We start from the raw sequence: 72089 nt of genomic DNA, 5'->3' as shown, positions 1-72089 counted from the left end.
CAGAAAAGGGTTCTTTATAGTCAGAGCAGTCAGACTGTGGAATGCCCTACCACAAGAAGTAGTGATGGCAGACACCATAATAGCTTTCAAAAAAGGGCTGGATGACTTTCTCGATACACATAACATTGTGGGTTACAGTTAAATTAGACAAAATATTACACCTATAGTACTACATTTAGTACAGTAATAGAAATTACATAATTAGTTTTGATCCAGACTGATCGCCTTTTCTCGGGGTCAAGAAGGAATTTTTTCCCTGTGATGCAAATTGGCTGACGGTGTCCTGGGGTTTTCGCCTTCTTGTGGATCCACTGATTTAGGCATAGGGATTTTAGTAATAGCTTTATTGGAATCACAAGAATAATACAAAATATAAAACTAATTAACCCCTTCCCGACCCGTGTCACACCGTTTGTGACATGGAAAACAGTTCCTTCCCGACCCGTGTCACACCGTCTGTGACATGGAGGGAAAGAGCCCCTGCAGCGCCTATGAGCGGGGTCACTCAGGTGTCACAGTTGCTGATGCAACTAGACAACCTGAAGTTGACCCCAGGGGGGGTGGATTAACCCCCCCGTGCCTGGGACCCCTCCGATTGGTAGTTTCATTTTCACTTTTAGTGAAACTGCCAAACGGAATGAATGAAACATTTCACCAATGAAAATTGGTGAAATATTTCAATCTGGGCATAGCCTGATGCTTACAGCATCAGCCATTGGCTGGGGGGAGTGTCACCTCTGCCCCCCCCCCCAGATCTGATTGGGGCTAGTGTCCATGTGACGCTAGCCCTCCAATCAGATGTGGAGGAGGAAATTGAAATGGCTAACCAAATCCCTCAGCTTTTATCCTGTCCGTGGATGCTGAGGAGATTGGTTAGCCGCCGCCGACGTCGACCCCAGACCCGCCAGCGACCCGCCAGAGACCCGCCAGTGACCCCCGCCAGAGACCTGCCAGCGACCCTCGCCGCCAGCGACCCCCGCTTCCTGCGATCCGCTGCCGCCCGCTATCCGCTGCCACCCCACATTGCTGCCGCCGGTAATTGTTTCTCCCCTTGTCTCATTCCAGCCCCCACTTAGCCCCCGACCTCCCCCTCCATCCCCTACCACTCCCCACCATCCCCTACCACCCCCCACCCCTCCACCCCAGCTCAATTTCCTACCGCTCCCTCCGCTCTCTCCCATGTCTTCATCCACCGGCTGCTGCTCTCCTTCTGACAGCCGGTGGCAGCAGCAGCAGGCTCCGTGTAAATCTCCTGCGCCTGTGATCACAACACCATCCCCCAGTCCCAGGGATCACAACACCATCCCCCAGTCCCAGGGATCTCACCCCCCCAGGGATCTCACCCCCCCAGGGATCTCACCCCCCCCAGGGATCTCACCCCCCCAGTGATCTCACCCCCCCATACGCCTGAGCGCGCCCCCTCCTGCGCCCCGTACGCCTGAGCGCGCCCCCTCCTGCGCCCCGTACGCCTGAGCGCGCCCCCTCCTGCGCCCCGTACGCCTAAGCGCGCCCCCTCCTGCGCCACGTACGCCTGAGCGCGCCCCCTCCTGCGCCCCGTGCGCCTGACTGCGCCCCCTCCTGCGCCCCGTGCGCCTGACTGCGCCCCCTCCTGCGCCCCGTGCGCCTGACTGCGCCCCCTCCTGCGCCCCATGCGCCTGACTGCGCCCCATGCACCTGACCGTGCCCCCTCCTGTGCGCCTGACCGTGCCCCCTCCTGTGCCCCGTGCACCTGACCGTGCCCCCTCCTGCGCCCCATGTGCCTGACCGCCCCTACACGTGATTTACACCAAGCACTCACACATACACACGTACACTCATACTAATAATATAGTTTAGATTTTTTTTTTTCCCCACAGCACACAAAATGTCCCGCCCGTCACGCCCTAGGGTGTACTCAGCTGAGGAGGCATATTCATTTATTGCCTCCGAAGCTGATAGTGAGGGAGAGGACCCCACGTTCCTCTATTCCTCTCATTCTTCCTCCTCCAGTGACACCGAGCCGGCACCAAGACGACGTCAGAGGTCAAGGCATCGTCCGGAGGCCGTGGAAGAAGACCCACAGCCATCTGTAAGTAACCCTCAACCTGGTGCTAGTCACGCCCAACCTAGCACCAGTGCCCCGGTGTGGACCCCCGTCCCTGAAAATTACGCTCCGCGGATTCCTGATTTCCTTCCCCAATCAGGAATCCAGTTTGAGACCGCAAACCTCAGGGAAATAGACTTTTTCAAAGTCTATTTCTCTGAGGCCATTGTCAGTCTCATGGTGGAGCAGACTAACATTTACGCCCAACAATTTTTGTCTGCAAACCCAAATTCAATGTTTTCTACTTGGAGTCCCGTTGACTCAGTAGAAATGTTAAAATATTGGGGACTGGTACTTCACATGGGGATTGTGAAGAAACCAGAAATCCGTCAATACTGGAGTACCGATATTTTATATCAAACTCCAGTGTTCGGAATGGTGATGACCCGCAAAAGATTTGAGGTCATTCACAAATTTTTACATTTCAGGGATAACACAGACAGCCTTCCCCGCGATGACCCGAATTTTGACAGACTGTTCAAAATTCGTCCGGTCATAGAACACTTCAGCAACAAGTTTGCTGAAGTGTACGTTCCCCAAAGGGAAATTTCTGTGGATGAATCCCTCATTCACTTCAAAGGGAGGCTTCAATTCCGACAATACCTGCCCAGTAAGAGGGCCAGGTACGGAATAAAGCTCTACAAGCTGTGCGAGAGTGCCTCAGGGTACACTCACAGCTTTAGAGTTTACGAAGGAAAGGATTCGAGGATTCAGCCCCCAGAATGTCCACCTGCTCTGAAGGTAAGTGGGAAAATAGTGTGGGATTTGATCCGCCCACTGCTTGATAAAGGTTACCATCTATACGTTGATAACTTTTATACAAGCATTCCCCTATTTCAGTCCCTCTCTGCCAGAGCTACCGCTGCTTGCGGTACTGTGCGCAGAACCCAGAGGGGTCTCCCTTTGACGCTAATTGAGCAGGTTTTCCCAAAGGGTGAGAGCCGAGCTCAATGTAGCGGCAACATGGTTGTGGTGAAGTACAAAGACAAAAGGGACGTCTTTTTCTTGACCACAATCCATGGTCCCGGCACCACGGCCACCAACGTTAGAGGTACCGCAGCACCGGTCTGCAAACCGGACTGTGCCCTGGGGTACAACAAGCACATGGGGGGAGTTGATCTTTCTGATCAAGTCCTCCAGCCCTACAATGCAATGAGAAGGCGAAAGTCTGGTATAAAAAACTGGCCGTGCACATCGTTCAAATGGCACTGTATAACGCATACGTGCTGTCACGATGTGCAGGCCAGACCACCAACACCTTCCTCAACTTCCAGGAGGCGGTGATAAAGGCCCTGATTTTTAGAAGCGAAGAAGAAGCGGGCCCCAGCACCCCTGGAACTCGAGTCTCCCGTGTGGTACCAGGGCAACATTTTCCTGGTGAGGTCACGGTAAGAAAAAGGTGCCGGGTCTGCCATAAAAGGGGGATAAGAAAGGTCACCCGTTTCCAATGTGAAACGTGTCCTGATAAACCGGGACTGTGTTTGAATGAATGCTTCAAAATTCATCACATGTCCCCGGACTAAACACATCCTGACCTTCCCTACAGAACTCACCCACACTAGCATGACATACAAAACATCACGCACACACACAACAACCTCACGTACACTACAACACACACCAACCTATGTCAGGTTGGTGTGTGTGTTGTAGTGTATGTGAGGTTGTTTGTGTGTGTGTGTGGTGTATACACCACACCACACACCAAACTCACATACACTACATCTAGATAAGTTCCCTGGGGGGTCTAGTTTCCAAAATAGGGTCACTTGTGGGGGAGCTTCAATGTTTACACACAGGGGCTCTCCAAACGCAACATAGTTCCAATTTGTTAGCGGACACCATGTCGTGTTTGGACAGCCCCTGTGTGCCGAAACATTGGAGCTCCCCCACAAGTGACCCCATTTTGGAAACTAGACCCCCAAAGGCACCAATCTAGATGCATAGTGAGCACTTGGAACCCCCAAGTGCTTCACAAATTGATTCGTAAAAATGAAAAAGTATTTTTTTTTCCACTTTTTCATTTTTACAAATCAATTTGTGAAGCACCTGGGGGTTCCAAGTGCTCACTATGCATCTAGATAGGTGCCTTGGGGGGTCTAGTTTCCAAAATGGGGTCACTTATGGGGGAGCTCTAATGTTTAGGCACACAGGAGCTCTTTAAACGCAACATGGTGTCCGCTAACAATTTGAGCCGAAATTTTAGCGGACACCATGTTGCATTTGGAGAGGCCCTGTGTGCCAAAACATTGGAGCTCCCCCACAAGTGACCCCATTTTGGAAACTAGACCCCCCAAGGCACCTATCTAGATGCATAGTAAGCACTTGGAACCCCCAGGTGCTTCACAAATTATTCCGTAAAAATGAAAAAGTATTTTTTTTTCCACTTTTTCATTTTTACGAATCAATTTGTGAAGCACCTGGGGGTTCCAAGTGCTCACTATGCATCTAGATAGGTGCCTTGGGGGGTCTAGTTTCCAAAATGGGGTCACTTATGGGGGAGCTCCAATGTTTAGGCACACAGGAGCTCTTTAAACGCAACATGGTGTCCGCTAACAATTTGAGCCGAAATTGTTAGCGGACACCATGTTGCGTTTGGAGAGACCCTATGTGCCTAAACATTGGAGCTCCCCCACAAGTGACCCCATTTTGGAAACTAGACCCCCCAAGGCACCTATCTAGATGCATAGTGAGCACTTGGAACCCCCAGGTGCTTCATAAATTAATCCGTAAAAATGAAAAAGTATTTTTTTTTCCACTTTTTCATTTTTACGAATCAATTTGTGAAGCACTTGGGGGTTCCAAGTGCTCACTATGCATCTAGATAGGTGTCTTGGGGGGTCTAGTTTCCAAAATGGGGTCACTTGTGGGGGAGCTCCAATGTTTAGGCACACAGGGCCTCTCCAAACGCAACATGGTGTCCGCTAACAATTTCGGCTCAAATTGTTAGCGGACACCATATTGCGTTTAAAGAGCTCCTGTGTGCCTAAACATTGGAGTTCCCCCATAAGTGACCCCATTTTGGAAACTAGACCCCCCAAGGCACCTATCTAGATGCATAGTGAGCACTTGGAACCCCCAGGTGCTTCACAAATTAATCCATAAAAATTAAAAATACTTTTTTTTTTTACAAAAAATTTCTTTTAGCCTATTTTTTTTAATTTTCACATAGGTAACAGGATAAAATGCATCCTAAGATTTGTTGGGCAATTTCTCCTGAGTACATCGATACCTCATATGTGGTCATAAACCACTGTTTGGGCGCATGGCAGGGCTCAGAAGGGAAGGAGCGCAATTTGACTTTTGGAGCTAATTTTCCAATCAAAAAGTGAAATGGCGCTCCTTCCCTTCTGAGCCCTGTCGTGTGCCCAAACAGTGGTTTATGACCACATATGAGGTATTGCTTTACTCAGGAGAAAATGCCCAACAACTTTTAGGATGCATTTTACCCAGTTACCCATGTAAAAATTAAAAAATTTAGGCTAGAAAAAAAATTTTGTTAGAAAAATTAAAATGTTCATTTTTTTCTTCCATGTTGCTTTAGTTCCTGTGATGCACCTGAAGGGTTAATAATCTTCATGAATGTAGTTTTGAGTAGCTTGAGGGGTGCAGTTTTTGGAATAGTGTCACTTTTGGGTGTTTTCTGTCATGTACACCCCTCAAAGGGACTTCAAATGTGATGTGGTCACTAAAAAAAATGGCTTTGCAAATTTTGCTGGAAAAAATAAAATTTGCTGATGAACTTTGAACCCTTCTAACTTCCTACCAAAATTTTTTTTTTTTTCCAAAATTGTGCTGTTGTAAAGTAGACATGTGGGAAATGTTATTTATTAACTATTTTGTGTCACATCACTCTCTAGTTTAGCAGAATAAAAATTAAAAATTTGAAAATTGCAAAATTTTCAAAATTTTTCCCATATTTTTTATTTTTTCACAAATAAACGCAAATATTATCGACCTAAATTTAATACTAACATGAAGCCCAATATGTCTCGAAAAAACAATCTCAGAATCGCTAGGATCCGTTGAAGTGTTCCAGAGTTTTTACTTCGTAAAGGGACACTGGTCAGAATTGACAAAAATGCCAAGGTCTTTAGGGTCAAAAAAGGCTGGGTCCTGAAGGGGTTAAAAGATCAGCAATAATAAAAAATGGTAATAATAATACATTTGTGAGGCCAAGTCCCAGTTAGTTAGTAAGTTAGTGTAGTGTTAGTGTAAGGAGTTCAAATGGGGGCGGAAGGTTGAACTTGATGGACCCAGGTCTTTATTCAACCTATGTTACTATGTGATAATAACTCTGGAACTGCTTCAATAGATCCTAGTGATTCTTACCTTGCTTTGTCATGGCATATTGTACTTCATGTTATTGGTAAAATTTGTTATATGACATGTTTATTTGTCAAAATATTCAAAATTTGGCGAAAATTTTGAAAATGCTGCAATTTTCAAACTTTTTATTATTGTGCCCTTAAACCAAAGATTCCTGCCAAACAAAATAGTTAATATATAACATTTCTCACATGTATACTTCACATCTACATCATTTAAAACATTTTTTTTAGGAAGTTAGAAGGATTAAAAGTTGATCAGCAATTTCTAATTTTTACAACAAAATTTACAAAGCCATTTTTTTAGGGACAACATCACATTTGAAATAACTTTGGGGGCCTATATACCCCGCAAAGTCATCAAAACCACATTTAAATAGTTTATTAACCCTTCAGGTTCTTCACAGGAATTAATGCAATGTGGAAGGAAAAAGTGAACATTTTACTTTTCTCACAACAATTTTATTTTAACCATACATTTTTTATTATCACAAGGGTAACAGGCGAAAATGGACTCCCAAATTTATTGTGCAATTTCCGCTGAGTATACCAGCACCCCATATGTGGGGGAAACTACTGTTTGGGCACATGGCAGGACTTGGAAGGAAAGGAGCACCATTTGACTTTTTGAATGGAAAAGTGGCTGGAATCGAGAGCGGACATCATTTCTTGTTTGGAGAGCCTCTGATGTTCCTAAACTGTGAAAAATAACCACAAGTGACCTGATTTTGGAAACTAGACCCCTCAAGAAATGTATCTGGATGTGTGGTAAGCACCTTGAACTCCCAGGTGCTTAACAGAAGTTAGAGTCATGAAAATAAAAAATCACATTTTTCCCACAAAAAATGTTCTTTTAGCTGAAAGTTTTTCATTTTTACAAGGGTAACAGAAGAAAATGAAACCCAAAACTTGGGAAAGAGTGACATTTTGGAATGCAGAATTTGATGGAATACTCTGCGGGTGTTATGTCGCTTTTGGAGAGCCCCTGGTGTGCCTAAACAGTGTAAAAACCCTACAAGTGACCCCATTTTGGAAACTAGACCCCTCAGGTAATTTATCTAGATGTGTGGTGAGCACATTGAACACACTGGTGCTTCACAGAATTTTACAACTTTGATCTGTTAAAGTGAAAAAAAAAATATTCTTCCCACAAAAATGTTGTTTTAGGCTCAATTTTTTTTATCTTCACAAGGATAACAGAAGAAAATGGATCACAAAATTTGTTGTGCAATTTCTCCTGAGTACACCGATACTCCATATGTGGTCAAAAACTACTTTTGAGGCACAGAGAAAAGGGCCATATTGGAGTTTAGATTTTGCTAGAATGGTTTGAGGGTGCCATGTCACATTGACAGAGACCCTGAGGTGCCAGAACAGCAGAAACTCTGCATGTTGACACCAAATGTGCCTGACAAATTTTTATATCATTGAATGGTGAATAAAGAATAATTAAATTTTTACCACTAAAATTTTGTTTTAGCCCCAAGTTTTTAATTTTTCTAAGGGCTAATAGGAAAAAATGGACTTCAGTTGTAAAAATTGATCCTGAGTTCGCCAATACCCTACATGTAATCTGGATCTACTTTTGAGGCACAGTGCAAAGCTCAGAAAGGAAGAAGTGCCATGTTATAGTGAAGATTTTACTGTTATGGTTTGCGGGTGCCATGACCTACTGGGAGAGCCCCTGAGGTGCCAGAACAGTCATCATATTGACACCACAGGTGTCACAGAATGTTTTACCATTGGGCAGAGAAGAAAAAATAATTACATTTTTACGACCAAAATGTTGCTTTTGCCTTAGATTTTACATTTTCACACGGGCAAATGGGTAAAAATGGCAACAATATTTGTCACACAATTTCTGTTGAAAGTAGAAATACCCTATATTTAGAGTACTGCTTAGCCATATGGCGAGACACGTAGGAGACAGAGCGCTATTCACCTCCTGGAGCGCAGATTTTCCTAGAATAGTTTGCAGACTTCATATACAGTACCCCTAAGTGCTAGAAGAGCAGAATCCCCCCTCAAGTGACCCCATTTTGGAAATTATACCCCTTTGGGAATTTATCTACAGATATAGTGATGATTTTGACTCCATGGTTGTTGTCCAGAAACAAGCAGCAGTGGATGTTGCAAACTGTCATTGTAGTGCACAGTTTGTTGTAGTCCCCAGTTTGTTATAGTGTCCAGCTCATGCTTCAGGACACATGCACCCATAAATTAGGAGGACTCCCACTGCTACAGAAATGCCAAATATGTGGATGCTAAATGTAGTTTAGGGGCTCAGAATGGAGAGGGGCATTTGGATTTGGGAGCACAGAATTTGCTGAATTTCTTTCAGGGGGCGAGGAGCCATTTTGCTTTTCCAGAGCCTTTGTACAACCAGTAGGGTGGAAGCCACCTATATTTCCGTTAACAGATGACAGACCTGAGTTGGGATTTGCTTTTCTTGTGGATTGGTTTGAAGCTTTTGTTGGGAACATTTTACATAACATTTAGGAACACATTTATCCAGCGCTCTTCACTTAGCACTTATTTTGGGTTTAAATCTAAATCTCTGAGTGACGTGATGCAGATAAAACCCCTGAGGAATAAATTCACTGTAATGAGATAACAGTTACTCTTGACTCTGTCTGGCCTCTGTTCAGCATTGTCTTTCTTTTCAGAAGTGGTCAAAACTGTGGTGGACCGTGTTTATATGCATGCCTAAAAAGATAGACACCGCCAGATCAAAGGCCAGACGGCGTCCACAGTGCCTCAATCTCCCTCATTATAGGGAATATTTTGCCGGGGGTTCCATCTTAATCATGTATTTCACACATTCACACGTAAACCCTGGTGTAAGCGCTCAGCGTAGAGCGCAGGATAAATGTGCGCCGAACCTTACTGCGAACTTTGGGAGGCAAAATTAAAAAATCAACAGCGGGTGAAGAATTTGTTTGATTTATTTTTTACGCCATTCCTTGTGCGGTATAAGTGATTAGTAGAGATGAGCGTTGTTCTACTCGAACTGTTCGCCAATCTCAAATTCGAGCTGTTTTGGGCGGTGTTCGAGCCGTTCGGCGAACACGAACAATTTGAGAAAAATTCGGCTGTTCGAGGTTATGTTCGATAACTGTTCGTGCACCAAAATCATAACTGGATTTTTTCTCAGTAATGATGAAAATTAATGTTAATACGCAGTTTGAGTGTACAGCGGGGTGGGGGGAGGGGCAGGGGATGGATCTCTGCAGGAACAATGAAGATCTCCATTTTTTTTTTCTCTTTCCCGCATTTACAGTGGGGAGGTGCAATCTGTCAGCCTATCAGCAGCGCACACACGGAGCGAAGTGCTTTTTTTCACACAAGCAAGGGCATGTGTCATTGGCAGTGTATGTCACATGTCCTTGCCCTATAAGACCAAGCCATTTTCCCCGTCGCCACCATTTTCTCACTGCTGCAGCTGCGTGTTAGACGGCACCGCTGTTGCTGTGTGCGCTATACCTTGTTAATTTCAAGCCAATTTTCGCACAAATCTACAGATAGCTTGGGAGTAGGGAATAGTTGTGATTGCAGTCCTTTTAAGGACTAGGTTACAGCATTTCCTAAGACTTTTATCAGGCAGGTCTGTGCTCTTAAATAGAGAGATTGTGGGAGTAAAGACTAATTGTAATTGGAGTTCTTTTCAGGACTAGGTTACATCAGTTCCTATCAGTTTTGCCAGGCAGGTCTGTGCCAGTGCTGTGCAAGTTTTTTTCACAGCATTTGGCTGAATCTAGCAAAGCTAATCCTTTTTGGCCTATTGCAGAGTGTGTTAGTCAGTGGAGTAGCCTATCTGTGTTGCAAGATATACCACCTGTGTATAGAATACCAATTTTTTTACTGCACCTAGTGAAGTAAAATCTTTTGGGCATAGCATCATTCTATTAGTCCATCTATACTGACCTCCATCAGGTTGCAAATTGAATATAATTTTTTTCTGCATCTAGCTCTGAAAAAATATTGGGCTTCTAGCTGTGTGTGGGACTTGTTGTATTAGTCCATCTATACTGACCTCCATCAGGTTGCAAACTGCATATATTTTTTTCTTCATCTACCTCTGAAAAAATATTGGGCTTCTAGCTGTGTGTGGGACTTGTTCTATTAATCCATCTATACAGACCTCCATCAGGTTGCAAACTGAATATATTTTTTTCTGCATCTACCTCTGAAAAAATATTGGGCTTCTAGCTGTGTGTGGGACTTGTTGTATTAGTCCATCTAAACTGACCTCCATCAGGTTGCAAATTGAATATAATTTTTTTCTGCATCTAGCTCTGAAAAAATATTGGGCTTCTAGCTGTGGATGGGACTTGTTGTATTAGTCCATCTATACTGACCTCCATCAGGTTGCAAACTGCATATATTTTTTTCTTCATCTACCTCTGAAAAAATATTGGGCTTCTAGCTGTGTGTGGGACTTGTTCTATTAATCCATCTATACAGACCTCCATCAGGTTGCAAACTGAATATATTTTTTTCTGCATCTTCCTCTGAAAAAATATTGGGTTTCTAGCTGTGTGTGGGACTTGTTGTATTAGTCCATCTATACTGACCTCCATCAGGTTGCAAACTGAATATATTTTTTTCTGCATCTACCTCTGAAAAAATATTGGGCTTCTAGCTGTGTGTGGGACTTGTTGTATTAGTCCATCTATACTGACCTCCATCAGGTTGCAAACTGAATATATTTTTTTCTGCATCTACCTCTGAAAAAATATTGGGCTTCTAGCTGTGTGTGGGACTTGTTCTATTAATCCATCTATACAGACCTCCATCAGGTTGCAAACTGAATATATTTTTTTCTGCATCTACCTCTGAAAAAATATTGGGCTTCTAGCTGTGTGTGGGACTTGTTGTATTAGTCCATCTATACTGACCTCCATCAGGTTGCAAACTGAATATATTTTTTTCTGCATCTACCTCTGAAAAAATATTGGGCTTCTAGCTGTGTGTGGGACTTGTTCTATTAATCCATCTATACAGACCTCCATCAGGTTGCAAACTGAATATATTTTTTTCTGCATCTACCTCTGAAAAAATATTGGGCTTCTAGCTGTGTGTGGGACTTGTTGTATTAGTCCATCTATACTGACCTCCATCAGGTTGCAAACTGAATATATTTTTTTCTGCATCTACCTCTGAAAAAATATTGGGCTTCTAGCTGTGTGTGGGACTTGTTCTATTAATCCATCTATACAGACCTCCATCAGGTTGCAAACTGAATATATTTTTTTCTGCATCTACCTCTGAAAAAATATTTGGCCTTCTAGCAGTGTGTGGGACTTTCTCTATTAGTCCATCTATACTGACCTCCATCAGGTTGCAAATTAAAAATAATTTTTATCTGCATCTAGCTCTGAAAAAATATTTGGCCTTCTAGCAGTGTGTGGGACTTTCTCTATTAGTCCATCTATACTGACCTCCATCAGGTTGCAAATTAAAAATAATTTTTATCTGCATCTAGCTCTGAAAAAATATTTGGCCTTCTAGCAGTGTGTGGGACTTTCTCTATTAGTCCATCTATACTGACCTCCATCAGGTTGCAAATTGAATATAATTTTTTTCTGCATCTAACCCAGCCAATAGTTTTGGCCTAATACCACAGTTTGGCCACTCAGCTCTGCTCGGTTCCCATCCATTGTTTTTTTGTGCAAACAACTCCAGAGTTGTTAATTAGTTAACCACCAAAATGAGTGGAAAAAGGCCTGCTGCTGGTGGAAAGGGGAATAGGCGTGTTGGGAAGGGGAAAAAAGGTTGTGTCCGTGGGGTAGGTGTTAAAGCAACAGTAACATCTGCGGAAGAAAGACCATCTTCCAGCCAAACTAAAATGTCTACTTCTTTTAGCGGACAATGTGATAATACCCCTTTCTTACGGCCACGCCAATCGCTACAAATTCCAGATGAGGCACAAAAACAGCAGGTGCTTCAGCGGATATCAAGTGCTCCTTTAAGTGGGCTCTCCTCCACATCAACTTCAACATCACAAATACTCCAGTCCTCAAAGGTGTCACCCCAATCGCACTTGCTCCCTCACAGCTCACAAATCTCCAGCTGCCCGTCTGAGTATGAGGTAGAACAGATGGTTGAGTCTGCAGAGCTGTTTACTCATACTATAGCCTGGGAATCAGAGGTCGACTCCAGCGCTTCTGTGAATCCAGACGAGGAAATGATCTGCACTGATGCCCAGAATCTTTATGAGTCGGATCCAGGACCAGACGCAGAAGGTTCTGACCATAATGTAGACCCTCATTCCCAAACTGTAACTCCTGTTGGTGGAGACAATGAGGAAGACGATGATAAGACTCAAATACCTGATTGGAGCGACAACTTTAGTTTTTTGTCAGGGCAGGAACAGGTTGGCTCTGAGGACGACGGGTGTGATAACGCACAGGGTGATGATGATGAGGTTGGAGATCCCACTTACTGTCAACCCACAGTCAGCCAAGAGATGAGGTCAGCAGAGGAGGTGGAGGAAGATGCTAGTGACGACGAGGTCAGGTTGCGCCTTCCTGGACAGAGACGTAGTACTGGAAGCACATCAACAACTGCATCCTCAAACACAACTCTGCCTCTCACCACAAGTCGTGGTGGCACTTCAGGTCGCATGGGTGCTAAGCCTTGCATAGCCTGGGCATTTTTTCAGATCGATAAAGATGACCCAACTCGTGTTATCTGTAACATTTGTCAGCAAAAGCTAAGTAGAGGCCAAAAAATACATAGTTTGAGTACTTCATGCATGAACCGACACATGGACATGAAGCATAAGTTGCAGTGGGAAGCTCAGTGTGCTACAATGCGGCCTAGCCGGCCGGGCCAACCACCGTCTGCCATATCTTGTGCATCCGCGGCCTCTTCATCCTCTGTGACTGGGGGGACAGCAGTCACACCTGTTTTGGGGCGCAGACCTGCCACCTCTTTACCCGCAACAGCCAGCGTGATTGGCAGGTCATCATTTTCTTTGGAGGTGGTAACACCAGCTGGTGTTGAGCGCTGTCCGACATTGATAGCACCACCTTTGGATCAAGGCAACCTAACATGTCCGCCTGCATCTTCCTCACAGACCGGCAGTTTGCCTGGGAAACCCTTATCAACCCCGTCTAAGCACAATAGCCAGCCCTCGGTCCCTCAGATGTGGACAAGTAAAAGACCATTTCCTCCTAGCCATGAGAAAGCTAAGAGGTTGAATTTCACCATCTGCAAGTTCTTGGCTACAGAAATGCTGCCTTTCCACCTGGTGGACACAGAGGATTTTCGAGACCTTATGTCCGTCGCAGTGCCCCAGTACCAGATGCCCAGTCGGCACTACTTCTCAAAGAAAGGTGTGCCTGCGCTCCACCAGCATGTCGCACACAACATAACCGCTTCTTTGAGAAACTCTGTGTGTGACAGGGTGCATTTCACCACAGACACTTGGACGAGTAGGCATGGACAGGGGCGTTACATGTCGCTGACTGGGCACTGGGTAACTATGGTGACAGCAGGACAAGGGGCTGCTGTCCAAGTCTTGCCGTCCCCACGAGTTGTGCGTCAATCCTCTTTATGTCAAAGTTCCTCCACTGCTTCTGCCTCCTCAACCTCCTCTCGGCCTTCCACCTGCACCCAAAGCCTGTCTGGTCATGCCACAAGCTTTCTAACTGCGCAGAAGGGATCCTGCACACCTCCTTACTATGCTGGCAGTAGGGCTCAACGTCATCAGGCGGTTATTACATTGAAATGTCTGGGAAATGTGAGTCGCACAGCTGAGGAGTTGTGGTCAGCTCTGGAGAACCAATTTCATGAATGGTTGTCTCCACTGGACCTGAAACCAGGGAAGGCCGTGTGCGACAATGCTGCAAACCTGGGTGCGGCCCTTCGCCGGGGCAATGTCACACACGTGCCTTGTCTGGCTCACGTGTTTAACCTGGTTGTCCAGCAATTTTTAGCCCACTATCCCAGACTAGATGGCCTTCTGCAGAGGGCACGGTCGCTGTGTGCTCACTTTCGCCGTTCGCATCCCGCAGCTCAGCGACTTACATCTCTACAGAAGTCGTTGGGCCTGCCACTTCACCGGCTAAAATGCAATGTGCCTACCCGGTGGAATTCAACTCTGCACATGTTGCAGCGACTGTGGCAGCACCGACAAGCCCTGGTGCAATACGTTCTGACGTATAGCCTGGGCCAACGAGATCCAGAGGTGGGGCAAATCACGCTGGAGGAGTGGTCTCAGATCAGGGACCTATGCACCCTTCTGCACAGTTTTGAAATGGCGACAAAGTTGTTTAGTGCTGACGATGCCATTATCAGCATGACTATTCCGGTGATTTACATGCTGGAGCACATGTTAAACAGAATTCGGAGTCAGGTGGTGGCACAAGAGGAGGTGGAGGAAGTAGAGGAGGAGGAGTTGTATGCGGAAGGGCTAACATCTGCAAGGTCCAGACGGTCGGCAGCACCAAGGCGGCAGGCATGTGAGGGTGGGGGAGATGGTTTTACCAGGGCGCATGGTAGCAGCCAAACTAGTGAGGAAGGTGCAGGAGCCCAGGAAGAAGTGGAGGACGAACTGATGGAAGACTCATCAGATGAGGGAGACCTTGATCACATTTCTGTTGTGCGAGGTTGGGGGGAGAGGACAGAGGAAGGAATCATGATTGTTACCTCGCCACCAACACAACAGGGACTTGGTGCTCCTGGATGCGCAACACACATGAGTGCCTTCTTGCTGCACTACCTGCAACATGACCCTCGAATTGTGAGAATTAGAAATAATCCTGACTACTGGGTTGCCACACTGTTAGATCCCCTGTACAAAAGTAAATTTGCAGAAATTATTCCTGCCATAGAAAGGGATGCACGCATGCAGGAGTATCAGCAGAGACTGTTGCAGAATCTTACATGTGCTTTTCCACAAAATACCAGTGGTGCACGTAGTGAATCTCACAGTTCCAGCTTGCCAACCGTGGGACCGTCAACTGTTCAGCACTCAAACCGTAACAGAACCACAGTATCTGCTGGTAACATCAATTTTGCGGAATCATTTCACCACTTTTTTAGCCCATCCTTTGCAAGGCCACAGGAGACAAGAAGTCTGACACATAGTCAACGCCTAGAGACGATGGTACAGGAGTATCTCCAAGTAAACATTGAAGCCACGACTGTGTCACTGGACCCTTGCTCTTTTTGGGCTTCCAATCTGGATAAATGGCCGGAGCTAGCCACTTACGCCTTGGAGATCTTGTCATGCCCCGCAGCCAGCGTTCTGTCTGAACGTGTGTTCAGCGCTGCTGGTGGTGTGCTGACAGATAAGCGCACGCGGCTCTCCACTGATAATGTAGACAGACTCACGTTCATAAAGATGAACAAATCATGGATCCGAAACGACTTTTCTACCCCTGTGTCATCCTGGGGAGAGTAAAAGCTTGATGATTGGTTAAAATCACCCTACCAACCGTTTTAAGCTTTCAAATTACTAATCATGTTTATCTGTATCTTGGCTGGAAAATAATTTGGGCTTTGTAGCAGTGTGCAGCACTGATTCTATTAGGCCATCTATAATAAGCTCCACCAGATTTAAAATTACTAATCATGTTTATCTGTATCTTGACTGGAAAATAATTTGGGCTTTGTAGCAGTGTGCAGCACTGATTCTATTAGGCCATCTATAATAAGCTCCACCAGATTTAAAATTACTAATCATGTTTATCTGTATCTTGACTGGAAAATAATTTGGGCTTTGTAGCAGTGTGCAGCACTGATCCTATTAGGCCATCTATACTAAAGCTTCACCAGATTTAAAATTAATAATAATTTTTAGCTGCATCTAGCCCGGAAAATAATTTTGGGGCTCCGAGATGCGCAAGACACATAAGTGCCTTCTTGCTGCACTACCTGCAGCATGACCCTCATATTGTCAGAATTCGAAGTAATCATGACTACTGGGTTGCCACACTCTTAGATCCCCCAAACTTTTCGATCAACCTTTTCATTTTAATAAAGACCAAAAAAATGGTCATTTTTGAAATTATAAGCATTAGCAGGTTGTTAGAAACTGAAATCAAACAGTTTTCAACTCAAAACTTTATTCTAGGTGATGTTACATTTTCACATAGGACCCCTTGTTCGAAAGGAGCTTCTGAACTCTCTCGTCCATTGAATTTGTCAGGTTTTGGATGGTTTCTGCTTCAATTGTTTTGCATGAGGACAGAATACCCTCCCAGAGCTGTTGCTTAGATGTGAACTGCCTCCCGACATCATAGACACTCCTTTTAATGATGCTCCAAAGGTTCTGAATGGGGTAGAGGTCAGGGGAGCATGGGGGTCACACAGTTTGTCCCCTTTTATGCCCATATCAGCCAGATATGCAGATGTTTTATGTGCAGCATGAGATGGTGCATTATCATGCAGAAAAATGATCTTGCTGTGAAATACACGGTTCTTCTTCTTGAACCATGGCAGGAAGTGCTGTTTGAGAAAATCCACATACATTATGGAGTTCATCTTTAGCGCCTTCAGGGATCCTAAAGGGGCCGACAATCTCTCTCCCCATGATTCCAGCCCAAAACATTACTCCACCTCCTCCTTGTTGGCACTGTAGCCGTGTTTGCGTGGGGTGTCCATCAACCAGCCATCCTCCACTCCATCCATCTGGACCATCGAGCGCTGCACGGCACTCATCCGTGAACAAAACAGTTTTGAAATCAGTCTTCATGTAATGTTTGACCCACTGGAGCCGTTTCTGCTTGTGTGAAGTGGATAGAGGAGGTCGACAGGATGGCGTATGCACAGCTGCAAACCTCTGAAGGACCCTGCATCTTGTTGTTCGGGGGACGTTGGAGGCACCAGCAGCTTCAAAAACTTGTCTGCTGCTATGACAAGGCTTTTTTTGCCGCTGCTCTTTCAACCTGACGTAATTGCCTGTAGGAAAGAGTCCTCAATTTGCCCTTATCAGCACGCACACGTGTGTACTGTGAATCAGCTACATACTTCTTGATTGCCAAGACACTTCATCCTGATCATCGCACAATGTTGATTGTAGTCATGCCTTGACCTAAACACTCCACAATTTGTTGCTTCTCAGCAGCCGACACATCCTTTTTCTTTCCCATTTTGGCAGAAAATGTAGGCTGCTTAATAATGTGAGACAGCCTTCTTAAGTAGTCTTGCCTTTCATTGGACACACCTGCCAAACTAATTAGCACAGGTGTCTGCAATTGCTTATAGTGATATAAAGAGCCCTGACACACATCACCATCAATGAGTTTAACTGACAAACAAACAAATTCTTCCCTTATCACTCCTAAACACTTTTTGCATAATAATTTGGAACACAGTGTACATGTGCTTTTCCACAAAACACCAGTGGTTCACGTAGTGAATCTTACAGTTCTAACTTGCCAACCGTGGTCTGTATGGAGTTGTTCAATAAAGGGCCCAAAATTAAGATAACATAGATGGGAGAGGTCTCTATGAATAGGAATTCCTAAGTATTTGATACCCTGTGAGGGCCAGGCAAAGGGAAAGTTGGACAGGATGGAATCCTATATGGATTTTGGGGAGGGAGACATCGAAGGCCTCAGACTTCGCTGCATTGATTTTAAAATTTGACCATGTAACAAAGTGATCTATTTCAGCCATAACAGCATGGATGGATATATGTGATTGAGTGATATATACTAGGACATCATCAGCAAATAGAGAGCACTTGTACTCGGTGCCTCCCACCTCAATCCACCTAATATTGGGGTTAGGGCGAATTGATGAGAGCAGGTGCTCCGTCACTAGGATGTATAAGAGAGGGGACAGAGAACATCCCTGCCTTGTCCCATTGGTGATTGTGAAAGGTGATGAAAATGTTCTGAAGCGCCCCCTGGGCCTTGGGACACCCGGAGCCGGACCCTTTTTGGTGGATGCTGGTGGTTGTAGTCTCCGTGGCGGCAACCCAGTTCCGTGGCTCAGGGCGGTCAAACCAGTGGCGGAACTATTTATGTGGTTTTGATGTTTAAATGTCTGACTACGCCACCCGTGGATTGCGGTCAGAGTGAACCGCCGCTCCAGGGCAGACCGCTGAGGCTGGTGTTGTGGGTGCAGCAGAGCGTAGCATAACTCCCCACGGGAGGAGTATAGCCTCAGGGCAGTGTATGCGGAGGATGGGTGTAATGGTGCAGGGCAGCAGCAGTAATGACACGGAGTCAGTGATTCAGTCCAGGGCCTTTACTCACAGTTCTTATTATCCAGACCACGTCTGCAGGTAACGGCTGCCCACGTCGTACTGTGCTCACCAGGTGAGGGGCTCAGACAACTCCCAGATAACTTTGGAGTGCTTCACAGGACCCCCTTTGTGTGTCCTTTGTCTGGCCTTTCTTACCAACCCTTCTGTCCGGCTGCCACAGGCCTCCTCTTGGTAAACTTGGCGCCAGTTTCCCTGACCCTATGTGGTGCCTTCCTAGCGGGTGTAGCGAGGGGCTGCGCCACATAAAATGTCACAGCCTCCTGTTTCTAGCTGAGGGTCGTTTCCTGCCTCCACTAGTTTCGGGGACCGGTCTCCCCCTTTGGCCTGACCCCTCCACGCAGGTGGATTCGGGCGTGCGGTGGCGACTCGCCCGTCCGCACCCCTGAGATCCCTTCGTTCCTCGTTCCTGGAGCCTTCTCCGCTCCTCTTCCTTCCTTCTCCCTCTTCCAGGCCTGGGCCTCTGTTACTAGGCCCGCCTCCGGAGCAGAGCTCATGCAGAGCCCCTGCTCCCTGCCACTTCTGCTCAGACTTCTCTGCACTGAACTAAGATGGTGCCCACCTTTTATACTCCCTTCTCAATGCACCCAGGAACTGCTTCCTCCCTGCTCCTGCACTACAGGGTTCCCCTTCCTCAGTGTTCCCTCCCCCCACTCCAGCCAGGGACAGGGACTGTCGTGCCCATCTCAGGGGCATATTGGTCGCCCTGCCCCACGGCAATGTGGTGTAATGCATGCAGGTGTCGGGTCCTGATCCACACTACATCCTTACCTGAGAGTGAGATATCACACCTCTGGGTGAGGTGCAATACCTCTGTAGCAACCGAGCCCTCAGGGTGCTACAGTTCCATTTATCTTCAGCCTAGGTAATGTATTGCGATACAGGGCCGTGATTTTGGCTATAAAAGGGTCCCCTAGACCCCTACCCCAAGCGTTTTAAGAGAATCATATATGGCGTGCCAGGAGACTCTATGGAATGCTTTCTCAGCATCCAACGAGAGTATCTAATTACAAATTTTTAACTGCATCTAGCCCAGGAAATACTTTGTGCCTAGTAGCAGGGTCTGCTAGTCAGAGGATTATCCCGGCTGTTAAGCAAGCTACACCACCTGTAGTTTGGACACTTCATTTTTTCAAAGGAAATGCTTCGGGACCACGGGATACTCAGTGAAGAGCATCAGGAGGCACCCCAAGGCATAGGGGCTCGGACTGGCAGTAGGATGCCTTGCGGTGGACAGCCAAGCTCGATCCTTATAAAAGCTTTTAACTGCAGCAGCTTTAGTGGACGCTACTGGAGCTGGAATTACGTGGCTGCTGGCATGAGACTTGCCCTCCAATAGATCCTTGTAAATGGATTTAAAGTGTATTTATTCAAATTAGAGAGACAATTTAAATTAAAAAGCTTAGAGCTGCCTCCACCACAGGGGGGCTCGCTCGACCCACCAGCGGACAGGCACCAGTATTGGGAGAGGGGGGCTGGCCATCAGGGTTCACCGCGGCTCTGGCACAAACCCGGCGACACGGAGGTGGCACGGGCAGGAGCGGACTGAACGTGTCGGCTTCTCACTTTTTGGATTTTAGAAGGGCATGACATGCCTATATCTGTGTCTCCCCCTCCTTTTACTCCTCCACCTCTTTTCTTTTCGCATGACTATATGTACTTGTCACTTTTCCATGTGTTAGTTGTGTCTTCTGAGCAGTTTGTCAGCTTTTGGACACCTTTGAAGGTGTTTTCTATGTGTTTCTATGTGTTTTTGTTTGCCTGCCATTGGTTTTAACGGTGTTCGAAGGTGTTCGACGAACAGTTCGGCGAACACACGGGTGTTCGACGAACCGAACCGAACTCGAACACTACGGAGGTGGCTCAACACTAGTGATTAGGTAACTTTTTTCTTCAGGTGCCATTATAGTGATACCAGATTTATTTAGTTTTCTTCTGCTTGGCTGCTGTCATACACTAAAAAACACTTTTTATTGCACTTTTGCATCACCATTTTTTGGGAGCTATTATTTCTTTATATTTCTGCCAACAGAGTCATGTGAGGGCTTGTTTGTTTTTGCAGGACGAGTTGATGTTTTTATTAGTACCATTTTCAGGCACATAAAGTTTTTTGATAGCTTACTATTCCAATTTTTGGGAGACAGAATGAACAAAAACCAGCAATTCAGTAATTGTTTTTTTTTTTTTTTTTAATGCAGCTCCTCGTGTGGTAAAATTGATAAGGCAGCTTTACTCTTCGGGTCAGTACGATTACAGCAATAGCACATTTATATAATTTTTTAATGTTTTGGCGCTTTTACACAATAAAACTATTTTATAGAAAAAATAATTATTTTGCATTGCTTTATTCTGTGAGCTTTAACTTTTTTATTTTTCCACTGATGGAGCTACTGTATATTGACATGTTTTTTGCAGGACAAGATGACATTTACACTGGTGTGAAATGGTAAATGCGTGTTTGCAATGTTCTCACTGTACAGGGTGGACATGGGCACTGTTCACCCATGCCTGTCAAAAGAGGATCAGTATCCTACTCATCTACTGCACTGCTTAACTTTGGAGAACTGTAAGTAAGTTCCAGACACTAAAAAAATATTTATGCTTTAGATGAGAAAAAATATGTTATGTGCACATTTGTTATAATGGATGCCTCTTACCTATAAATACAATATACATAAATTCAACTAGGCTGTTATCCATACTGTCTGAAAAAGAAACTTTCCTTTTGGACCACAGCAACCAGAGTTCAAATTAAACATTTTTTGACAGCTATGATAAAATGAAAGCTGTGCTGAGATTGGTTACTCTGCTGAGATTGGGGGACGTGCGCAATGTTGCACAGCTTCTCGATACCCACAGTTGCGGTAGAAACTTCACAGAGCAGATTACATGGGATAACAAGCTTTTACTTCTCAGAACATGAGGTAAAAGAAAGAACACACAGTCACACAGTACTGCACCAGGAAGTAAGAACAAAACAGAAAAAACAAGAGAGACTTTTTTTCTTTTTACAATACAGTAAACAAGAAAACTTTACACAACATCGCCATCTACTGTCAGATCAGCATAAAGTCCTCCTTCACACAAACAAAGAAGTCCACAACTGTTGCATCTACTAACGCCCTTTCTCAACAGTAAGGACTTATTCAGTCAAACCCAATTTCTTCATTAGTCTCTGATGTTTTTCAGCATTCAATGCCTTTGTGAAAATGTCTGCTGTCATATCTTAAGTTGGACAATATTCTAATTTCAGGATTCCTTGATCCTGATGGTCCCTCAAGAAACGATACTTCACATCAATGTGCTTCGTTCTTGGGTTAACTCTTTCCATCTGAGCAAGAACAAGACATCCCTGATTGTCCTCATTTATATTTGTTGGTTTCAACTGTGCTTGTCCTAGGTCTGTTAGCAATTGTCTTAACCATAGAACTTCTTGACTCGCATGCGCTGCTGCAACATATTCTGCTTCTGTTGACGAAAGCGTTACTATTGATTGTTTTTTACTAGTCCAACTAATCGGTCCACCTGAGAAAGAAAAGATAGCCACTGGTAGATTTTCTGTCAGTTGGATTTTCAGCCCAATCTGCATCAACGTATCCAGTTAAAATACATTTATCACTTGTAGGCAGTTTCAGTTTAACATTACTGGTTCCTTTCAAATAACGTATTACTCTCTTCACAGCATTCGAATCTGCTTTATTTGGCTTGGACACTTTTCTACTCAGAATTCCTACTGCTGCTGCAATGTCTGGCCTTGTAACAGTTGCTAGATACAGCAATTTTCCTATCGCCATTCTGTACTCTTCATTATTTGGTAACACATTTTTCTCACTACTCATCTCTTTAAGAAAATTAGTTTCCATTGGAGACTTTGCTGGTTTTGCATCCTTTAATCCAAATGTTTCGGTTATGTCTTGAATCATGTGATTTGATTAAGTAGGAAACTTCCATCTTCTTCTCTTTCTAATCTGTATTCCTAAGTACTGTTTCACATTTCCCAAGTCTTTGATCTCGAAATGTTGATTCAGGAATTTTAGTATGTCCTCTTCATCCCTTTCTTTTTCAAAACAAACTACAATGTCATCAACATATATGAGTACATAGATCCATCTGTCCATTAGTTTTTTGTGTACAGGCAGGATCAGCTTTGCTTCTTTTAAATTTTTCATTTGTGAGCACCTCCGTGATTTTATCATTCCACCCTTTAGCAGCTTGTTTTAAACCGTATATACTTTTCTGTAATTTGCAAACCATGTTTGGGTTATTTTCATCTTTGAATCCTGGAGGTTGTTCCATGTAAATATCTTCTGTTAAACTTCCATTCAAAAATGCTGTCTTTACACCCATATGTTTCAGTTCCATTTGTTTCATTGCTGCAACTGCAAACAAAGTTCTTATTGTAGTATGTTTGACAACTGGAGCAAATGTTTCATCATAGTCTTCTCCATATTTTTGAGAATAACCTTTAGCTACGAGTCTTGCTCGGTTTCATTCAGCTGTGCCATCTGTTCGGTACTTTACTTTAAAAACCCATTTACATCCTATAGCTTTTCTTCCTTCTGGTAATTCTGTTAGTGTCCATGTTTTTGAGTCCTGCATGGATTTTATTTCTATTTCTATTGCCTCTATCCATTTATTAGCTTCTTCTTCAGGAAGTCGAGATATGTCTTCCCAAGAGGTAGACTCATAAATTTTACTTGTACTTGCCTTGTATGAAAGGCGTATTGGTGGTTTTCCTTTGTTTTCTCTTATTAAACGTCTTGGTTTTGTATCAGTTTGTAGTTGTTCTCTTCACTTTCAGTATTCTGTTTTTTATTAATTTCAACTTCTTTTTCATCAGATATTCCTTCAGCTATATCATTGCTGTTTTTCTCATATTTTGTTTCCAGTGAAATCATAGTGTCTTCGTTTAGATCCTCAATTAATGTCACGCTGTTACTCACCATAACTCTATCTGTTTTGGGATCTAGGATTCCATATCCTTTGCAATTTTCACTATATCCAACAAATATTCCTTCCATGGACCTTTTTTGAAGTTTGGAACGTTTTTCTGTTGGAATGAATACAAAAATTTTACAACCAAAAACTCTTAAATGATTTACACTTGGTTTCATACCTTGCCACAGTTCATATGTTGTTTTTTTTTCAGTTTTCTAGAAAAAAGTCGGTTCTGTAGATATGTAGCTGTCATTGCTGCTTCACTCCAATATTTCTCCGATAGTTTGAAATCTGTCAGCAAACACCTTATCATTTCAGTCAGAGTTCTGTTTTTCCTTTCTGCTACACCATTTTGTTCAGGTGTGTAATGAACAGTCTTTTGATGCTCTATACCATGTTTTCTTTAGTAGTTTTCTATTTGGTGTCCTGTGAATTCACCTCCATTATCACTTCTAATGACAATTGGCTTCCTCTGAAATTTGTTATTCGACTTTGTCACGTAGTCTACTATTTTATTGAAAACTTCGCTTTTGTTCTTGATCAAGTATGTGACTGTGTATCTTGAGTAGTCATCTATAAAAGTCACCATATATCTACTGCCTCCGGATGTAGTCACTTTCATGGGTCCACATACGTCAGTATGCACCAAATCAAGTGGTCTTGTGCTTTTCGTTTCACTTTCTTTAGGAATAGATATCCTTGTGGCTTTTGATTTTATACAACATTCACATCTTACGGTAATTGAGCAATCTTATATCAACAGATCCTTTGTCAATTCTTTCCTTTGTAGCTCCATTATACTTTCAGGATGTCTGTGTCCTATACGTCTATTCCACATGTGAATACAATTCTTGTGATCATGTGTACACAACTTTATCTGTTCTTTAATGTGTCTAGATGATATAATTGTTCATCTGCCTTGACATTGGTTATTACCTTGTTTCTTGCTAGGATTGTACACTCATCATCTTTGAATTTTACAGTAAGTCCTTTAGCTGTTAGACATTTTACAGATAACAATCCTCCTTCTACTCCTGGAACATATAACACATCCTGTACAAGTATTTTTGAATCATGCCCAAACTTGTTAGAATAGTTTAGCATTCCTTGTCCAACACCTTCTGCAGTTATTTTGCTTCCATCTGCAAGATGGCTTCCTTCTTATTTAAATTAAGTTCAGCAAAGAAATTTTTATTACTTGTCATGTGACTTGTTGCTCCTGAGTCAATAAACCAACCCAACGATGATTTCTTATCAGTCACTTTAAATGTGCCATTCCAATTATTTTCACATGAATCAGAAATTGTGTTTTTCACCTTCTGTGTATTCTCTTTATTATGTAATTTCTGTTGTTCTGCTTTCTATATAGTACAGTCTTTCTTTAAATGTCCTTTTTTTCTTACATCTGAAACATTCTCTTGTCTCTTTATTATAGGGTCTTTTTGATTCTGTAGCTTTAAGAGCATTTCCATTATCTTTTTCAGTAGAAGAATCATTTGTTTGTTCTTTCCTTCTTTGATATTCATCTATGAGTCCAGTCTTCACAAACTCTAATGTAATGTCTGTTTCAGGTTTTGTCTCTAGTGCATTTATCAAAGCAGTATATGAATCCGGTAAACTGCACAATAATATTGCTGCTACATGGCTTTCCTTAATATCTTCACCAATTGATCTCAGCTGTGATATCACTTCCATAATAGAGAATATATGCTTCTGCATGTCATTGTCTGCACTTAGTCTCATACTGTAAAGCTTTCTTAGCAGAAATAACTTGTGATTTAAGCTGGGTCTTTCATGCAGCTTTCTTAGTGCTTCCCACATTCCCTTTGCTGTATCTCATTCCTTATGTGGATTAATTGAGCATCATCCACTATAGGCTGATGGTAGCTCTTGCTTGTCTATTTTTCTTATCCTGTGTCTGATTATCCTCATCAGGTCTATCTGTAGCTTCCCATAAATCATCTTTAGACAATAACATTTCTACACTGAACTTCCATAACTGATAATTCTCATTATTAAGTTTAGCTACTGTGAGTTTTAACTCTGTGCTACTTGTCATCTTTAACTTGTCTTACTTGTTTGGAGAGAATTGTACTGAAGAATTCTTCTGCATTCACCAGGATCTTGCTGAGAGTTCTGGTGTCCTGAGTGTCTGGAGTTCTCGCTGCCTTGGCTCATAACCTGTTGCACAGCTTCTGGATACCCACAGTTGCAGTAGAAACTTCACAGAACAGATTACATGGGATGACAAGCTTTTACTTCTCAGAACATGAGGTAAAAGAAAAAACGCACAGTCACACAGTACTGCCCCAGGAAGTAAGAACAAAACAGAAAAAACAAGAGAGACTTTTTTTCATTTTACAATACAGTAAACAAGGAAACTTTACACAACATCGCCATCTACTGTCAGATCAGCATAAAGTCCTCCTTCACACAAACAAAGAAGTTCCCAACTGTTGCATATACCAACATGCAACGTGGTGGCTCCAGACTTTTCACCCTCTGAGGTAACATATGGGTCTATTATATTTATACACTTATGTATGATAATTCAAGCTTATGACAAGACAGCTATGTGAGATACTTGGTCATACGACCCTATGGCTGGTACACTATTCGTACGTCATATTTATCTGTATTGATTAACAATATATAGTCTGGGTAGTCACCACCCTGTGCACTTTAGTTATTTTTAATTATGTATTTGCTCGGTGCATCCATCTTTTTTAACAGACAATAATTACATTTATTGATAAAATAATAGAAACAATGCAGGCATCATATACATATACAGTATGATTCCACACATAGCCCCTGTATACAGTATAAGCTCCCACACAGCCCCCTAAATACAGTATGAGCCCACTTATAGCATCTCTATATACAGTAAGAGCCCCCACATAGCCCCATACATATAGTATGAGCCCTCACATAGCACCCTACATATAGTATGAACCCTCAAATAGCCCCCTATGTACAAAATAAGCCCACACACAGTCCCCTATATACAGTATGAGTCCTCACATAGCCTCTCTATATACAGTATGAGCACCCACACAGTACCCCTATATACAGTATGAGCATCCCCACATAGCACACTATATATAGTGAGCACCCACATAATCTCCCTATATACAGTATGAGCCCCCACATAGGCTCTCTATGTATCATATTAGCCCTCAAATATGCTCCTATATACAATATAAACTCTCACCCCCTATAGGCAGGCACACATCCCATACACATATAAAAAAACAATTAAAACAACACATGCTTCACTCCAGTTCCCCCAGTGCTCTGCTCCGATGCACTGACTCTCCACAGAGCAAACCTGATGTAGTCATGTTATTGCATCAGCTGTCTCAGTCGAACACACTGATTGGTGGAAGAAGGAGTCAGCAGTTCCATCCTCCACCAATGTATTTGCTGCTATAAGCATCCTGAGGGCAATGATACCAGGATGCGGGTGGAGGGTGGGGGAGGGCATAGTGTTGCCTATGGCCACTGATTTCAGCCCTTTGGTCGCACTTTGCCCAAGTGTGCTTTAGATTATTTGAATTGTATAGAAATTATTGCCCATGGTTACATCAGTCCCAAAACATAGGTGATATCGTGGCAGCATCATTTGCCAAAGGAAAGGGTATATGTATATATGAGATGAAACAAAATTTGATTATATTTAATTCTGTTTATTAAGTATTATTTCTCCAAAATCTTTACATAACAGTCATTGAGCAATCAGGATGGAATGTTAATTGTGATCTTCAGAGCAATGATACTAAGACTTCATCAGGATAAACCTCAAATGAGTTTATGCCATATTTTGTAAATCATGAGGCTCTAAGAATTAAAACATTTAAAATCCATCAATTAATAGGTTGTAATTTTTTTTTAAGAGAAGTTTGTAAAAGTTACCATTACAGATTGGCCATGTTATAAAGTGGTTCTGTTAATTTCAAGGTAAACATTTTTTTCGATTTTTCTTTTTACAGAAGTCAACACTGTTTTTCTCTTTTAATAAACTGAATTCTATACAGCAGCTCTGTGAGAGTTAAGAATATGTATTATTTCAGATCAGTAAGCCTTACATGAATATTTGTATTTCTGAAAAAAAAGATAACATTGGTGATGGAATCGACATTACAGTCATCAATGTGATTTTAAGTGTGATATGTTGTAGAAATGAAATAAAATGTAATATGCTTCTTTTTTCTTCAAGAGATAGAGAAAGGAACATCAGCTACAAATGATACAGTATTTTTAGTACAGGATATGTAGCACATTTTAACTATGCTTTGTACAGTAAGACTTTGAATTAGTTACACCATGAATAAAAAGTTTTATTCTCTTGAGAAAGTCTGTCAAGTTCTTTTACTCTCCATGTTCATTGTCCTTTTAATAATGATCTACGCTTGAATTCTACCCAACAAAGTATTGTTTAGAATCCATATTAAGCCAGCTTGTTAGGTTTAAACTCAAGAGGATGTGATTGGATCTAAAAATAAATGGCTTAAAGATTTGCATTGTCAACTAGACAGCAAGATTTTTTTCTGCTTCAAAGTTTCCTTCAAATATAACATTAGCCATTTTCTATCCAAGTTTATTGATAAATTTTGCCTACTTTCTTTTATCACTGAAGTAACAGCTCAGCCTACAGGGAAATTAAGAGTTTTGTCTGAGCAGTATAACCGGTGTTAAATCAAACTGTCACATAGAACATCTACAAAAAATACTCTTAACCTTAAATTTAATTTTGTTACAACATCAAAAATTTATTACTAGTATTTACAAAAACTAAAGTTAAATAAATAATATTCAAAACTTGGCTTTATAAAATAAATGTACATTTATTAAAAAAAGAACCTCCTGGGCATGTCTCTGCTAGTATTAATGTTGTAAATATTGAGAGTTTCTGAAAGCTGCTCTTCATTGTACTATTCTGCATTTTGACTATATTTGAACATTTGAAAAAATAAATAAATATATAAATATATATATATATATATATATATATATATATATATATATATATATATATATATATTTATTTTATTTTTTTTTTTTATTCAAAAAAATAAAGGGAACACTCAAATAACACATCCTAGATCTGGATGAATGAAATATTCTCATTGAATACTTTGTTCTGTACAAAGTTGAATGTGCTGACAACAAAATCACACAAAAATCATCAATGGAAATCAAATTTATTAACCAATGGAGGCCTGGATTTGGAGTCACCCCCAAAATTAAAGTGAAAAACACACTACAGGCTGATCCAACTTTGATGTAATGTCTTTAAAACAAGTCAAAATGAGACTCAGTATTGTGTGTGGCCTCCATGTGCCTGTATGACCTCCCTACAATGCCTGGGCATGCTCCTGATGAGGTTGCAGATGGTCTCCTGTGGGATCTCCACCCAAACCTGGACTAAAGCATCCGCCAACTCCTGGACAGTCTGTGGTGCAATGTGATGTTGGTGGATGGAGTGAGACATGATGTCCCAGATGTGCTCAATCGGATTCAGGTCTGGGGAACGGGCGGGCCAGTCCATAGCTTCAATGCCTTCATCTTGCAGGAACTGCTGACACACTCCAGCCACATGAGGTCTGGCATTGTCCTGCATTAGGAGGAACCCAGGGCCAACCACATCAGTATATGGTCTCGCAAGGGGTCTGAGGATCTCATCTCGGTACCTAATGGCAGTCAGGCTACCTCTGGCGAGCACATGGAGGGCTGTGTGGCCCACCAAAGAAATGCCACCCCACAGCATTACTGACCCACTGCCAAACCGGTCATGCTGAAGGATGTTGCAGGCAGCAGATCGCTCTCCACGGCGTCTCCAGACTCTGTCACGTCTGTCACATATGCTCAGTGTGAACCTGCTTTCATCTGTGAAGAGCACGGGGCGCCAGTGGCGACTTTGCTAATCCTGGTGTTCTATATGTTCTTTATTTTTTTGAGCAGTGTATATTATTTTAGTGAGAAAAAAACAGCTCCTAAATTAATACACATACAGAAAATATTTATTGACTACCGGTATATATTTTCTGTATGTGTGTCAGGAATTCTGTTGCCTTGTACAGTTTGATCAATAGTGGCCGCTATTGTACATGTTAATCATTGTGCTTCAGTTTCAATCCTTACCACTGCAGGCTGCTGTTGTGTTCTACAATTACCATTTTCAAGATGGCAGATTCTGAATCTATAGGATCCATCTTGTTTCCTGTTTGGGCCTACATAAAGCCGCATGGATCTCTCACTCATTGCTTAAGTATTATGTCTAGCTGTTAGCTTAGCTTCAGTCTGCAGTTCCTGAACATTCATACCCACTATGTTCTAATTTATCTACGGATTGTTTCCTACAACTCCTTGCTATCTCCAAGAACTTCTACTACCGCTTGCTGTTCCTGCTTGTGCTCCTTCGGCCACTGGCTTCCAGCAATACTACGCCAGTATCGTAACAAGATAATCAAGCCTTCATCATGGATGCCACCAAGGGAGGAAAATTGGAAGTCCGTGTAACTAAGATGAACTGTTTGCTTACCAACATCTATGCAGATATGCAAACACTAAAAACAAAACACATGGCATTTGAAAATCAGACAACTCATGCATTCAAATTTTTGAACAAGCTACACAGGATCTACAGAATATTGTGCAACATCTAAGCAATAAGATTTCACTGCAGTCTGAACAGATCCTTTAGCTACAAAATTAACATATTGCTTCGGCCCTTCCACTGCCACCTTTCAGGTTTATTGTGTATCATTATGCTACTGACTCATAAAGCAATAAGGCCAGCCCCTTATTCTAACTCACGATTATCAACTTAATGATCTTGAGGCTTTCCTAGCAGTCATGAGCTAGGTGTTTGATGACCCTAATCATTGTGCAACATCTTCATCTACACTGATGGTGCTACGCCAGGGTATACGCTCTGTTGTGGAGTACGCCACAAAATTCAGATGGTGGGTGATTGATACCAAATGTAATAATGTTGCAAAATTATCTTTTTTTAAGAATGGACTCTCCAGCGCACTTAAAGATGAACTAGCTCAGGCCGATGCTCCCCCAAATTTTAATGAGTTCATTCACCATTGTATTCGTATAGATAACCAATTATCAGAGAGAAGATTGGAAAAGTGGAATTCAAACTGGTCCCGCAACAATAATCATTATCCACATCCTTCAACAACCAGTCCCAGAGACTTTGAGATAAAGAGTCCTCACACATCTAAAGTTGAATCCATGCAGGTAGACCGCCTGTTAAAATGACAAAGTGCTGAAAGAAAAGAACGGAGACTTCGGAAAATCATTATTTTTATTGTGGCAAGACTGACCACTTTCTCATCAATTGTCCTTCTCGACTATGTAACACATTGCCAGTAGAAGTGGATCCCAACTTTTTTGATGAAGAATCAGTTTTGTCTGAACCAGCTCCTCCATTGAATGCTGTTATCCATTCAATTTCTTCTATTGCTCCCAACATTAAAAAAGAAAACAAAGACTCTCATTGCTTCCTTTCTATCAAGTTTCAAGATGATTCTCAATGGATTCCACATCTGCCATGGTTTAATTCAGGAGCAAAAGGAAAATGTTATGGACATCTCTTTCGCAAAAGAACATGGGGTAAAAATCCTTAGAGATAGTTATGGAACCTAATCATCATGAGGTCCCATCCTTCTTACTCAACTCGTCTCCACATTTTCCAAAAATCCTGGGGTTGCCATGGCTACAGACTCAAAATCCCACAATCAATTGGGGAGCCAAAGAAATGTCTTTTCCATCTACTGTCCACTCCCCACAGGCTTCACCAAATGAAGAAGTTGTAACAGATCCTTAAAAAACTTCTAAACTACCATCTATATATAATGAATTTGCTGATGTAGGTGACAAGAAAAATGTCAACAAACTCACTCCTCATTGGCCGTATGATGGACCAATTGATCTATTGCCTGGAGCAGTAATACCCTTTGAAAGCATTTACCCACTGGCAGAGCAGAAATTAAAAACACTCAAGGAATACATCAATGAAAATGTAGCCATAGGGTTTATTCATCCATCTTAATCACCAGCAGGTGCGCCTATATTTTTTGTCAAAAAGAAAGATGGTTCCTTAAGGCCCTACGTTGATTACAGAGACTTGAATAAAATTACTGTATAGAATCGTTACCCTCGGACTACCCTTCGTCATTCAAAGTTGTTCACAAAACTGGATCTTCAAGGGGCATAAAACTTGGTTCATGTTAGACCAGGTGATGAATGGAAAACGGCATTCAGATCATGTTGTGGACACTTTGAGTACTTAGTCATGTCATTCAGACTGTGTAATGCTCCTGCAACTTTTCAGCATTTCATCAATGACATTTTCTGAGACTTGCTTGATCAATTTGTAGTCATTTATCTAGATGATATACTAATATTTTCTAATTCTGCAGAAGAGCATCAGGATCAAGTGCTAGAGCATCTAAGAATTCAATCTTTATATTAAGCTGGAAAAATATGAGTTTCATCAAAAAGAGATCCATTTCTTGGTCTATATAATCTCTACTCAAGGATTGCAAATGGACTCTAGCAAGATTCAAGCTATCACTGAGTAACCAACGCCAAAAAACGTGAAAGAAATCCAACGATTTGTGGGCTTTGCCAATTTTTACCAACGTTTCATTAAGAATTTTTCAGGTATAATTGCACCAATCACTGAATTAACAAAGAAAGGCATATCGTTTGTTTGGTCTCCTCAAGCACAAGATGCTTTTTCTTGCCTGAAGATGAAGTTCACCACAGCTCCTATACTAATTCATTCCAATTCTGAACATGCCTTTATTGTAGAAGTGGATGCTTCAGATGATGCAGTAGGGGCCATTTTATCACAAAGAACAGGAACAAAAGTTTTGCTACATATTTGTGCTTATTTCTCCAGAGGTTTGACCATGACAGAGAAGAATTTTGAGGTGGGAAACAAAGAGCTCTTAACCATCATTGCTGATTTCAAGGAATGGAAACATCACATAGAAGGAGCAGCTCAACAAATTATTGTTCTAACTGACCATAATAACTAGTGTTGAGCCACCCCCGTAGTGTTCGAGTTCGGTTCGGTTCGTCGAACACCCGTGTGTTCGTCGAACTGTTCGTCGAACACCTTCGAACACCGTTAAAACCAATGGCAGGCAAACAAAAACACATAGAAACACATAGAAAACACCTTCAAAGGTGTCCAAAAGCTGACAAACTTCTCAGAAGACATAACTAACACATGGAAAAGTGACAAGTACATATAGTCATGCGAAAATAAAAGAGGTGGAGGAGTAAAAGGAGGGGGAGACACAGATATAGGCATGTCATGCCCTTCTAAAATCCAAAAAGTGAGAAGCCGACACGGCCAGTCCGCTCCTGCCCGTGCCACCTCCGTGTCGCCGGGTTTGTGCCAGAGCCGCGGTGAACCCTGATGGCCAGCCCCCCTCTCCCAATACTGGTGCCTGTCCGCTGGTGGGTCGAGCGAGCCCCCCTGTGGTGGAGGCAGCTCTAAGCTTTTTAATTTAAATTGTCTCCCTAATTTGAATGAATACACTTTAAATCCATTTACAAGGATCTATTGGAGGGCAAGTCTCATGCCAGCAGCCGCGTAATTCCAGCTCCAGTAGCGTCCACTAAAGCTGCTGCAGTTAAAAAGCTTTTATAAGGATCGAGATCGGCTGTCCACCGCAAGGCATCCTACTGCCAGTCCCAGCCCCTATGCCTTGGGGTGCCTCCTGATGCTCTTCACTGAGTATCCCATGGTCCCGAAGCATTTCCTTTGAAAAAATTAAGTGTCTAAACTACAGGTGGTGTAGCTTGCTTAACAGCCGGGATAATCCGCTGACTAGCAGACACTGCTACTAGGCACAAAGTATTTCCTGGGCTAGATGCAGTTAAAAATTTGTAATTAGATACTCTCGTTGGATGCTGAGAAAGCATTCCATAGAGTCTCCTGGCACGCCATATATGATTCTCTTAAAAAGCTTGGGGTAGGGGTCTAGGGGACCCTTTTATAGCCAAAATCACGGCCCTGTATCACAATACGTCACCTAGGCTGAAGATAAATGGAACTGTAGCACCCTGAGGGCTCGGTTGCTACAGAGGTATTGCACTTCACCCAGAGGTGTGATATCTCACTCTCAGGTAAGGATGGAGTGTGGATCAGGACCCGACACCTGCATGCATTACACCACATTGCCGTGGGGCAGGGAGACCAATATGCCTCTGAGATGGGCACGACAGTCCCTGTCCCTGGCTGGAGTGGGGGGAGGGAACACTGAGGAAGGGGAACCCTGTAGTGCAGGAGCAGGGAGGAAGCAGTTCCTGGGTGCATTGAGAAGGGAGTATAAAAGGTGGGCACCATCTTAGTTCAGTGCAGAGAAGTCTGAGCAGAAGTGGCAGGGAGCAGGGGCTCTGCATGAGCTCTGCTCCGGAGGCGCGCCTAATAACAGAGGCCCAGGCCTGGAAGAGGGAGAAGGAAGGAAGAGGAGCGGAGAAGGCTCCAGGAACGAGGAATGAAGGGATCCCAGGAGTGCGGACGGGCGAGTCGCCACCGCACGCCCGAATCCACCTGCGTGGAGGGGTCAGGCCAAAGGGGGAGACCGGTCCCCGAAACTAGTGGAGGCAGGAAACGACCCTCAGCTAGAAACCGGAGGCTGTGACATTTTATGTGGCGCAGCCCCTCGCTACACCCGCTAGGAAGGCACCACATAGGGTCAGGGAAACTGGCGCCAAGTTTACCAAGAGGAGGCCCGAGGCAGCCGGACAGAAGGGTTGGTAAGAAAGGCCAGACAAAGGACACACAAAGGGGGTCCTGTGAAGCGCTCCAAAGTTATCTGGGAGTTGTCTGAGCCCCTCACCTGGTGAGCACAGTACGACGTGGGCAGCCGTTACCTGCAGACGTGGTCTGGATAATAAGAACTGTGAGTAAAGGCCCTGGACTGCATCACTGACTCCGTGTCGTTACTGCTGCTGCCCTGCACCGTCACCCCCATCCTCCGCATACACTGCCCTGAGGCTATACTCCTCCCGTGGGGAGTTATGCTACGCTCTGCTGCACCCACAACACCAGCCTCAGCGGTCTGCCCTGCAGCGGCGGTTCACTCTGACCGCAATCCACGGGTGGCGTAGTCGGACATTTAAACATCAAAACCACATAAATAGTTCCGCCACTGGTTTGACCACCCTGAGCCACGGAACCGGGTCGCCGCCACGAAGACTACAACCACCAGCATCCACCAAAAAGGGTCCGGCTCCGGGTGTCCCAAGGCCCAGGGGGTGCATCAGAACATTTTCATCACCTTTCACAATCACCAATGGGACAAGGCAAGGATGTCCTCTGTCCCCTCTCTTATACATCCTAGTGACGGAGCACCTGCTCTCATCAATTCGCCATAACCCCAATATTAGGTGGATTGAGGTGGGAGGCACCGAGTACAAGTGCTCTCTATTTGCTGATGATGTCCTAGTATATATCACTCAATCACATATATCCATCCATGCTGTTATGGCTGAAATAGATCACTTTGTTACATGGTCAAATTTTAAAATCAATGCAGCGAATTCTGAGGCCCTTGATGTCTCCCTCCCCAAATCCATATAGGATTCCATCCAGTCCAACTTTCCCTTTGCCTGGCCCTCACAGGGTATCAAATACTTAGGAATTCCTATTCATAGAGACCTCTCCCATCTATGTTATCTTAATTTTGGGCCCTTTATTGAACAACTCCATACAGACCACGGTTGGCAAGTTAGAACTGTAAGATTCACTACGTGAACCACTGGTGTTTTGTGGAAAAGCACATGTACACTGCATTCCAAATTATTATGCAAAAAGTGTTTAGGAGTGATAAGGGAAGAATTTGTTTGTTTGTCAGTTAAACTCATTGATGGTGATGTGTGTCAGGGCTCTTTATTAGAGATGAGCGTTGTTCTACTCGAACTGTTCGCCAATCTCAAATTCGAGCTGTTTTGGGCGGTGTTCGAGCCGTTCGGCGAGCACGAACAATTTTAGAAAAATTCGGCTGTTCGAGGTTATGTTCGATAACTGTTCGTGCACCAAAATCATAACTGGATTTTTTCTCAGTAATGATGAAAATTAATGTTAATACGCAGTTTGAGTGTACAGCGGGGTGGGGGGAGGGGCAGGGGATGGATCTCTGCAGGAACAATGAAGATCTCCATTTTTTTTCTCTTTCCCGCATTTGCAGTGGGGAGGTGCAATCTGTCAGCCTATCAGCAGCGCACACACGGAGCGAAGTGCTTTTTTTCACACAAGCAAGGGCATGTGTCATTGGCAGTGTATGTCACATGTCCTTGCCCTATAAGACCAAGCCATTTTCCCCGTCGCCACCATTTTCTCACTGCTGCAGCTGCGTGTTAGACGGCACCGCTGTTGCTGTGTGCGCTATACCTTGTTAATTTCAAGCCAATTTTCGCACAAATATACAGATAGCTTGGGAGTAGGGAATAGTTGTGATTGCAGTCCTTTTAAGGACTAGGTTACAGCATTTCCTACGACTTTTATCAGGGAAGTCTGTGCTCTTAAATAGATAGGTTGTGGGAGTAAAGACTAATTGTAATTGGAGTCCTTTTCAGGACTAGGTTACATGAGTTCCTATCAGTTTTTGCCAGGCAGGTCTGTGCCAGTGCTGTGCAAGTTTTTTTCACAGCATTTGGCTGAATCTAGCAAAGCTAATCCTTTTTGGCGTATTGCAGAGTGTGTTAGTCAGTGGAGTAGCCTATCTGTGTTGCAAGATATAACACCTGTGTATAGAATACCAATTTTTTTACTGCACCTAGTGAAGTAAAATCTTTTGGGCATAGCATCATTCTATTAGTCCATCTATACTGACCTCCATCAGGTTGCAAACTGAATATAATTTTTTTCTGCATCTAGCTCTGAAAAAATATTTGGGCTTCTAGCGGTGTGTGGGACTTGGTCTATTAGTCCATCTATACTGACCTCCATCAGGTTGCAAATTAAAAATAATTTTTTTCTGCATCTAGCTCTGAAAAAATATTTGGGCTTCTAGAAGTGTGTGAGACTTGGTCTATTAGTCCATCTATACTGACCTCCATCAGTTTGCAAATTAAAAATAATTTTTTTCTGCATCTAGCTCTGAAAAAATATTTGGGCTTCTAGCGGTGTGTGGGACTTGGTCTATTAGTCCATCTATACTGACCTCCATCAGGTTGCAAATTAAAAATAATTTTTTTCTGCATCTAGCTCTGAAAAAATATTTGGGCTTCTAGCAGTGTGTGGGACTTGGTCCATTAGTCCATCTATACTGACCTCCATCAGGTTGCAAATTAAAAATAATTTTTTTCTGCATCTAGCTCTGAAAAAATATTTGGGCTTCTAGCAGTGTGTGGGACTTGGTCTATTAGTCCATCTATACTGACCTCCATCAGGTTGCAAATTAAAAATAATTTTTTTCTGCATCTAGCTCTGAAAAAATATTTGGGCTTCTAGCAGTGTATGGGACTTGGTCTATTAGTCCATCTATACTGACCTCCATCAGGTTGCAAATTAAAAATAATTTTTTTCTTCATTTAGCTCTGAAAAAATATTTGGGCTTCTAGCAGTGTGTGGGACTTGTTCTATTAGTCCTTCTATACTGACCTCCAGCAGGTTGCAAATTGAATATAATTTTTTTCTGCATCTAGCTCTGAAAAAATAGTTGGGCTTCTAGCGGTGTGTGGGACTTGGTCTATTAGTCCATCTATACTGACCTCCATCAGGTTGCAAATTAAAAATAATTTTTTTCTGCATCTAGCTCTGAAAAAATATTTGGGCTTCTAGCGGTGTGTGGGACTTGGTCTATTAGTCCATCTATACTGACCTCCATCAGGTTGCAAATTAAAAATAATTTTTTTCTGCATCTAGCTCTGAAAAAATATTTGGGCTTCTAGCAGTGTGTGGGACTTGGTCTATTAGTCCATCTATACTGACCTCCATCAGGTTGCAAATTAAAAATAATTTTTTTCTTCATTTAGCTCTGAAAAAATATTTGGGCTTCTAGCAGTGTGTGGGACTTGGTCTATTAGTCCTTCTATACTGACCTCCAGCAGGTTGCAAATTGAATATAATTTTTTTCTGCATCTAGCTCTGAAAAAATAGTTGGGCTTCTAGCGGTGTGTGGGACTTGGTCTATTAGTCCATCTATACTGACCTCCATCAGGTTGCAAATTAAAAATAATTTTTTTCTTCATTTAGCTCTGAAAAAATATTTGGGCTTCTAGCAGTGTGTGTGACTTGTTCTATTAGTCCTTCTATACTGACCTCCAGCAGGTTGCAAATTGAATATAATTTTTTTCTGCATCTAGCTCTGAAAAAATAGTTGGGCTTCTAGCGGTGTGTGGGACTTGGTCTATTAGTCCATCTATACTGACCTCCATCAGGTTGCAAATTAAAAATAATTTTTTTCTGCATCTAGCTCTGAAAAAATATTTGGGCTTCTAGCAGTGTGTGGGACTTGGTCTATTAGTCCATCTATACTGACCTCCATCAGGTTGCAAATTAAAAATAATTTTTTTCTTCATTTAGCTCTGAAAAAATATTTGGGCTTCTAGCAGTGTGTGTGACTTGTTCTATTAGTCCTTCTATACTGACCTCCAGCAGGTTGCAAATTGAATATAATTTTTTTCTGCATCTAGCTCTGAAAAAATAGTTGGGCTTCTAGCGGTGTGTGGGACTTGGTCTATTAGTCCATCTATACTGACCTCCATCAGGTTGCAAATTAAAAATAATTTTTTTCTGCATCTAGCTCTGAAAAAATATTTGGACTTCTAGCAGTGTGTGGGACTTGGTCTATTAGTCCATCTATACTGACCTCCATCAGGTTGCAAATTAAAAATAATTTTTATCTGCATCTACAGTACCTCTGAAAAAATATTTGGGCTTCTAGCAGTGTGTGGGACTATCTGTATTAGTCCATCTATACTGACCTCCATCAGGTTGCAAATTCAAAATAATTTTTTTCTGCATCTAACCCAGCCAATAGTTTTGGCCTAATACCACAGTTTGGCCACTCAGCTCTGCTCGGTTATCATCCATTGTTTTTTTGTGCAAACAACTCCAGAGTTGTGAATTAGTTAACCACCAAAATGAGTGGAAAAAGGCCTGCTGCTGGTGGAAAGGGGAATAGGCGTGTTGGGAAGGGGAAAAAAGGTTGTGTCCGTGGGGTAGGTGTTAAAGCAACAGTAACATCTGCAGAAGAAAGATCATCTTCCAGCCAATCTAAAATGTCTACTTCTTTTAGCGGACAATGTGATAAGATCCCTTTCTTACGGCCACGCCAATCGCTACAAATTCCAGATGAGGCACAAAAACAGCAGGTGCTTCAACGGATATCAAGTGCTCCTTTAAGTGGGCTCTTCTCCACATCAACTTCAACATCACAAATACTCCAGTCCTCAAAGGTGTCACCCAAATCGCACTTGCTTCCTCACAGCTCCCAAATCTCCAGCTGCCCGTCTGAGTATGAGGTAGAACAGATGGTTGAGTCTGCAGAGCTGTTTACTCATACTATAGCCTGGGAATCAGAGGTCGACTCCAGCGCTTCTGTGAATCCAGACGAGGAAATGATCTGCACTGATGCCCAGAATCTTTATGAGTCGGATCCAGGACCAGACGCAGAAGGTTCTGACCATAATGTAGACCCTCATTCCCAAACTGTAACTCCTGTTGGTGGAGACAATGAGGAAGACGATGATAAGACTCAAATACCTGATTGGAGCGACAACTTTAGTTTTTTGTCAGGGCAGGAACAGGTTGGCTCTGAGGACGACGGTGTGATAACGCACAGGGTGATGATGATGAGGTCGGAGATCCCACTTACTGTCAACCCACAGTCAGCCAAGAGATGAGGTCAGCAGAGGAGGTGGAGGAAGATGCTAGTGACGACGAGGTCAGGTTGCGCCTTCCTGGACAGAGACGTAGTACTGGAAGCACGTCAACAACTGCATCCTCAAGCACAACTCTGCCTCTCACCACAAGTCGTGGTGGCTCTTCAGGTCGCATGGGTGCTAAGCCTTGCATAGCCTGGGCATTTTTTCAGATCGATAAAGATGACCCAACTCGTGTTATCTGTAACATTTGTCAGCAAAAGCTAAGTAGAGGCCAAAAAATACATAGTTTGAGTACTTCATGCGTGAACCGGCACATGGACATGAAGCATAAGTTGCAGTGGGAAGCTCAGTGTGCTACAATGCGGCCTAGCCGGCCGGGCCAATCACCGTCTGCCATATCTTGTGCATCCGCGGCCTCTTCATCCTCTGTGACTGGGGGGACAGCAGTCACACCTGTTTTGGGGCGCAGACCTGCCACCTCTTTACCCGCAACAGCCAGCGTGATTGGCAGGTCATCATTTTCTTTGGAGGTGGTAACACCAGCTGGTGTTGAGCGCTGTCCGACATCGATAGCACCACCTTTGGATCAAGGCAACCTAACATGTCCGCCTGCATCTTCCTCACAGACCGGCAGTTTGCCGGGGACACCCTTATCAACCCCGTCTAAGCACAATAGCCAGCCCTCGGTCCCTCAGATGTGGACAAGTAAAAGACCATTTCCTCCTAGCCATGAGAAAGCTAAGAGGTTGAATTTCACCATCTGCAAGCTCTTGGCTACAGAAATGCTGCCTTTCCGCCTGGTGGACACAGAGGATTTTCGAGACCTTATGTCCGTCGCAGTGCCCCAGTACCAGATGCCCAGTCGGCACTACTTCTCAAAGAAAGGTGTGCCTGCGCTCCACCAGCATGTCGCACACAACATCACCGCTTCTTTGAGAAACTCTGTGTGTGACAGGGTGCATTTCACCACAGACACTTGGACGAGTAGGCATGGACAGGGGCGTTACATGTCGCTGACTGGGCACTGGGTAACTATGGTGACAGCAGGACAAGGGGCTGCTGTCCAAGTCTTGCCGTCCCCACGAGTTGTGCGTCAATCCTCTTTATGTCAAAGTTCCTCCACTGCTTCTGCCTCCTCAACCTCCTCTCGGTCTTCCACCTGCACCCAAAGCCTGTCTGGTCATGCCACAAGCTTTCTAACTGCGCAGAAGGGATCCTGCACACCTCCTTACTATGCTGGCAGTAGGGCTCAACGTCATCAGGCGGTTTTTACATTGAAATGTCTGGGAAATGTGAGTCACACAGCTGAGGAGTTGTGGTCAGCTCTGGAGAACCAATTCCATGAATGGTTGTCTCCACTGGACCTGAAACCAGGGAAGGCCGTGTGCGACAATGCTGCAAACCTGGGTGCGGCCCTTCGCCGGGGCAATGTCACACACGTGCCTTGTATGGCTCACGTGTTGAACCTGGTTGTCCAGCAATTTTTAGCCCACTATCCCAGACTAGATGGCCTTCTGCAGAGGGCACGGTCGCTGTGTGCTCACTTCCGCCGTTCGCATCCCGCATCTCAGCGACTTACATCTCTACAGAAGTCGTTGGGCCTGCCACTTCACCGGCTAAAATGCGATGTGCCTACCCGGTGGAATTCAACTCTGCACATGTTGCAGCGACTGTGGCAGCACCGACAAGCCCTGGTGCAATACGTTCTGACGTATAGCCTGGGCCAACGAGATTCAGAGGTGGGGCAAATCACGCTGGAGGAGTGGTCTCAGATCAGGGACCTATGCACCCTTCTGCACAGTTTTGAAATGGCGACGAAGATGTTTAGTGCTGACGATGCCATTATCAGCATGACTATTCCGGTGATTTACATGCTGGAGCACATGTTAAACAGAATTCGGAGTCAGGTGGTGGCACAAGAGGAGGTGGAGGAAGTAGAGGAGGAGGAGTTGTATGCGGAAGGGCTAACATCTGCAAGGTCCAGACGGTCGGCAGCACCAAGGCGGCAGGCATGTGAGGGTGGGGGAGATGGTTTTACCAGGGCGCATGGTAGCAGCCAAACTAGTGAGGAAGGTGCAGGAGCCCAGGAAGAAGTGGAGGACGAACTGATGGAAGACTCATCAGATGAGGGAGACCTTGATCACATTTCTGTTGTGCGAGGTTGGGGGGAGAGGACAGAGGAAGAAAGCATGATTGTTACCTCGCCACCAACACAACAGGGACTTGGTGCTCCTGGATGCGCAACACACATGAGTGCCTTCTTGCTGCACTACCTGCAACATGACCCTCGAATTGTGAGAATTAGAAATAATCCTGACTACTGGGTTGCCACACTGTTAGATCCCCGGTACAAAAGTAAATTTGCAGAAATTATTCCTGCCATAGAAAGGGATGCACGCATGCAGGAGTATCAGCAGAGACTGTTGCAGAATCTTACATGTGCTTTTCCACAAAATACCAGTGGTGCACGTAGTGAATCTCACAGTTCCAACTTGCCAACCGTGGGACCGTCAAGTGTTCAGCACTCAAACCGTAACAGAACCACAGTATCTGCTGGTAACATCAATTTTGCGGAATCATTTCACCACTTTTTTAGCCCATCCTTTGCAAGGCCACAGGAGACAAGAAGTCTGACACATAGTCAACGCCTAGAGACGATGGTACAGGAGTATCTCCAAGTAAACATTGAAGCCACGACTGTGTCACTGGACCCTTGCTCTTTTTGGGCTTCCAATCTGGATAAATGGCCGGAGCTAGCCACTTACGCCTTGGAGATCTTGTCATGCCCCGCAGCCAGCGTTCTGTCTGAACGTGTGTTCAGCGCTGCTGGTGGTGTGCTGACAGATAAGCGCACGCGGCTCTCCACTGATAATGTAGACAGACTCACGTTCATAAAGATGAACAAATCATGGATCCGAAACGACTTTTCTACCCCTGTGTCATCCTGGGGAGAGTAAAAGCTTGATGATTGGTTAAAATCACCCTACCAACCGTTTTAAGCTTTCAAATTACTAATCATGTTTATCTGTATCTTGACTGGAAAATAATTTGGGCTTTGTAGCAGTGTGCAGCACTGATCCTATTAGGCCATCTATACTAAAGCTTCACCAGATTTAAAATTAAAAATAATTTTTAGCTGCATCTAGCCCGGAAAATAATTTTGGGGCTCCGAGATGCGCAAGGCACATAAGTGCCTTCTTGCTGCACTACCTGCAGCATGACCCTCATATTGTCAGAATTCGAAGTAATCATGACTACTGGGTTGCCACACTCTTAGATCCCCCAAACTTTTCGATCAACCTTTTCATTTTAATAAAGACCAAAAAAATGGTCATTTTTGAAATTATAAGCATTAGCAGGTTGTTAGAAACTGAAATCAAACAGTTTTCAACTCAAAACTTTATTCTAGGTGATGTTACATTTTCACATAGGACCCCTTGTTCGAAAGGAGCTTCTGAACTAATTAGCACAGGTGTCTGCAATTGCTTACAGTGATATAAAGAGCCCTGACACACATCACCATCAATGAGTTTAACTGACAAACAAACAAATTCTTCCCTTATCACTCCTAAACACTTTTTGTATAATAATTTGGAACGCAGTGTACATGTGCTTTTCCACAAAACACCAGTGGTTCACGTAGTGAATCTTACAGTTCTAACTTGCCAACCGTGGTCTGTATGGAGTTGTTCAATAAAGGGCCCAAAATTAAGATAACATAGGTGGGAGAGGTCTCTATGAATAGGAATTCCTAAGTATTTGATACCCTGTGAGGGCCAGGCAAAGGGAAAGTTGGACTGGATGGAATCCTATATGGATTTGGGGAGGGAGACATCGAGGGCCTCAGACTTCGCTGCATTGATTTTAAAATTTTACCATGTAACAAAGTGATCTATTTCAGCCATAACAGCATGGATGGATATATGTGATTGAGTGATATATACTAGGACATCATCAGCAAATAGAGAGCACTTGTACTCGGTGCCTCCCACCTCAATCCACCTAATATTGGGGTTATGGCGAATTGATGAGAGCAGGTGCTCCGTCACTAGGATGTATAAGAGAGGGGACAGAGGACATCACTGCCTTGACCCATTGGTGATTGTGAAAGGTGATGAAAATGTTCTGACGCACCCCCTGGGCCTTGGGACACCCGGAGCCGGACCCTTTTTGGTGGATGCTGGTGGTTGTAGTCTTCGTGGCGGCGACCCAGTTCCGTGGCTCAGGGCGGTCAAACCAGTGGCGGAACTATTTATGTGGTTTTGATGTTTAAATGTCCGACTACGCCACCCGTGGATTGCGGTCAGAGTGAACCGCCGCTACAGGGCAGACCACTGAGGCTGGTGTTGTGGGTGCAGCAGAGCGTAGCATAACTCCCCACGGGAGGAGTATAGCCTCAGGGCAGTGTATGCGGAGGATGGGGGTGATGGTGCAGGGCAGCAGCAGTAACGACACGGAGTCAGTGATGCAGTTCAGGGCCTTTACTCACAGTTCTTATTATCCAGACCACGTCTGCAGGTAACGGCTGCCCACGTCGTACTGTGCTCACCAGGTGAGGGGCTCAGACAACTCCCAGATAACTTTGGAGCACTTCACAGGACCCCCTTTGTGTGTCCTTTGTCTGGCCTTTCTTACCAACACTTCTGTCCGGCTGCCTCGGGCCTCCTCTTGGTAAACTTGGTGCCAGTTTCCCTGACCCTATGTGGTGCCTTCCTAGCGGGTGTAGCGAGGGGCTGCGCCACATAAAGTGTCAGAGCCTCCGGTTTCTAGCTGAGGGTCGTTTCCTGCCTCCACTAGTTCGGGGACCGGTCTCCCCCTTTGGCCTGACCCCTCCACGCAGGTGGATTCGGGCGTGCGGTGGCGACTCGCCCGTCCGCACCCCTGGGATCCCTTCATTCCTCGTTCCTGGAGCCTTCTCCGCTCCTCTTCCTTCCTTCTCCCTCTTCCAGGCCTGGGCCTCTGTTACTAGGCCCGCCTCCGGAGCAGAGCTCATGCAGAGCCCCTGCTCCCTGCCACTTCTGCTCAGACTTCTCTGCACTGAACTAAGATGGTGCCCACCTTTTATACTCCCTTCTCAATGCACCCAGGAACTGCTTCCTCCCTGCTCCTGCACTACAGGGTTCCCCTTCCTCAGTGTTCCCTCCCCCCACTCCAGCCAGGGACAGGGACTGTCGTGCCCATCTCAGGGGCATATTGGTCGCCCTGCCCCACAGCAATGTGGTGTAATGCATGCAGGTGTCGGGTCCTGATCCACACTCCATCCTTACCTGAGAGTGAGATATCACACCTCTGGGTGAGGTGCAATACGTCTGTAGCAACCGAGCCCTCAGGGTGCTACAGTTCCATTTGTCTTCAGCCTAGGTGACGTATTGCGATACAGGGCCGTGATTTTGGCTATAAAAGGGTCCCCTAGACCCCTACCCCAAGCTTTTTAAGAGAATCATATATGGCGTGCCAGGAGACTCTATGGAATGCTTTCTCAGCATCCAACGAGAGTATCTAATTACAAATTTTTAACTGCATCTAGCCCAGGAAATACTTTGTGCCTAGTAGCAGTGTCTGCTAGTGAGCGGATTATCCCGGCTGTTAAGCAAGCTGCACCACCTGTAGTTTAGACACTTAATTTTTTCAAAGGAAATGCTTCGGGACCATGGGATACTTAGTGAAGAGCATCAGGAGGCACCCCAAGGCATAGGGGCTGGGACTGGCAGTAGGATGCCTTGCGGTGGACAGCCGAGCTCGATCCTTATAAAAGCTTTTTAACTGCAGCAGCTTTAGTGGACGCTACTGGAGCTGGAATTACCGCGGCTGCTGGCATGAGACTTGCCCTCCAATAGATCCTTGTAAATGGATTTAAAGTGTATTCATTCAAATTAGAGAGACAATTTAAATTAAAAAGCTTAGAGCTGCCTCCACCACAGGGGGGCTCGCTCGACCCACCAGCGGACAGGCACCAGTATTGGGAGAGGGGGGCTGGCCATCAGGGTTCACCGCGGCTCTGGCACAAACCCGGCGACACGGAGGTGGCACGGGCAGGAGCGGACTGGCCGTGTCGGCTTCTTACTTTTTGGATTTTAGAAGGGCATGACATGCCTATATCTGTGTCTCCCCCTCCTTTTACTCCTCCACCTCTTTTATTTTCGCATGACTATATGTACTTGTCACTTTTCCATGTGTTAGTTATGTCTTCTGAGCAGTTTGTCAGCTTTTGGACACCTTTGAAGGTGTTTTCTATGTGTTTCTATGTGTTTTTGTTTGCCTGCCATTGGTTTTAACGGTGTTCGAAGGTGTTCGACGAACAGTTCGACGAACAGTTCGGCGAACACACGGATGTTCGACGAACCGAACCGAACTCGAACACTACGGGGGTGGCTCAACACTACTCTTTATATCACTGTAAGCAATTGCAGACACCTGTGCTAATTAGTTTGGCAGGTGTGTCCAATGAAAGGCAAGACTACTTAAGAAGGTTGTCTCACATTATTAAGCAGCCTACATTTTCTGCCAAAATGGGAAAGAAAAAGGATGTGTCGGCTGCTGAGAAGCAACAAATTGTGGAGTGTTTAGGTCAAGGCATGACTACAATCAACATTGTGCGATGATCAGGATGAAGTGTCTTGGCAATCAAGAAGTATGTAGCTGATTCACAGTACACACGTGTGCGTGCTGATAAGGGCAAATTGAGGACTCTTTCCTACAGGCAATTACGTCAGGTTGAAAGAGCAGCGGCAAAAAAGCCTTGTCATAGCAGCAGACAAGTTTTTGAAGCTGCTTGTGCCTTCAACGTCCCCCGAACAACAAGATGCAGGGTCCTTCAGAGGTTTGCAGCTGTGCATACGCCATCCTGTCGACCTCCTCTATCCACTTCACACAAGCAGAAACGGCTCCAGTGGGCCAAACATTACATGAAGACTGATTTCAAAACTGTTTTGTTCACGGATGAGTGCCATGCAGCGCTCGATGGTCCAGATGGATGGAGAGGAGGATGGCTGGTTGATGGACACCCCACGCAAACACGGCTACAGCGCCAACAAGGAGGAGGTGGAGTAATGTTTTGGGCTGGAATCATGGGGAGAGAGATTGTCGGCCCCTTTAGGATCCCTGAAGGCGCTAAAGATGAACTCCATAATGTATGTGGATTTTCTCAAACAGCACTTCCTGCCATGGTTCAAGAAGAAGAACCGTGTATTTCACAGCAAGATCATTTTTCTGCATGATAATGCACCATCTCATGCTGCACATAAAACATCTGCATCTCTGGCTGATATGGGCATAAAAGGGGACAAACTTATGGTGTGACCCCCATGCTCCCCTGACCTGTACCCATTCAGAACCTTTGGAGCATCATTAAAAGGAGTGTCTATGATGGCGGGAGGCAGTTCACATCTAAGCAACAGCTCTGGGAGGGTATTCTGTCCTCATGCAAAACAATTGAAGCAGAAACCATCCAAAACCTGACAAATTCAATGGACGAGAGAGTTCAGAAGCTCCTTTCGAACAAGGGGTCCCATGTGAAAATGTAACATCACCTAGAATAAAGTTTTGAGTTGAAAACTGTTTGATTTCAGTTTCTAACAACCTGCTAATGCTTATAATTTCAAAAATGACCATTTTTTTGGTCTTTATTAAAATGAAAAGGTTGATCGAAAAGTTTGGGGGATCTAAGAGTGTGGCAACCCAGTAGTCATGATTACTTCGAATTCTGACAATATGAGGGTCATGCTGCAGGTAGTGCAGCAAGAAGGCACTTATGTGTCTTGCGCATCTCGGAGCCCCAAAATTATTTTCCGGGCTAGATGCAGCTAAAAATTATTATTAATTTTAAATTTGGTGAAGCTTTAGTATAGATGGCCTAATAGGATCAGTGCTGCACATTGCTACAAAGCCCAAATTATTTTCCAGTCAAGATACAGATAAACATGATTAGTAATTTTAAATCTGGTGGAGCTTATTATAGATGGCCTAATAGAATCAGTGCTGCACACTGCTACAAAGCCCAAATTATTTTCCAGCCAAGATACAGATAAACATGATTAGTAATTTGAAAGCTTAAAACGGTTGGTAGGGTGATTTTAACCAATCATCAAGCTTTTACTCTCCCCAGGATGACACAGGGGTAGAAAAGTCGTTTCGGATCCATGATTTGTTCATCTTTATGAACGTGAGTCTGTCTACATTATCAGTGGAGAGCCGCGTGCGCTTTTCTGTCAGCACACCACCAGCAGCGCTGAACACACGTTCAGACAGAACGCTGGCTGCGGGGCATGACAAGATCTCCAAGGCGTAAGTGGCTAGCTCCGGCCATTTATCCAGATTGGAGGCCCAAAAAGAGCAAGGGTCCAGTGACACAGTCATGGCTTCAATGTTTACTTGGAGATACTCCTGTACCATCGTCTCTAGGCGTTGACTATGTGTCAGACTTCTTGTCTCCTGTGGCCTTGCAAAGGATGGGCTAAAAAAGTAGTGATATGATTCCGCAAAATTGATGTTACCAGCAGATACTGTGGTTCTGTTACGGTTTGAGTGCTGAACACTTGACGGTCCCACGGTTGGCAAGTTGGAACTGTGAGATTCACTACGTGCACCACTAGTATTTTGTGGAAAAGCACATGTACGATTCTGCAACAGTCTCTGCTGATACTCCTGCATGCGTGCATCCCTTTCTATGGCAGGAATAATTTCTGCAAATTTACTTTTGTACCGGGGATCTAACAGTGTGGCAACCCAGTAGTCAGGATTATTTCTAATTCTCACAATTCGAGGGTCATGTTGCAGGTAGTGCAGCAAGAAGGCACTCATGTGTGTTGCGCATCCAGGAGCACCAAGTCCCTGTTGTGTTGGTGGCGAGGTAACAATCATGCTTCCTTCCTCTGTCCTCTCCCCCCAACCTCGCACAACAGAAATGTGATCAAGGTCTCCCTCATCTGATGAGTCTTCCATCAGTTCGTCCTCCACTTCTTCCTGGGCTCCTGCACCTTCCTCACTAGTTTGGCTGCTACCGTGCGCCCTGGTAAAACCATCTCCCCCACCCTCACATGCCTGCCGCCTTGGAGCTGCCGACCGTCTGGACCTTGCAGATGTTAGCCCTTCTGCATACAACTCCTCCTCCTCTACTTCCTCCACTTCCTATTGTGCCACCACCTGACTCCGAATTCTGTTTAACATGTGCTCCAGCATGTAAATCACCGGAATAGTCATGCTGATAATGGCATCGTCAGCACTAAACATCTTCGTCGCCATTTCAAAACTGTGCAGAAGGGTGCATAGGTCCCTGATCTGAGACCACTCCTCCAGCGTGATTTGCCCCACCTCTGAATCTCATTGGCCCAGGCTATACGTCAGAACGTATTGCACCAGGGCTTGTCGGTGCTGCCACAGTCGCTGCAACATGTGCAGAGTTGAATTCCACCGGGTAGGCACATCGCATTTTAGCCGGTGAAGTGGCAGGCCCAACGACTTCTGTAGAGATGTAAGTCGCTGAGCTGCGGGATGTGAACGGCGGAAGTGAGCACACAGCGACCGTGCCCTCTGCAGAAGGCCATCTAGTCTGGGATAGTGGGCTAAAAATTGCTGGACAACCAGGTTCAACACGTGAGCCATACAAGGCACGTGTGTGACATTGCCCCGGCGAAGGGCCGCACCCAGGTTTGCAGCATTGTCGCACACGGCCTTCCCTGGTTTCAGGTCCAGTGGAGACAACCATTCATGAAATTGGTTCTCCAGAGCTGACCACAACTCCTCAGCTGTGTGACTCACATTTCCCAGACATTTCAATGTAAAAACCGCCTGATGACGTTGAGCCCTAATGCCAGCATAGTAAGGAGGTGTGCAGGATCCCTTCTGCGCAGTTAGAAAGCTTGTGGCATGACCAGACAGGCTTTGGGTGCAGGTGGAAGACCGAGAGGAGGTTGAGGAGGCAGAAGCAGTGGAGGAACTTTGACATAAAGAGGATTGACGCACAACTCGTGGGGACGGCAAGACTTGGACAGCAGCCCCTTGTCCTGCTGTCACCATAGTTACCCAGTGCCCAGTCAGCGACATGTAACGCCCCTGTCCATGCCTACTCGTCCAAGTGTCTGTGGTGAAATGCACCCTGTCACACACAGAGTTTCTCAAAGAAGCGGTGATGTTGTGTGCGACATGCTGGTGGAGTGCAGGCACACCTTTCTTTGAGAAGTAGTGCCGACTGGGCATCTGGTACTGGGGCAGTGCGACGGACATAAGGTCTCGAAAATCCTCTGTGTCCACCAGGCGGAAAGGCAGCATTTCTGTAGCCAAGAGCTTGCAGATGGTGAAATTCAACCTCTTAGCTTTCTCATGGCTAGGAGGAAATGGTCTTTTACTTGTCCACATCTGAGGGACCGAGGGCTAGCTATTGTGCTTAGACGGGGTTGATAAGGGTGTCCCCGGCAAACTGCCGGTCTGTGAGGAAGATGCAGGCGGACATGTTAGGTTGCCTTGATCCAAAGGTGGTGCTATCAATGTCGGACAGCGCTCAACACCAGCTGGTGTTACCACCTCCAAAGAAAATGATGACCTGCCAATCACGCTGGCTGTTGCGGGTAAAGAGGTGGCAGGTCTGCGCCCCAAAACAGGTGTGACTGCTGTCCCCCCAGTCACAGAGGATGAAGAGGCCGCGGATGCACAAGATATGGCAGACGGTGGTTGGCCCGGCCGGCTAGGCCGCATTGTAGCACACTGAGCTTCCAACTGCAACTTATGCTTCATGTCCATGTGCCGGTTCATGCATGAAGTACTCAAACTATGTATTTTTTGGCCTCTACTTAGCTTTTGCTGACAAATGTTACAGATAACACGAGTTGGGTCATCTTTATCGATCTGAAAAAATGCCCAACCTATGCAAGGCTTAGCACCCATGCGACCTGAAGAGCCACCACGACTTGTGGTGAGAGGCAGAGTTGTGTTTGAGGATGCAGTTGTTGACGTGCTTCCAGTACTACGTCTCTGTCCAGGAAGGTGCAACCTGACCTCGTCGTCACTAGCATCTTCCTCCACCTCCTCTGCTGACCTCATCTCTTGGCTGACTGTGGGTTGACAGTAAGTGGGATCTCCAACCTCATCATCATCACCCTGTGCGTTATCACACCCGTCGTCCTCAGAGCCAACCTGTTCCTGCCCTGACAAAAAACTAAAGTTGTCGCTCCAATCAGGTATTTGAGTCTTATCATCGTCTTCCTCATTGTCTGCACCAACAGGAGTTACAGTTTGGGAATGAGGGTCTACATTATGGTCAGAACCTTCTGCGTCTGGTCCTGGATCCGACTCATAAAGATTCTGGGCATCAGTGCAGATCATTTCCTCGTCTGGATTCACAGAAGCGCTGGAGTCGACCTCTGATTCCCAGGCTATAGTATGAGTAAACAGCTCTGCAGACTCAACCATCTGTTCTACCTCATACTCAGACGGGCAGCTGGAGATTTGGGAGCTGTGAGGAAGCAAGTGCGATTGGGGTGACAACTTTGAGGACTGGAGTATTTGTGATGTTGAAGTTGATGTGGAGGAGAGCCCACTTAAAGGAGCACTTGATATCCGTTGAAGCACCTGCTGTTTTTGTGCCTCATCTGGAATTTGTAGCGATTGGCGTGGCCGTAAGAAAGGGATCTTATCACATTGTCCGCTAAAAGAAGTAGACATTTTAGTTTGGCTGGAAGATGGTCTTTCTTCTGCAGATGTTACTGTTGCTTTAACACCTACCCCACGGACACAACCTTTTTTCCCCTTCCCAACACGCCTATTCCCCTTTCCACCAGCAGCAGGCCTTTTTCCACTCATTTTGGTGGTTAACTAATTCACAACTCTGGAGTTGTTTGCACAAAAAAACAATGGATGGTAACCGAGCAGAGCTGAGTGGCCAAACTGTGGTATTAGGCCAAAACTATTGGCTGGGTTAGATGCAGAAAAAAAATATATTCAGTTTGCAACCTGATGGAGGTCTGTATAGATGGATTAATAGAACAAGTCCCACACACAGCTAGAAGCCCAATATTTTTTCAGAGGTTGATGCAGAAAAAAATATATTCAGTTTGCAACCTGATGGAGGTCTGTATAGATGGATTAATAGAACAAGTCCCACACACAGCTAGAAGCCCAATATTTTTTCAGAGGTAGATGCAGAAAAAAATATATTCAGTTTGCAACCTGATGGAGGTCTGTATAGATGGATTAATAGAACAAGTCCCACACACTGCTAGAAGCCCAATATTTTTTCAGAGGTAGATGCAGAAAAAAATATATTCAGTTTGCAACTGATGGAGGTCAGTATAGATGGATTAATAGAACAAGTCCCACACACAGCTAGAAGCCCAATATTTTTTCAGAGGTAGATGCAGAAAAAAATATATTCAGTTTGCAACCTGATGGAGGTCTGTATAGATGGATTAATAGAACAAGTCCCACACACAGCTAGAAGCCCAATATTTTTTCAGAGGTAGATGCAGAAAAAAATATATTCAGTTTGCAACCTGATGGAGGTCAGTATAGATGGACTAATACAACAAGTCCCACACACAGCTAGAAGCCCAATATTTTTTCAGAGGTAGATGCAGAAAAAAAATATATTCAGTTTGCAACCTGATGGAGGTCTGTATAGATGGATTAATAGAACAAGTCCCACACACAGCTAGAAGCCCAATATTTTTTCAGAGCTAGATGCAGAAAAAAATATATTCAGTTTGCAACCTGATGGAGGTCTGTATAGATGGATTAATAGAACAAGTCCCACACACAGCTAGAAGCCCAATATTTTTTCAGAGGTAGATGCAGAAAAAAATATATTCAGTTTGCAACCTGATGGAGGTCTGTACAGATGGATTAATAGAACAAGTCCCACACGCAGTTAGAAGCCCAATATTTTTTCAGAGGTAGATGCAGAAAAAAATATATTCAGTTTGCAACCTGATGGAGGTCTGTATAGATGGATTAATAGAACAAGTCCCACACACAGCTAGAAGCCCAATATTTTTTTCAGAGGTAGATGCAGAAAAAAATATATTCAGTTTGCAACCTGATGGAGGCCAGCTATTTAAAACTGTGGTTTGTCCATCACATGGATCACATATAATTGCACTGAAAATAATGCCATTTCTGTCCTCCATTGAAATTTTGTTGCAGTGTGTCAGTGAACTTATTGACACGAGGTCGGCGCTGTTAAAAATAGTTACCTACAGGTCAGCTATTTAAAACTGTGGATTGTCCGTCACCCAGATCACATATAAGTTCGCTCCAAATTCAGCCATTTGTAGTGAGCGTGGAAGATATTGTCCTCCATTTAAAATGGGCAAGGCACATGGCATGGAACTGGGAAGCTGAAATTGTACCACAACAAACACCCACATCTTCTCGCTTGACCTTCCTGTCCCAATTAATAGAGGACCTCAGAACACCACTATTGAACACAGATCAGTGTGAAAAGGTTATTGGTTGGATAGCAGATAATGCTTCCAGTCACCAAGCCACCACCACCCTGTCTTCCACACGGTCAAGTCTCAGTAGCCCTGATTCTGGAGCGCATATTCCTCACCCTGATCCTCCTTCCTACCACCATGCCGACTGCCCAGAGACAAATGATCCCACACTTGGACACTCCAAAGAGCTGTTCACTTTTCCATTTATAGATTCGGGCCTTTCACCTGGTCCATTTGAAGCAGGGCAAGAGGAGATTGCATGCAGCCACGGTCATACGAAGGCAATGGTGGGAAAGAGTCACAAGAGGTGGATGATGATGAGACACAATTGCCAGAAAGTCAAGCAGAGGACCAGTGTGTGGAAGTGGAAGACGAGGTGGTGGATGATATAGTAACTGACCTAACCTGGCAGGAGGACATGCAGAGCGAGGACAGCAGCACACAGAGGGAGGGAGGCAGAGCACCCCAACAGGCAGGAAGAAGCAGTGTGGTGGCTGCAGACTGAAGGCGGGCAACCGTTCCCCTTAACACCAACACGAACGAAGTTGCCAGTACAACTGTTAGGTCTTCCCGAGTCACGTTTTTTTTTAAAGACTCTGCCGATAAAACCAAAAAGGCCATTTGCACCACCTGCCAGGCCAGCATCAGCAGGGGTAGCAAAACTACCAGCCTGACCACCACCAGCATGATCAGGCACATGGAAGCAAAGCACCCAACTTTGTGGGCCAAATTTCAGTGTCCAGGAACAGTGTCTGTGGGTGACACCACTGCTTCTTCCGCTGTTGTGCGTGCAAGCCAATCCCCTGTACATAGTGCATGCGAAGATGCCTCCTGCCCTGCACCTGTCATTGCACACTCTCAACTAGCACCATCAGCAAGCATGTCCTTGCCTCAGTGCAGCGTTCAATTGTCCATAACCCAGTCCTTGGAACGCAAGCGCAAATACGCATCAAACTCTCCACAGGCCACACTACTATATTCCCACATTTCGTGAATGCTTGCGCTCGAAATGTTGCCTTTTAGGCTTGTGGAGACGGAAGCTTTCCGCAACCTGATGGCAACGGCCGTCCCTCGGTACTCAGTCCCCAGCCGCCACTATTTCTCTCGGTGTGCCGTCTATTACACAAGCACGTGTCCCACAACATTAGCCGTGCCCTCAACAATGTAGTTGCTGGGAAAGTCCACCTAACCAACGACACGTGGACAAGTGCTTGTGGGCAGGGATGGTACATCTCGCTGACGGCACACTGGGTTAACATAGTGGAAGCCGTGACTAGTGTTGAGCCACCCCCGTAGTGTTTGAGTTCGGTTCGTCGAACACCCGTGTGTTCGCCGAACTGTTCGTCAAACTGTTCGTCGAACACCTTCGAACACCGTTAAAACCAATGGCAGGCAAACAAAAACACATAGAAACACATAGAAAACACCTTCAAAGGTGTCCAAAAGCTGACAAACTGCTCAGAAGACATAACTAACACATGAAAAAGTGACAAGTACATATAGTCATGTGAAAAGAAAAGAGGTGGAGGAGTAAAAGGAGGTGGAGACACAGATATAGGCATGTCATGCCCTTCTAAAATCCAAAAAGTGAGAAGCCGACACGGCCAAACCGCTCCTGCCCGTGCCACCTCCGTGTCGCCGGGTTTGTGCCAGAGCCGCGGTGAACCCTGACGGCCAGCCCCCCTCTCCCAATACTGGTGCCTGTCCGCTGGTGGGTCGAGCGAGCCCCCCTGTGGTGGAGGCAGCTCTAAGCTTTTTAATTTAAATTGTCTCTATAATTTGAATGAATACACTTTAAATCCATTTACAAGGATCTATTGGAGGGCAAGTCTCATGCCAGCAGCCGCGTAATTCCAGCTCCAGTAGCGTCCACTAAAGCTGCTGCAGTTAAAAAGCTTTCATAAGGATCGAGCTCGGCTGTCCACCGCAAGGCATCCTACTGCCAGTCCCAGCCCCTATGCCTTGGGGTGCCTCCTGATGCTCTTCACTGAGTATCCCATGGTCCCGAAGCATTTCCTTTGAAAAAATTAAGTGTCCAAACTACAGGTGGTGTAGCTTGCTTAACAGCCGGGATAATCCGCTGACTAGCAGACACTGCTACTAGGCACAAAGTATTGCCTGGGCTAGATGCAGTTAAAAATTTGTAATTAGATACTCTCGGTGGATGCTGACAAAGCATTCCATAGAGTCTCCTGGCACGCCATATATTATTCTCTTAAAAAGTTTGGGGTAGGGGTCTAGGGGACCCTTTTATAGCCAAAATCACGGCCCTGTATCGCAATACGTCACCTAGGCTGAAGATAATTGGAACTGTAGCACCCTGAGGGCTCGGTTGCTACAGAGGTATTGCACCTCACCCAGAGGTGTGATATCTCACTCTCAGGTAAGGATGGAGTGTGGATCAGGACCCGACACCTGCATGCATTACACCACATTGCCGTGGGGCAGGGCGACCAATATGCCCCTGAGATGGGCACGACAGTCTCTGTCCCTGGCTGGAGTGGGGGGAGGGAACACTGAGGAAGGGGAACCCTGTAGTGCAGGAGCAGGGAGGAAGCAGTTCCTGGGTGCATTGAGAAGGGAGTATAAAAGGTGGGCACCATCTTAGTTCAGTGCAGAGAAGTCTGAGCAGAAGTGACAGGGAGCAGGGGCTCTGCATGAGCTCTGCTCTGGAGGCGGGCCTAGTAACAGAGGCCCAGGCCTGGAAGAGGAAGAAGGAAGGAAGAGGAGCGGAGAAGGGTCCAGGAAAGAGGAACGAAGGGATCCCAGGGGTGCGGATGGGCGAGTCGCCACCGCATGCCCGAATCCACCTGCGTGGAGGGGTCAGGCCAAAGGGGGAGACCGGTCCCCGAAACTAGTGTAGGCGGGAAACGACCCTCAGCTAGAAACCGGAGGCTGTGACATTTTATGTGGCGCAGCCCCTCGCTACACCCGCTAGGAAGGCACCACATAGGGTCAGGGAAACTGGCGCCAAGATTACCAAGAGGAGGCCCGAGGCAGCCGGACAGAAGGGTTGGTAAGAAAGGCCAGACAAAGGACACACAAAGGGGGTCCTGTGAAGCGCTCCAAAGTTATCTGGGAGGTGTCTGAGCCGCTAACATGGTGAGCACAGTACGACGTGGACAGCCGTTACCTGCAGATGTGGTCTGGATAATAAGAACTGTGAGTAAAGGCCTGGACTGCATCACTGACTCTGTGTCGTTACAGCTGATGCCCTGCACCATCGCCCCCATCCTCCGCATACACTGCCCTGAGGCTATACTCCTCCCGTGGGGAGTTATGCTACACTCTGCTGCACCCACAACACCAGCCTCAGCGGTCTGCCCTGCAGAGTGGTTCACTCTGACCGTGGCGTAGTCGGACATTTAAACATCAAAACCACATAAATAGTTCCGCCACTGGTTTGACCGCCCTGAGCCACGGAACCGGGTCGCCGCCATGGAGACTACAACCACCAGCATCCACCAAAAAGGGTCCGGCTCCGGGTGTCCCAAGGCCCAGGGGGCGCGTCAGAACATTTTCATCACCTTTCATAATCACCAATGGGACAAGGCAGGGATGTCCTCTGTCCCTTCTCTTATACATCCTAGTGACGGAGCACCTGCTCTCATCAATTCGCCATAACCCCAATATTAGGTGGATTGAGGTGGGAGGCACCGAGTACAAGTGCTCTCTATTTGCTGATGTGGCTGAAATAGATCACTTTGTTACATGGTCAAATTTTAAAATCAATGCAGCGAAGTCTGAGGCCCTCGATGTCTCCCTCCCCAAATCCATACAGGATTCCATCCAGTCCAACTTTCCCTTCGCCTGGCCCTCACAGGGTATCAAATACTTAGGAATTCCTATTCATAGAGACCTCTCCCATCTATGTTATCTTAATTTTGGGCCCTTTATTGAACAACTCCATACAGACCACGGTTGGCAAGTTAGAACTGTAAGATTCACTACGTGAACCACTGGTGTTTTATTGAAAAGCACATGTACACTGTGTTCCAAATTATTATGCAAAAAGTGTTTAGGAGTGATAAGGGAAGAATTTGTTTGTTTGTCAGTTAAACTCATTGATGGTGATGTGTGTCAGGGCTCTTTATATCACTGTAAGCAATTGCAGACACCTGTGCTAATTAGTTTGGCAGGTGTGTCCAATGAAAGGCAAGACTACTTAAGAAGGCTGTCCCACATTATTAAGCAGCCTACATTTTCTGCCAAAATGGGAAAGAAAAAGGATGTGTCGGCTGCTGAGAAGCAACAAATTGTGGAGTGTTTAGGTCAAGGCATGACTACAATCAACATTGTGCGATGATCAGGATGAAGTGTCTTGGCAATCAAGAAGTATGTAGCTGATTCACAGTACACACGTGTGCGTGCTGATAAGGGCAAATTGAGGACTGTTTCCTACAGGCAATGACGTCAGATTAAAAGAGCAGCAGCAAAAAAGCCTTGTCATAGCAGCAGACAAGTTTTTGAAGCTGCTGTTGCCTCCATCGTCCCCCGAACAACAAGATGCAGGGTCCTTCAGAGGTTTGCAGCTGTGCATACGTCATCCTGTCGACCTCCTCTATCCACTTCACACAAGCAGAAATGGCTCCAGTGGGCCAAACATTGCATGAAGACTGATTTCAAAACTGTTTTGTTCACGGATGAGTGCCGTGCAACGCTCGATGGTCCAGATGGATGGAGTGGAGGATGGCTGGTTGATGGACACCCCATGCAAACACGGCTATGGCGCCAACAAGGAGGAGGTGGAGTAATGTTTTGGGCTGGAATCATGGGGAGAGAGATTGTCGGCCCCTTTAGGATCACTGAAGGGGTAAAGATGAATTCCATAATGTATGTGGAGTTTCTCAAACAGCACTTCCTGCCATGGTTCAAGAAGAAGAACCGTGTATTCCGCAGCAAGATCATTTTCATGCATGATAATGCACCGTCTCATGCTGCACAAAACACATCTGCATGTGAATTTTTCCTCAATGATGTAAATTGGCCTATACCGCATGTTTTTTTTTTGCCTTCCCCTGGATCAATGCTGCGGAATAGCTGCAGTGCACAAGAAATAGGCTGAACTGGATGGACGCTTGTCTTTTTTCGGCCTTATAAACTATGTAACTATATGTAACTATGTAACTATGCATCTCTGGCTGATATGGGAATAAAAGGGGACAAACTTATGGTGTGACCCCCAAGCTCCCCTGACCTCAAACCCATTGAGAACCTCTGGAGCATCATCAAAAGGAGTGTCTATGATGGCAGGAGGCAGTTCACATCTAAGCAACAGCTCTGGGAGGGTATTCTGTCCTCATGCAAAACAATTGAAGCAGAAACCATCCAAAACCTGACAAATTCAATGGACGAGAGAGTTCAGAAGCTCCTTTCAAACAAGGGGTCCTATGTAGAGATGAGCGGTGTTCGCCAATCTCAAATTCGAGCTGTTTTGGGCGGTGTTCGAGTTGTTCGACGAACCCGAACGATTTGCAAAAAATTCGGCTGTTCGAGGTTATGTTCGATAACTGTTCGTGCACCAAAAGCGTGTCCTGCATGTCTGGCGCTATTTAGAGCACCAATCATGCAGGGATTGTCTGCCACTCACTGTAATGCCACAGCCATGGTGGTTGTGGCATTACAGTGATTGCCCAAATCGATGGGAACAGTGCCAACAGTGAAACATGAAAAGCCGGCAATTCAGCAGCGGCATACACCTGTACCCGACAATTTAGAACCGAAAGAATAGAGCTTCACACATAGATTAGATAGATATAAACATGTCAGCCACATATATACGAAGTACAGTGAAAGTGCTGCTTACTGTACTTGTCATTTAGCGTAAAGGATTTATCAAAAAAAATAATAGTGTTTTCATGCACCGTTTCTTTAAAAAAGCCGGCCGGCAATTCAGCAGCGGTACCCGACAATTTATAACAGACAGAATAGAGCTTCACACATAGATTAGATAGATAGAAACATGTCAGCCACATATATACGAAGTACAGTGACAGTGTTGCTTACTGTACTTGTCATTTAGCGTAAAGGATTTATCAAAAAAAATAATAGTGTTTTCATGCACCGTCTCTTTAAAAAAGCCGGCCGGCAATTCAGCAGCGGTACCCGACAATTTATAACAGACAGAATAGAGCTTCACACATAGATTAGATAGATAGAAACATGTCAGTCACATATATATGAAGTACAGTGATAGTGTTGGTTACTGTACTTGTCATTTAGTATTAAAATAAAGGATTTATTATTAAAAAAATTGGCGTGGGGCTCCCCTTAATTTTAGGCTCTAGCGGAGGTTAAGCAGACGGCTGGGGCAGATGTTTGAAGCCTGGGAATGGGGTAATACCCACGGAGCTTCCCAGGCTACTAATATCAGCCCCCAGCTGAATACATAGCCTTTACTAGCTATTAAAATGGGGGACCCCCCAAAAAAAATGACGTGGGGTCCCCCCTAATTTAATAGCTAGCAAAGGCTAGGCAGACAGCTGGGGGCTGATATTAATAGCCCAGGAAGGGAGCCATGAATATTGGCCCCCTCCCAGGCTAGAAACACCAGCCGTCAGCCGCCCCAGAAATGGCGCATTCATAGGATGCGCCAATTCTGGCACTTAGCCTCGCTCTTCCACGCTGCCCTGGTGCGGTGGCAGGGGGTAATAGGGTTGGGGTTGATGTCAGCTTATAATGCCAGCTGACATCAAGCCCAGGTTAGTAATGGAGAGGCGTCTATAAGACACCCCCATTACTAACCCCATAGTCAAAGTTAAAAAAAACACAAACACCCAGAATAAAGTCCTTTAATTGAAATAAAGACACAATCCTTTATTGTTCTAAATTAAACCATACTTACCGTCACGCCCATTCCAGCTGAAGCCAACGATCTCCTGCAATAAAAGAAAAATAATAAAGCAACCTCATCCTTACCTTTCCATGGTTCCCACGACAGCTTCAGCTCTGCTACATCGAGATGACAGGCTGGACCGCAGCAGAACGCTGCCATCCAGTCTGTCATCCCGCAGACACTGAGAAGCGCAGGCATGCTTGCGCTCCTCACTGTCTCGCTGTGACGGCATCCAGATGAGCCGAGGTCATGTCCAATGAACTCGGCTCACCTCATGCACGTCACTGACAGCGTGGGAAAATTCTCACGCTGAAGTGCTGAGTGCAGGAGAATTCTCCCACGCTGTCAGTGATGTGCATGAGGTGAGCTCATGTCCAATGAACTCAGCTCACCTCCTGCACGTCACTGACAGCGTGGGAAAATTCTCCTGCAATCAGCGCTTCAGCGTGAGAATTTTCCCACGCTGTCAGTGACGTGCATGAGGTGAGCCGAGTTCATTGGACATGAACTCGGCTCATCTGGATGTCGTCACAGAGAGACGTTGAGCAGCGCAAGCAAGCCTGCGCTTCTCAGTATCTGCGAGATGACAGGCTGGATGGCAGCGTTCTGCTGCGGTCCAGCCTGTCATCTCGATGTAGCAGAGCTGAAGCTGTCGTGGGAACCATGGAAAGGTAAGGATGAGGTTGCTTTATTATTTTTCTTTTATTGCAGGAGATCGTTGGCTTCAGCTGGAATGGGCGTGATGGTAAGTATGGTTTAATTTAGAACAATAAAGGATTGTGTCTTTATTTCAATTAAATGACTTTATTCTGGGTGTTTGTGTTTTTTTTAACTTTGACTATGGGGTTAGTAATGGGGGTGTCTTATAGACGCCTCTCCATTACTAACCTGGGCTTGATGTCAGCTGGCATTATAAGCTGACATCAACCCCAACCCTATTACCCCCTGCCACCGCACCAGGGCAGCGTGGAAGAGCGAGGCTAAGTGCCAGAATTGGCGCATCCTATGAATGCGCCATTTCTGGGGCGGCTGACGGCTGGTGTTTCTAGCCTGGGAGGGTGCCAATATTCATGGCTCCCTTCCTGGGCTATTAATATCAGCCCCCAGCTGTCTGCCTAGCCTTTGCTAGCTATTAAATTAGGGGGGACCCCACGTCATTTTTTTGGGGGGTCCCCCATTTTAATAGCTAGTAAAGGCTATGTATTCAGCTGGGGGCTGATATTAGTAGCCTGGGAAGCTCCGTGGGTATTACCCCCTTCCCAGGCTTCAAACATCTGCCCCAGCCGTCTGCTTAACCTCCGCTAGAGCCTAAAATTAAGGGGAACCCCACGCCAATTTTTTTAATAATAAATCCTTTATTTTAATACTAAATGACAAGTACAGTAACCAACACTATCACTGTACTTCATATATATGTGACTGACATGTTTCTATCTATCTAATCTATGTGTGATGCTCTATCTTTCTGTTCTAAATTGTCGGGTACCGCTGCTGAATTGCCGGCCGGCTTTTTTAAAGAGACAGTGCATGAAAACACTATTATTTTTTTAAATAAATCCTTTACACTAAATGACAAGTACAGTAAGCAACACTATCACTGTACTTATTATATATGTGACTGACATGTTTCTATCTATCTAATCTATGTGTGAAGCTCTATTCTTTCTGTTCTAAATTGTCGGGTACAGATGCTGAATTGCCGGCCGGCTTTTTTAAAGAGACGGTGCATGAAAACACTAATATTTTTTTTAATAAATCCTTTACACTAAATGACAAGTGCAGTAACCAACACTGTCACTGTGCTTCTTATATGTGTGACTGACATGTTTCTATCTATCTAATCTATGTGTGATGCTCTATTCCTTCTTGTCTAAATTGTCGGGTACCGGTGTATGCCGCTGCTGAATTTGCCGGCCGGCTTTTTTAAAGAGAGTGTCTTCTGAGCAGTTTGTCAGCTTTTGGACACCTTTGCAGGTGTTTTCTATGTGTTTCTATGTGTTTTTGTTTGCCTGCCATTGGTTTTAACGGTGTTCGACGGTGTTCTACGGTGTTCGACGAACAGTTCGACGAACAGTTCCTCGAACATCCCGGTGTTCGACGAACCGAACCGAACCCGAACACTACGGGGGTGGCTCAACACTAGTCCTATGTGCAAATGTAACATCACCTAGAATAAAGTTTTGAGTTGAAAACTGTTTGATTTCAGTTTCTAATAACCTGCTAATGCTTATAATTTCAAAAATTACCATTTTTTTGTTCTTTATTAAAATGAAAAGGTTGATCAAAGAGTGTGGGGGATCTAAGAGTGTGGGGGATCTAAGACTATGGCAACCCAGTAGTCAGGATTATTTTGAATTCTGACAATCTGAGGGTCATGTTTGTAACATACCTGGCGGCGTCCTTGCATAGTGGTCCATCTCCCACTGTGCAAGAGCGCGCACTTGATCTCCTGTCCAGAATGTCTCTCTGGCTTCCCTCCATGCTGTCTGTTTGTGTCTGTTTCTGCTGCTTAAGGGCGGCGCCCGATCACTTCCTGCTTTTTGTACCTGCTGTGGGTCACACCCCTTGTGCGTCCTCAGCCTATTGCTGTCTGTCACCTGGTATATAGCTCAGCTGCTCCCATCTATTCCTGCCTGAGCATAGTGTTTCATTCAGTGTGTGCTTGCACTCTGAAGGTGCCAGGTCCCGTTCTGTGTTCTCTTGTCTGCCTATCCTGGAGGCTGTATTTCCAGGCCTGTCTGAACACGCTCCTAGCCTGTTCCTCCTGCCTTCTAGGGGCCGATTACCTAGACCCGTTCCTGTATCTTGTCTGACCTGTCTGAACACGCTCCTAGCCTGTTCCTCCTGCCTTCTAGGGGCCGATTACCTAGACCTGCTCCTGTATCTTGTCTGTCCTGTCTGAACACGCACCTTGCCTGTTCGTCCTGCCTCTCTGGGGGCCGTATTCCCAGACCCGCTCCTGTATTCCGCTGCAGTGTCGGTCTCCTCCGTACACTCAGTTCCAGTCTGAACTCTCTCCTATCCTTTACCTGTTTTGCCTCTATGTCCGTTCCCTTCCTTTTTCTGCAGAGTCTGAACTCGTACCTAACTCCTGCTTGTTGTCTCTGTACTCCCGTTTGTGAGTTTGTGGTCCACTCGCTACTTCTCTGCTAGTACCCTGTGGGTGTCTGGCTCTGTCTTTCCCTTCCTGTCTGTTCCGTGTGAACAGAGCCCTGTCCCCCCTACTCAGCCTAGCCTGCTCTGACTCCTTTGCTCACCGCTCCGGTGGTTCTAGCCTGCTCTGACTCCTTTGCTTACCGCTCCGGCGGTTCTAGCCTGCCCTGCTTCTGCCCACTGCTCCGGCAGTCCTGTCCTGCCCTGCTTCTGCCCGCTGCTCCGGCAGTCCTGTCCTGCCCTGCTTCTGCCCGCTGCTCCGGCAGTCCTGTCCTGCCCTGCTTCTGCCCGCTGCTCCGGCAGTCCTGTCCTGCCCTGCTTCTGCCCGCTGCTCCGGCAGTCCTGTCCTGCCCTGCTTCTGCCCGCTGCTCCGGCAGTCCTGTCCTGCCCTGCTTCTGCCCGCTGCTCCGGCAGTCCTGTCCTGCCCTGCTTCTGCCCGCTGCTCCGGCAGTCCTGTCCTGCCCTGCTTCTGCCCGCTGCTTCGGCCAGTACCTCCCTGCCTGCATACTCGCCTGTATCCACCCATCTGCATACCTGCCGTGTTTGCTTATATCCACCAGTCTGTGCCAGCCTAACCTGCCTGTTCCTGAGTCCCAGTGTGTACTGGGTCCTATCCCGCCTGTGTTCCTAACTGCTAGTGCCTCCCTGTCTGCACTCTAGCTGCGCTTGCCTTTACCCGCCTGCCTGCATACCAGTCGTGCCTGCCTATACCCTCCAGTCTGTGCGCCAGCCTAACCAGCCTGATCCAGTAATCCCTGTGTGGGTCAACCCCCGTGTCCGGAGTTTGACCTGGAGTAGCACCTGGTCCCTCTGCCCGGTTTCTCCCTGGTGCACTGGCGTCGTATGCCGTCGTGCCATCTTGGTCGGATCGGCCAGATACTTAGTCACGCCCCTCCAGGCACTCTCCGGTTCATGGTCCAGTGGAATCACTACAATCACACGCACACGCCGCTCAGCCCGGGCGTGTGCATAACAGCATGCTCAGGCCATGGTTCCCGTTGAGCCCCACGGCCTTCGCTCTCTGAGAAGTTTTCCAGCGAATACATGCATTAAAATAAATAAATAAATATTTTTTTTTTCCTTTAGCTGAGTTCCAGGCGAATTACGCACCCGTCCAGATGGATCTATCTGCTCTCGTTCCCGCGGATCTGCTACGTTATTATGGGGATCCTAGACAAAGTCGTGCATTTGTGGAGCAATGCATGCTACACTTCAAGTTCTACCCTCTATGTTTTCCCACCGATCGGGTTAAGGTGGCATTCATTATGTCTTACCTGGCGGGTGATGCCTTGGAATGGATCAACCCCCTATATGAAACACAGGATCCGATCCTCCTGGACCTAATGGCCTTCCTGGTGGCCTTTCTAATGGTCTTCGATGATCCTAACCCGGAGGCTCCTGCTGAAGCTTCACTTCCCAATATCCCGGAGCAGCCCCAATGGGTAATGTGTGTGGGTAGCGCAATAGTCCTCCAGCCCAATGAGACTACTGCCCACCCAGAATCCTCACAGGGTGACTACGCTTTCCGGAATACTTCTCCCAACCTCAAGAGGCAGTCCAGACGTGCTAGACGTAGAGGCAAGCCGTCACGCCAGGGTCTGTCCTCCCTGAGACCTCCTGACCCCAACCTTGAAGTCCCTACTGAAGCTTCATCTCCCTGTATCCCGGAGAAGCCCCAACGGGTAATGTGCGTGGGTAGTGCACCAGTTCTCCTGCCCGAAGAGACTTCTGCCCATCCAGACTCCACACAGGAGAACTTCCTGCACCCGGCATCAGATGCTTCACCCACTTTAACCGGTGTGCATGTCCAAGGATGCTCCAAAGCTGTGGTTACCTCAGAGTCTGTGCACCTCTACTACCTGGCGGAGGACCCCCTGTTGCCTCCTGAATCCTCCGGGATACCACTCGATGACAAATGGAGAGAGAATTCTCTACACCCGGTACTCGATACTTTGTCCGCTTCGTCCTGTGAGCCTGACAATGGGTACCCCAAAGTGGTAGTTACCCCCGAGTCTCTACACCCCTCCGACCAGGCGGAGGACCTCCAGTTGTCTCCTGAACCCTTCGGGGTGCTACCTGGTAGCGAAAGGACAGAGACTCTCCTATACTCTGTACCTGATACCTCGCTCGCTTCGTCCAGTGAGTCCAACCTAGTGTACTCCGAAGCAGAGGTTACTCCCGAGTCTCTACACCCCTCCGACCAGGCGGAGGACCTCCAGTTGTCTCCTGAACCCTTCGGGGTGCTACCTGGTAGCGAAAGGACAGAGACTCTCCTATACTCTGTACCTGATACCTCGCTCGCTTCGTCCAGTGAGTCCAACCTAGTGTACTCTGAAGCAGTGGTTACTCCCGAGTCTCTACACTCCTCTGACCAGGCGGAGGACCTCCAGTTGTCTCCAGAACCCTTCGGGGTGCCACCTGGTGGTAAATGGACAGAGACTTTCCTATATCCTGGATCTGATACCTCGCTTGCTTCGTCCAGTGAGTCCGACCTAGTGTACTCTGAAGCAGAGGTTACCCGTGAGTCTCTACACCCCTCTGACCAGGCGGAGGACCGCCAGTTGTCTCCAGAACCCTTCGGGGTGCCACCTGGTGGAGAATGGACAGAGACTTTCCTATACTCGGTACCCGATACCTCGCCTGCTTCGTCCAGTGAGTCCGACCTAGTGTACTCTGAAGCAGATGTTTTCTCTGAGCCTCTGCACTCTTCTGACCCGGCGGAGGACCTCCAGTTGTTTCCTGAATCCTCCGGGGTACCACCAGAAAACAAAGAGACAGTGACTTTTCCTCATTATGTACCTGATAACCCGTCTATTTCTTCCTGTGAGCTTGACAAGATGTACCTCGAAGCAGAGATTACCCCCAAGTCTCTGTCCCCCTCCAACCCGGTGGAGGACTTCCAGTTGTCTCCTGTACCCTCTGGGGTGCCACCTGAAAATATGTGGAGAGAGACTTCCTTGTGTGCTGTTCCTGGTACTCCACCCGTTTCGTCTGTTGCTAAGGGTGGCTGGATGGGAGGTAGCATCCTAGCTACCCAGAGGAGACCAGTTTTTCCGGTGGACAGGGGAAGTGATCTCTTCGAAGTGAAGAATTGGCCCTCGAATTCCCTGCGGAAGATTCTGGCAGGCCTGAAGAAGAGGGGGCGTAAGGGGGGGGGTACTGTAACATACCTGGCGGCGTCCTTGCATAGTGGTCCATCTCCCACTGTGCAAGAGCGCGCACTTGATCTCCTGTCCAGAATGTCTCTCTGGCTTCCCTCCATGCTGTCTGTTTGTGTCTGTTTCTGCTGCTTAAGGGCGGCGCCCGATCACTTCCTGCTTTTTGTACCTGCTGTGGGTCACACCCCTTGTGCGTCCTCAGCCTATTGCTGTCTGTCACCTGGTATATAGCTCAGCTGCTCCCATCTATTCCTGCCTGAGCATAGTGTTTCATTCAGTGTGTGCTTGCACTCTGAAGGTGCCAGGTCCCGTTCTGTGTTCTCTTGTCTGCCTATCCTGGAGGCTGTATTTCCAGGCCTGTCTGAACACGCTCCTAGCCTGTTCCTCCTGCCTTCTAGGGGCCGATTACCTAGACCCGTTCCTGTATCTTGTCTGACCTGTCTGAACACGCTCCTAGCCTGTTCCTCCTGCCTTCTAGGGGCCGATTACCTAGACCTGCTCCTGTATCTTGTCTGTCCTGTCTGAACACGCACCTTGCCTGTTCGTCCTGCCTCTCTGGGGGCCGTATTCCCAGACCCGCTCCTGTATTCCGCTGCAGTGTCGGTCTCCTCCGTACACTCAGTTTCAGTCTGAACTCTCTCCTATCCTTTACCTGTTTTGCCTCTATGTCCGTTCCCTTCCTTTTTCTGCAGAGTCTGAACTCGTACCTAACTCCTGCTTGTTGTCTCTGTACTCCCGTTTGTGAGTTTGTGGTCCACTCGCTACTTCTCTGCTAGTACCCTGTGGGTGTCTGGCTCTGTCTTTCCCTTCCTGTCTGTTCCGTGTGAACAGAGCCCTGTCCCCCCTACTCAGCCTAGCCTGCTCTGACTCCTTTGCTCACCGCTCCGGTGGTTCTAGCCTGCTCTGACTCCTTTGCTTACCGCTCCGGCGGTTCTAGCCTGCCCTGCTTCTGCCCACTGCTCCGGCAGTCCTGTCCTGCCCTGCTTCTGCCCGCTGCTCCGGCAGTCCTGTCCTGCCCTGCTTCTGCCCGCTGCTCCGGCAGTCCTGTCCTGCCCTGCTTCTGCCCGCTGCTCCGGCAGTCCTGTCCTGCCCTGCTTCTGCCCGCTGCTCCGGCAGTCCTGTCCTGCCCTGCTTCTGCCCGCTGCTCCGGCAGTCCTGTCCTGCCCTGCTTCTGCCCGCTGCTCCGGCAGTCCTGTCTTGCCCTGCTTCTGCCCGCTGCTCCGGCAGTCCTGTCCTGCCCTGCTTCTGCCCGCTGCTTCGGCCAGTACCTCCCTGCCTGCATACTCGCCTGTATCCACCCATCTGCATACCTGCCGTGTTTGCTTATATCCACCAGTCTGTGCCAGCCTAACCTGCCTGTTCCTGAGTCCCAGTGTGTACTGGGTCCTATCGCGCCTGTGTTCCTAACTGCTAGTGCCTCCCTGTCTGCACTCTAGCTGCGCTTGCCTTTACCCGCCTGCCTGCATACCAGTCGTGCCTGCCTATACCCTCCAGTCTGTGCGCCAGCCTAACCAGCCTGATCCAGTAATCCCTGTGTGGGTCAACCCCCGTGTCCGGAGTTTGACCTGGAGTAGCACCTGGTCCCTCTGCCCGGTTTCTCCCTGGTGCACTGGCGTCGTATGCCGTCGTGCCATCTTGGTCGGATCGGCCAGATACTTAGTCACGCCCCTCCAGGCACTCTCCGGTTCATGGTCCAGTGGAATCACTACAATCACACGCACACGCCGCTCAGCCCGGGCGTGTGCATAACAATGTTGCAGGTAGTGCAACAAGAAGGCACTCATGTGTCTTGCGCATCTAGGAGCACCAAAATTAATTTCTGGGCTAGATGCAGCTAAAATTATTATTAATTTGAAAGCTGGTGGAGCTTAGTGTAGATGGCCTAATAGAATCAGTACTGCAAACTGCTACAAGGCCCAAATTAATTTCCAGCCAAGATACAGATAAACATGATTAGTAATTTGAAAGCTTAAAACGGTTGGTGAAGTGATTTTAACAAATCATCAAGCTTTTACTCTCCCCAGGATGACACAGGGGTAGAAAAGTCGTTTCGGATCCATGATTTGTTCATCTTTATGAACGTGAGTCTGTCTAGATTATCAGTGGAGAGCCGTGTGCGCATATCTGTCAGCACACCACCAGCAGCGCTGAACACACGTTCAGTCAGAACGCTGGCTGCGGGGCATGACAAGATCTCCAAGGTGGAAGTGGCGAGCTCCGGCCATTTATCCAGATTGGAAGCCCAGAAAGAGCAAGGGTCCAGTGACACAGTCATGGCTTCAATGTTTACTTGGAGATACTCCTGTACCATCGTCTCTAGACGTTGACTATGTGTCAGACATCTTGTCTCCTGTGGCCTTGCAAAGGATGGGCTAAAAAAGTGGTGAAATGATTCTGCAAAATTGATGTTACCAGCAGATACTGTGTTTCAGTTACGTTTTGAGTGCTGAACACTCGACGGTCCCACGGTTGGCAAGTTGGAACTGTGAGATTCACTATGTGCACCACTAGTGTTTTGTGGAAAAGCACATGTAAGATTCTGCAACAGTCTCTGCTGATACTCCTGCATGCGTGCATCTCTTTCTATGGCAGGAATAATTTCTGCAAATTTACTTTTGTACCGGGGATCTAACAGTGTGGCAACCCAGTAGTCAGGATTATTTCTAATTCTCACAATTCGAGGGTCATGTTGCAGGTAGTGCAGCAAGAAGGCACTCATGTGTCTTGCGCATCCAGGAACACCAAGTCCCTGTTGTGTTGGTGGCAAGGTAACAATCATGCTTCCTTCCTCTGCCCTCTCCCCCCAACCTCGCACAACAGAAATGTGATCAAGGTCTCCCTCATCTGATGAGTCTTCCATCAGTTCGTCCTCCACTTCTTCCTGGGCTCCTGCTCCTTCCTCACTAGTTTGGCTGCTACCATGCGCCCTGGTAAAACCATCTCCCCCACCCTCACATGCCTGCCGCCTTGGTGCTGCTGACCATCTGGACCTTGCAGATGTTAGCCCTTCTGCATACAACTCCTCCTCCTCTACTTCCTCCACCTCCTCTTGTGCCACCGCCTGACTCCGAATTCTGTTTAACATGTGCTCCAGCATGTAAATCACCGGAATAGTCATGCTGATAATGGCATCGTCAGCACTAAACATCTTCGTTGCCATTTCAAAACTGTGCAGAAGGGTGCAAAGGTCCCTGATCTGAGACCACTCCTCCAGCGTGATTTGCCCCACCTCTGGATCTCGTTGGCCCAGGCTATACGTCAGAACGTATTGCACCAGGGCTTGTCGGTGCTGCCACAGTCGCTGCAACATGTGCAGAGTTGAATTCCACTGGGTAGGCACATCGCATTTTAGCCGGTGAAGTGGCAGGCCCAACGACTTCTGTAGAGATGTAAGTCGCTGAGCAGCGGGATGCGAACGGCGAAAGTGAGCACACAATGACCGTGCCCTCTGCAGAAGGCCATCTAGTCCGGGATAGTGGACTAAAAATTGCTGGACAACCAAGTTCAACACGTGAGCCATACAAGGCACGTGTGTGACATTGCCCCGGCGAAGGGCCGCACCCAGGTTTGCAGCATTGTCGCACACGGCCTTCCCTGGTTTCAGGTCCAGTGGAGACAACCATTCATGAAACTGGTTCTCCAGAGCTGACCACAACTCCTCAGCTGTGTGACTCACATTTCCCAGACATTTCAAAGTAAAAACCGCCTGATGACGTTGAGCCCTGCTGCCAGCATAGTAAGGAGGTGTGCAGGATCCCTTATGGGCAGTTAGAAAGCTTGTGGCATGACCAGACAGGCTCAAAGAAGCGGTGATGTTGTGTGCGACATGCTGGTGGAGTGCAGGAACACCTTTCTTTGAGAAGTAGTGCCGACTGGGCATCTGGTACTGGGGCACTGCGACGGACATAAGGTCTCGAAAATCCTCTGTGTCCACCAGGCGGAAAGGCAGCATTTCTGTAGCCAAGAGCTTGCAGATGGTGAAATTCAACCTCTTAGCTTTCTCATGGATAGGAGGAAATGGTCTTTTACTTGTCCACATCTGAGGGACCGAGGGCTGGCTATTGTGCTTAGACGGGGTTGAGAAGGGTGTCCGCGGCAAACTGCCGATCTGTGAGGAAGATGCAGGCGGACATGTTAGGTTGTCTTGATCCAAAGGTGGTGCTATCGATGTCGGACAGCGCTGAACACCAGCTGGTGTTTCCACCTCCAAATTATGACCTGCCAATCACGCTGGCTGTTGCGTGTAAAGAGGTGGCAGGTCTGCGTCCCAAAACAGGTGTGACTGCTGTCCCCCCAGTCACAGAGGATGAAGAGGCCGTGGATGCACAAAATGTGGAAGACGGTGGTTGGCCCGGCCGGCTAGGCCGCATTGTAGCACAGTGAGCTTCCCACTGCAACTTATGCTTCATATCCATGTACCGGTTCATGCATGAAGTACTCAAACTATGTATTTTTTGGCCTCTACTTAGCTTTTGCTGACAAATGTTACAGATAACGCGAGTTGGGTCATCCTTATCGATCTGAAAAAATGCCCAGGCTATGCAATGCTTAGCACCCATGCGACCTGAAGAGCCACCACGACTTGTGGTCAGAGGTAGAGTTGTGTTTGAGGATGTAGTTGTTGACATGCTTCCAGTACTACGTCTGTGTCCAGGAAGGCGCAACCCCACCTTGTCGTCACTAGCATCCTCCTCCACCTCCTCTGCTGACCTCATCGACTGGCTGACTGTGGGTTGACAGTAAGTGGGATCTCCAACCTCGTCATCATCACCCTGTGTGTTATCACACCCGTCGTCCTCAGAGCCAACCTCTTCCTGCCCTGACAAAAAACTAATGTTGTCGCTCCAATCAGGTATTTGAGTCTCATTATCGTTTTCCTCATTGTCTCCACCAACAGGAGTTACAGTTTGGGAACGAGGGTCTACATTATGGTCAGAACCTTCTGCGTCTGGTCCTGGATCCGACTCATAAAGATTCTGGGCATCAGTGCAGATCATTTCCTCGTCTGGATTCACAGAAGCTCTGGAGCCGACCTCTGATTCCCAGGCTATAGTATGAGTAAACAGCTCTGCAGACTCAACCATCTGTTCTACCCCATACTCAGACGGGCAGCTGGAGACTTGGGAGCTGTGAGGAAGCAAGTGCGATTGGGGTGACACCTCTGAGGACTGGAGTATTTGTGATGTTGAAGTTGAGGTGGAGGAGAGCCCACTTAAAGGAGCACTTGATATCCGTTAAAGCACACTGCTGTTTTTGTGCCTCATCTGGAATTTGTAGCGATTGGCGTGGCCGTAAGAAAGGGATCTTATCACATTGTCCGCTTGAAGAAGTAGCCATCTTAGTTTGGCTGGAAGATGGTCTTTCTTCTGCAGATGTTACTGTTGCTTTAACACCTACCCCACGGACACAACCTTTTTTTCCCTTCCCAAGATGCCTATTCCCCTTTCCACCAGCAGCAGGCCTTTTTCCACTCTTTTTGGTGGTTAACTAATTGACAACTCTGGAGTTCTTAGCGCAAAAAACAATGGATGGGAACCGAGCAGAGCTGAGTGGCCAAACTGTGGTATTAGCCCAAAAGTATTGGCTGGGCTAGATGCAGATAAAAATTATTTTGAATTTGCAACCTGGTGGAGGTTAGTATAGATGGACTAATAGAACAAGTCCCACACACTGCTACAAGCCGAAGCCAAAATATTTTTTCAGAGCTAGATGCACTTAAAAATTATTTTGAATTTCCAACCTGGTGGAGGTTAGTATAAATGGACTAATAGAATGATGCTATGCCCAAAAGGTTTTACTTCACTAGTTGCAGTAAAAAAATTTGTATTCTATACACAGGTGGTGTAGCTTGCAACACAGATAGGCTACTCCACTGACTAACACACCCTGCAAGAGGCCAAAAAGGATTTGCTTTGCTAGATTTAGCCAAATGCTGTGAAAAAAACTTGCACAGCACTGGCACAGACCTGCCTGGCAAAAAGTGATAGGAACTGATGTAACCTAGCCCTCAAAAGGACTGCAATTACAATTAGTCTTTACTCCCAACCTATCTATTTAAGAGCACAGACCTGCCTGAT

This window comes from Phyllobates terribilis, unplaced genomic scaffold (assembly GCF_046119375.1).
Source record: "Phyllobates terribilis strain yellow unplaced genomic scaffold, ASM4611937v1 Scaffold_2__4_contigs__length_985480577, whole genome shotgun sequence".
Lineage (NCBI taxonomy): Eukaryota > Metazoa > Chordata > Amphibia > Anura > Dendrobatidae > Phyllobates > Phyllobates terribilis.
The sequence above is the reverse complement of the archived record's forward strand: the minus strand, read 5'-3'. Positions refer to the sequence as shown.